The sequence below is a fragment of the Aplidium turbinatum genome, chromosome 18 (genome assembly GCF_918807975.1).
Source record: "Aplidium turbinatum chromosome 18, kaAplTurb1.1, whole genome shotgun sequence".
NCBI classification, from domain to species: Eukaryota; Metazoa; Chordata; class Ascidiacea; order Aplousobranchia; family Polyclinidae; genus Aplidium; species Aplidium turbinatum.
The window spans coordinates 11,868,436-11,922,295 of record NC_137489.1 but is presented as its reverse complement, the minus strand read 5'-3'; the positions used below and the strand labels follow the sequence as shown (position 1 = coordinate 11,922,295).

Below are 53,860 nucleotides of genomic sequence, written 5' to 3'. Positions count from 1 at the left end.
TGAGTAGGCTACGTCATCAATAAATGGGTTGCATGCACTGCAATGAAGAGAATGAAAGCATGCACCATGCTTGTTGCTGAGTTCATGAACAGAAATCATCTGATGTTTGAAGAGAAGAACCCTTGCTATGGCCAACAGAATGCCCAAAAGCATGTTAATGGTACTTCAATCAAAACTCATAAAGATGCATAGAGTAGCAGCTTTTGTTCTGAAGGGTACATGAAAGAAAAGAGTACTGGAATAGCAAAGTTGCTTTTTTAATTTGAGGAAAGCATTTTCTTGTCTTCGGAAACTATTTATTGACTGCTTCTAAAATTTATAATAAATGAGGTTAGACGTAGATATTGCCTACAATAGCCTAGTAAATATATACCATAAGAGTAGGTTAATGATACACGGTTAATTTATTAAGAAAGGCGGTTTACGGCTGAAAGCATGTAATAAACTCACGAGTCACGATGTTCTCTTGTTGAAGGATAAAATCGAAATCGAAATTGATTTTCTTACCTTTCTAGGTAAGGAAGTCAAATAGCAAATAGAAGTCAAAAAGCAGTATCATGGCCACCTAAAGATACGGCCTGATTTGTCACATTTTGCAGAAATTTTCAGGTTTTTCTAACTTTGGGCGAACGTTTAAATAATTTTTTCTAAAAATTAGATTTTTACGCTTTCTTTATTCTTTTCCCCAGATGACACAATAGGTTTTAACATCCTCACATGTTGAAAAACAAAGAAAATTTGATTTTGTAGGTAGATTTTAGTCAGACTGTTAATTTTCAATAACAGTTTGATTTTGCGTTTTTCAACTTACTTTTTCTCATTTGCTACTGCTTCCCCAAGGCAACAAAAAAGCTTTATGTCATTAGGAAACCGCAAAAAGTAAAAACATCTCAAAAAATGTCAGTCAAGCACTGGCAGTAGCTGTAATCAAAATCTGCAAAATGTGACAAATCAGGCCGCGTGGCAGTATCATCTTTCTAGAAGAAGTTATAAAATTTCACTTGAACCAACGTTCGTTGTAAAACAAGGTTATGAGACGAAATTGTGTGCGTTTTGTGTCAGTTGCTTCAAATGGGGGTCAAATGAAGTTAAAACTAACCCTGAAAGGAAGATTGTGTTATGGTGTATTGACGGTAACCAGAATATCGATATCACACGCCCTAACATCAAGTGGAAATCTTGCAAAAATAGATTTGCTTTTTGCTCTGAGCAAGGAAAATAAAGAAACAGAAACGCCTCTGAGAAAGATGGCTATGACATCACATCAACTTGCATAGTGGAAAGCACCGAAAAATACATTTAGGTACAAATTCAGGGAGTTTGTAGGTTTTTTTTGTGATTTTGACAAACAAGCAGATATTTTATTGACACAGAGTTAAAATAAAATGGGGATTTCTATTCCATATTCAAATTTTTATATTTCGTTTTCAATTGTTTTTACTGAAAAACAATATTTAGCTGGTTTGCAAGTTTCACATGCATTGGCAGTTTGCAATTCCGTACTTAGTAAAATGTTCAAGATGTCTACGGTTTTTGCGCCAAAGAAGGGTTCAATAAATTTAATAATGTAGAAGGTAAACCATTTATCATCCGCTTCGGTATCGTTTAGTGTATGCAAGTAGGCTACTGCTGCTGTTTTTACTTACCTAGATTTGCTTCTAGATACCAAATACGTTTCACAAACTATTGTCACCTTATTCGACAATATGACATCGTTCCATGACCTGGGTCGTCACATTGTTGCGTGCATTGATAATTCCTGTCAGGGGCGGCCAACACAGGGTTACCCATGTTGGAACGGCTACGGATGAGATGCCAAGACTAAAAACGATCTATACCCGACGCCATGAGTATACAAGTAACACGAGACAACAACCTGAACTGTGCATATAATCTACCTTGATTTGCCAAACAATATTTCAATCGTTGCAACTGAGGTTTTCTAATTTGAAAAGTGTCAAATGCTGAAAGACCATTCACTTCAAAATCTGTCACATCCGTTGTGGGAACACCTGCACAGATATCCTTCTTCCATCGCTTCCTCTTGTCAGGCATAAAGAAAAGCCTTGCAAGATAATTTATTGCTAATAATGGTCTGTTCTTTGCGATGGGCCATAATTTACAACTAATTATATTTTAAAATAAATAGAAACACTTACAAAGTATGATAATCACGCCATTTCCACCAGTTGCATCCATGCAATCGTAAGCATTTGCAGCGTTACCACGCCAAAACAACTTGAAAAGTTGTTTGTTTATTTCAGGGTAGGCTAGCCTATTTAATTTATGTTGTCATGATTTAAAGGCCGGGATTTTCCAACATTATAAGAGAGTCTTTTATCACCATTCAAACTTAGCATGCAGCATCACTAAAAAGCAAATATTTTTAGTCGACATTTACATTTTTTATGCTGTCATGTTGTGAACTTTGGACGCAGACTTTCAGTTTCAAAAGGAAAGTAATTTGCAAATAAGTTTGCTGCATAAACGGCAATTAGCCAGCCAAGCTTCAGGGGAAAATTATTGCTTACAAGTGTATATTAATAGCAAAAACATGCTGTCATGAAGAAAACATTCTAAAAGTGTCATTTAAGGTTCGAGCGACCTCACAACTAGATGATGCAATCATTCACGCCACTTTCCCCAAAGCGTGACTAATTTGAGTTGCTTCTATGATATGAAAATTAAAAAATATTTTAAATGAAAATTTCCTACGAGAGCTTTGTTGGTTCAGTAGCTGATACAAAAAGAGGGTTATTGGAGCGATCGACACCTCCTATAGGGTGGAACAGCAACTCTATTCACTGAGTATATGCGATTTGCGATTAAAACATGGCCTTTACTTTAGGTGTTCTGATAGTAATATATTTGTTAGAGTTCAGGAGTCTTGTTAGAAGTGATGTTTCTGTTTATTTACGTGTATTTTTCAGTTTGTGTTATTAATTGTTATGTTTTTGTCGAATGTAGCGACTTACATAAAGACTTTCTTTAACGTGAACAAGAAAATTAAGTTCCCTGCCTTTTCGTTCACTTATCTTTAACCACCAGACATGAACAAACACGACAAAAAAGTAATCACCAAATTTTTGTAAAAATAATCTAAGAAAATTGTGAAGTTTCATGTTTTTTCTTCTTCAGCGTCTACCGCTTTTTCATGTATTGTTTTCATGAATGTGAATGCTGTTTGCAACAAGCTTGACCCAAGGCATAACTCATTGATCTTTTAAACCTAAGATTGTGATTTTCTTGCCAGTCTTCACTCACCGTGTCCTTGAGCAAGACACGCCAAGTTTATTTGGGTGCCTCTGCGACGTCCATGTCTGACGTTGGCTCTCTGACGTTGACGTCCACACATGGTCTGTTACAATTTTCCATTTTTATACAGATGATGATAAAACCAAACCCAGAAAACGAAAAGGTAAACAATGTATATTTTGGTTCACAACAAAATACCAAAAAGCTATTTCGATGTTGGCAATGCAATGTAAAAGTATGCACAATTTTGAAAAAATCTTCCCCTCTGTTTGTTACTGTACTTCCCTATTGCAACCGCAATGGGCAACTTTTGCTTACTTGGTTGTCATCGTTCGTTGTTGCAATGGAAAATAGTCCATTGCAGTCCACGCTTTGCTCATGTTTGTACCCATGGCGTCACGAAGCGACAATATAAAAAAGTTTTACTTCCGCTAGAGGAGGCTATTGTGCACATTGTGGCGTTTCGATCTACTGCCAGCACAAGGCCTAGCTCTTTGCTCACAGCAACAGTCAGGCAATCGCAGTCAAAGAAATGCTTGTGGCTTCATCATTTTACTGCCAAGTGCCTACAGCCTATCCCTACATTTATTGTATGTGCATATATTGTGCAAGAGACGACATTTTTTGCTGCGATAGCTTTTTTTAAAAACCTGCTGAGATTTTTAACCCTTTGAATTAATCTCACAGGTCAAGAGCAACAAATAAGTTGTTTGTACCGTAGTTAATTAAAAGCAGTTTTCAAAGATTTATCACTTTGAACTCGCACCTATTTTCGGCACAAGTCAGATGTTAGGTTGCACTATCTTTTTCCAAAACTCCGACTCTAGTGCTGGAGAAAAGGAGTCAATTTTGCATTTACCTTGTCGGGGAGACCGTTATGCTCTGTTACCGCGGCATAACCCTGGACAGGTCACTCACGTACCGCCGGCACTTGAAGTCACTGCGCAAAAAACTATCTACACGCGTCGCACTTTTGAGGCGATTGGCGGGTTCCGCTGGGGAGCTGGTGCTAAAACTCTTCGTACAGCTACCCTAGCCCTTGTTCATTCCACCGCTGAGTACTGCGCGCCGGTCTGGTGTCGTAGTTCTCACACCCACCAGATTGATACCGCCATCAACGACGCACTGCGTACTGTGACTGGATGCCTGCGTTCCACTCCAACGGACTGCCTACCCATCCCAGCAGGCATCCAACCCGCTGAGCTACGCCGTAAAGGAGCCACGATTTCTCTCGCTCGCCGCGCTTTGGACCCGGACCATCTCCTCCATGCAACATTCAAGAGACCACCACCTATAAAGCAGCGGCTGAAATCAAGACGCCCCTTTGTGCCTGCCGCACAAAAACTCCTTCTTCTTCGTCGTATGAGCTGTTCTTCTGGACTATATGTTTGGGCATGATGTCATCAGCCACTCGACAGTCTCGTCGTCCAGGGCCTTCAGTCCAAGCGCTCCATGTGGTGGTTGATGGATTGGGCAGTCATGGACGACATGATCTACTGTCTGGTCTGTGGCGCCACACTCGCATCCCGGTGAGGGAGCCAGGCCCCATTTGCACATGTCTGAACGAAAGCGACCGACGCCGGTTCGTAGGCGGTTAAGCCGGACCCACGCAAGTCTTGCGAGGGACATTCCCGGAGGGTGGGGATCGACGTCGGGTAGGAAATCACGGAGTCGGGAGGTGTTGTTTTGCCACTCCATGTTCCATGTGTAGTTCGTCCAGTGTGCCGCACTTATTCCAAGATCTTCAACGTTGTTCAGAAGCTGTCGTGCGGCGGGCACAAATGGGCGTCTTGATTTCAGTCGCTGCTGTCCTCCAGGTAGGCGCTGGAATGTACTGTGGAGGAGGTGGTCGGGGTCCAGTGCGCGACGAGCAACTGGGGGAGGAAGGCAAGCACCTTCACGTGGTCCCCCCCGTCAGTAACATACAAAATTATACAAAATACGTATGCGAAACGAAGCTTGTCAAACAAGAGCTAATGAGACTGTTCAGCGCAGGGTGGGTAGGAAAATGCCCTTTTCAGGGCACGGCAGTGCTCGCACTGTCGAAAAGTACCGACGACCCACCGTACTGCAGCTGAACACCGAGGGCATCACGGCCAGCAAGCTCAACATCATCGAGCACCTGGCCACCAAGCATCAAGCCCTCATCATCCTCCTCCAGGAGACTCACAAAAACTCCTTAAGAACGCAGAAGAACTTGGTTTAAGTGCGGCACACTGGACGAACCACATGTGGAACACGGAGTGGCAAAATCACACCTCCACGCTCCGTGACTTCATACTCGACGCCGATCCCGTCTACCAGGGATGTCCCTCGCAAGGCTTGCGTGGGTCAGGCTTAACCGCCTGCGAACTGGCGTCGGCCGCTTTCGTTCGGACAAGTGGGGCTTGGCTCCTTCATCAGAATGCGAGTGTGGTGCCACGGAACAGACCGCAGACCATGTCATCCACCACTGCCTAACCCACCGGCCTCCACACGGTGCGCATGGTCTGAGAATCCTGGACGACGAGACTGCTGAGTGGCTGAAGATTTCCTGCCCTCCAATCTAGCCTGGAAAGATCGCTCATACGCCATCATCATCATCACCGTGGAGTTCTATGGTATTACAATGGAACTATTTTGAAATAAAATTTTCTTTACAGCCTTTTTCGTTGCGTTCAAAATCTATACAACCTTTAAAATAAGACCTTTAAATACACATGATCTAATAACTTATCGCAATAGGCTACAATTTTAATGACATTTCAAAGTGCAGACTTTGCATATTTGTACAGTATCGAAAATGACTGCATTAAATTGCCCAAAATTACAATATTAACAGTTATTAATAAAAATAGAAAAGCTGTTGCTTTGATGACATAATCTTTTTAGCAAAGGGAAAGCAGTTGGCAATCGACAAGGATATTTCAAATGACCGATTGGCTGTTATTTTAAGCTGAACTTATACGATGACTCCATTCAAAAAACTTGAAGCGATTTTACCCAGAAGTGGCAAGGTAGAAATACAACACAGAATCTAAAAAGACATGGAACATCAGAAGAAAATGTGTAACGTTAACTAGAAGATTTCGAAAAGTAAACATGTGATCATCAGTTGATAACGACGTGACTGGATTCAAAGGTTATCGGTTCGACTATGGTTGCAGGCTGGCAGAAAATATAAAAAATAAAAATAAATTTTTCTGAGTAAGACACCCAACGTCATACAGAATGTGCCCTAAAAGGGTCATCAAGTATTTGATATTATTTTAGCTTAACCTAGAACTGAGTCGTGTGTTTATAAATCAATGTTTGCAGTGTGAAAGCCTCAGCACCACTCTGTTGAATCAAGAATGCTTTTTTTCAACACGTTTCGAAGACCTTTTACATGTTTTTTTTTTGTAAAAATCTAATCATTCCTAGAAACGACTGATTGCATGTTGTAATTTAACATCCAACATAAATCCTTACATTTCCGTTTCTTAATCAGCGTTGTTCAATTAAGAAGTTGTTTGAAAGTACATGATTGATACTTCCGGTGGCAAAACGTTTTTAAGATATAATGCAACCTTTGCCCTAAATTTTCAAACTGACCTTTCTTTGATTTCCACCTATAAAAATAATAATAATTATACATTGCATAAGAAATGTATCAGCATTTTCTTATGCAATGTAGTTATTTTTTTATAGGCTTGAAAAGGACTATAGGCTACGTATAGTCGAAAACGTTCGCTTTATTTTATTTTTCTGTTACAATGCTAAATGTGGTATTATAGCTGAGCTATGCCTGTTTGCGCAAGAGTGTATTATCCTGTTTGCCTGTTTGTAATATCCAACTTAAGCTACGCAGACGATATGGCCATTTTGAATAATTCTAAACTGAAAATGCAGGAATATCTAGATGTTCTGTCAAAAAAATGCTGCTAAATTCGGCCTCCAAATAAATGTGTCCAAAACCAAATGTATGACAACCGACAAAACTAACAACACACTCAATCTCACTCTCTATGGAAAACAAATAGAACAAGTACCAGAATTCATATATCTTGGCCACCGATTATCCGCGACCAACGATGGAAAGACTGCAGTGCACACCGAATTGGCTTAGGCTGGGCAGCATTTAAAAAGAACAAAACAATTCTAACATCCAATAGACTCCCAATCAAACTGAAAGCAAAAATCTTCAACACCTACGTTTTACCAGTCGTGCTGTACCAGTCGTGCTGTACAGTCTAGAATGCGTAAATTGAACATCATCAACAATGAAAAAACTCACTACCTTCCTGCTTCTCATTATGTGATTAATAAGATGAGCAAGTTAATGAAGCCGGAACGCCTTGCTTTAAATCCAAACGCAAGCACAGCGGCAAAAGAATGGAAGCACTGGAGGAAGACGTTTAAAAATTACTTGGCTTCTCTCCCCGTCCAAGACGAAGGAGAAAACCGGCAGGATGACCTGCGAATACTCACGAATTGTGTGAATTTTGAAGTCTACGAATTCATCGAAGACTGTCAAGATTACAACGGTGCATTGAACGTTCTTCAAAACTTATATGTGAAGCCTACGAATATTTTATTTGCGAGGCATCGTCTAGCCACTACCAAGCCACACCCAGGACAATCCTTAGACGAATTTCTCCAAAACTTGAAGCTTCTAAGCAAAGAATGTGGCTTTCAAGCCGTCGACTCGGCTCAATACCAGCAGGAAATGGTACGCGACGCATTCATCAACGGCATTTCTTCCGATACAATTCGACAACGCCTGTTGGAAAACCAAGAGCTCAGTCTAGCTGACGCATACACTCAAGCAAGCACTCTTGATCGAGCGGCAAGAGACACTCGGCTATTTCATGCTTCAAGAGACCAACTACAGGTATCGGCCGTCTCATCGAACTCAAATATCCATAGCGACGAAGTTGTTGAAGGTAAGAGCAAAAACAATTCTACTATCAGTGCGGTAAGCAACGTCGCAAGATATTAAACTTATAAAATCACATCATGAGAAGCATGACCAACAAAAGGTTACTTGATCACACGAAAATAGAAGATCTTCTAACTATGACAAAACTACATCCAATTGCAGCAATAATAAAAGCAAAAGTTTTAAAACTGTTCGGCCACACTAAAAGATCACAATTCGGAATCAGCAAAGTTTGCACAGAAGGCAAAGTAGAAGGAAAAAGAAAACGTGGCAGACAACCAAAACAATGGCAAGACAACATTCAATCATGGACCGGACTCAACTTGATGACACTGGGCGAGTTGGCTCAAAATCGCCACTCTTGGAAGCAAATAAGCCATGTTGATGCGCAATCTGCCGCAGGCGGAGATAACGACTGATGATGATGCCTGTTTATGATTTAGATTAAGTGGACGGGAAGGCAAGGAAGCCAATCTTCGTGTCCACTTTCAGGAATGCCATCAAGTATCATGCCAAAGACACAACCACATGCTCATGAGCGGTGCCGTACCGGCGCGCTTATGGTCATACCAGGACTCTCACTACTCAATAATAAATCAGTAAAGCCAAATAGAATAGTAATCCAAAATAATAAATCTATCACACTAAAGTATCTTTTCTCAAGTCATTTATAACTGACAGAATTTTGTTGTCATTTTTATATGAGCATAAAGCTGAAGGAGCAATTAGTATCGTTTTAAACGCGGCGGCATCATGTTTTGTGTATTTGCCAAACGCATTTTTATTAGAGAAATAATTACTGCTGCTTAAAATCTAAAAATTGCAATAAAGGTCTCATTTTATTTATAAATACTGTAGCTTACGCAATCCCCATGACAAGTGTCTTTTCTGCTATGCTGATGTAAGAGCGAAATAAAACTTTCAATTTTTTTCATTTACTCGGTTTTAAACACAAATAAATACAAAGATATTTACAAAATCTTTTGCAAGAACCGATGCTGGGATTCGAAAAGATTGTATTGTACCTACTTGAAAAGGACACTTTGTTTAGCATGGAAAAAAACCTCGCGTTCTGCAGCCTATAATTTTGATTAACAAATTATTATTATTTTTTACAAAACTATTGCAAGTTGTACTGCAGGGTGTTCTATACTCTATAGACAAAGAATCGAAGATTTAAGAGTATTCCAATCTCGATAGAAGCGATGAATCAGTAAGAATCACTACATAAAAACAAAGTTTTAACACTCTTAAAGAGTTTTGTAAGCATTTTTTACTTGCCTAAGTAAAAAGCATTTTAATTTGACCTGAAAGATTTCCTGAATTCAGTACAAAATAACATACGATTGCAATGAGTGACAGAAGAAAAGTCAGAAAAACACAAAAAACTTTACAGCGAAGACATATTCAATACGTCACTTTTTCGATTTGGCACCAGCAGAATGGTTTCACTTCACTTTGTTACGTATATGCACCGCCGCCTTACAAAGTGGTTTTCTTCCATAATGCCATTGAAAAGCTGCTAGCCATAGCTGAGCTTCACGGGGCGAGGAAAAACGGAATTGGTATCCTTTTGGCTCCACTTTAACGTGGATTATATTGGAGTTTGTGTCATCAAGGATACATTGTTCTCCTCTCAGCTGAATCGAATCACGTCGCTCTGAGTCTTCACTGTCGGATTTGAACCAAGAAAGGATTCCGTCTGACGTCAGTTGAAGAAAGCGTTCTTCAAAAATCTTTTTTCCGCGGCTCAGTTTATCACAATAACCTGGCAAACGTAAATGGAAAACTTTTGAAAAGTTATTGCTATTGAGAAAACGTAAACTAACGACGTGGTTTACGTATTGTTACGTATTGTTACGTTCAGCACAATGGTTACGCGCTTACGCAGGTTACGCGCCCGGCTCAAGATTACGCGGCGTTGGTTCGACTCTCGGGGTGTGCGCTTGAGCAACGCATTTCAGGACTGCTCTCCATTCAGCGCATCTAGTGAATGGAATAATTCCCGGCAACAACACTTCGACAATCGGAAAACTTCGCTCTGCCAATCTCGGTAACCGGTCCTGCGTCAAGAGCCTCTAACAAGTAGGCCTACGCGAAACTACCAGGAATAACCTATCAAGGCTTTGTCAGTACGAGGATAAAGATTCAAAAACCAACCAACAACACTTAAGAAAGGGGTAAAGGGGATTCGCACTTTTTTACTAGTGTTTGCAATTGTGTTCTAACATCTTTTAAAAACAGTCAGAGAATAAGATGACAAAAAAAGCAATTTTGTTGTCATCTGGGAACAACTAAGGTTTATCAAAATTGTTTTACATGATTAATTTCACATCCTTGCTGCAACCACCTCCACAATTTAAACTAATCGTTGCTTCCATTCATATCTACTGTGTACACTGTTCCATGCAAAACAGAAGATGGCCTAAATTAACATTTATGATATAACTGGAAATTGACCAGCCCTCCTCCCTTATCACAACCAGAGGTGACATACCAACACATTGTTATCTTCAAACTTGACATCGTAGTGCACCTGACCCAAAAATAACCCATGACTTATAGAACTAATGAGTTTTAAACTCAAGATAGTTAAAGAAGTTTTTTTCGACGAAAAAGATAACTGCTTTTATATGGACAATGTATTTGTAACTTAGCCTAGCCTACATAATATGAAGCGCTATGACCCTAAAGACGTCACTGCAAGCCACTCACAGTAAGTGGCAGGCATAGAAAACTAGGAGTTGCACACAATGAAACGTACAGCCGGATATTGAGCCAAAAACACGCGATAGACAACACGATATTCTCATTACAAGAGAAATCGTGAGCTTAATGTAAATCTAGGTTGCAGAATGAACTGCTGCCTGAGGTTACCATGATAACATGCGTAATTATTCAGACGTTACCGGAGGAAAAAAGTGACGAAGCACATCGCTGTTGAATTATTTACTGTTCTTCTGGTACTTTCCTGTGAGAATTTTTTTCAGCTTGTATAAGCTTCAATAGGCCTACATGGTTTTGTAGTCTCATTAAATTAAAAGCATAGTAAGTGTCATTGCAGTCGACATTAAAAGTTGGCTAAAAGCTCGTAAACGATGCCAAAAGAAATTAATATAGAAATTACCAGCGAGTTTGCTTTTCATTTGAAATAAAGTTACTGAAGCCTAAATTGATAACGTTTCTTCTTAATTTTGATGAAATTAATTCATTAAAAAAAAAACTTGCTGTTCACTTGTTCAGCATGAATCAAAATGTCTGTGAAGTCCTGGTTTGATTGTTCTGACGCAAACAACTTGCCTTGACCTTTCTAGTCTTCTCAGACATCTGACCACATGCTACGCTGTGACGGTGTTTTCAAAAACAAAAATCTTAATTTTGAGTAATCACATTTTAAGTTTTGAGTTATGCCAGTTTGAGATTTGAATTATCACATTTTGAGGAATCAAAAGAGAAAAAAATTCTACCTTCCATCATTGGTGCGACGAAGCAGTATTGTGATAACGTCATCAACCACTGGTGAGCTCGAACCTCGCTGGACGATTTCAAGACCAAGGTGTGACATCCCCCTTGGATAGCAACCATGCGCTTTCCAGGCATGAAGATGAAATTGTCTTTCAATAAGATCCTTGTCATTTGATTTGGTTTATTTTTGGCAGGAGATATGAAGAGCATTCCATCTCGTACTTCAATGAATTGTGACTTCCAAGAAGAAAATTGGCCTTCATCTGTTATGTTACCTAAAGTTATATGTATTTTTATAAGTAATGGACAAATCAAGTTAAACAAATTTAGCTTGCTTCGTCCATGAAAACTGTACGGCGGATTTATGCGCAGGGCTCAAGATCATGCGACGCTGGTTCACCTCTCGGGGTGTGCGCTTGAGCATCGCATTTCAGGACTGCTCTTCATTCAGCGGTACCTAGTGAATCGAGTATTTCCCCGGCAATAATACTTCAACAATCGGAAAAACTTCACTCTGCCAATCTCGGTAACCGGCTCTGCGTTAAGAGCCTCTACAAGTATGCGAAACTACCAGGAATAACCTATCAAGGCTTTGTCAGTCCGAGGATAAAGATTCAAAACCAACCAACCATAATGTGAGTGCAACGAAGAAAGTTTAATGCTAGGTTACAAAGCTTTTAACTTAAACGAGCCTAGCCCATCTTACTCTTGTGCATGTGACGTATAATCTGAACTATTAAAGCATGAAACGTTTGTTGGAATTCGCTGAGTCATGTTGCTATATCTTTACCTGGTATTTTCCAGCTAACAACTCTGCCATCGTTACATTGATTTAACATCTGCAGGCGTTGAATTAATATATAAACGACATACTTAGCTTTCAAGGTTTATGGATCACTGACGTTATTCACAATGCAATTGGTAAAAAAAACAGCCAGCAAAAGAGAACTTTTGCTACCTGGTATTTACTGTAGAACCAAAATTTTTCAGAATCTGGCAGACTGTAAGCGTAATTGAACAAAATACAAGTTATTTGCTACAAATATTCAATTTATAAACATTTGACTAAATACCTGGTGAACAGCCTCATTCAATTTTCAAACATCTTACTTTGTCAAAGAAGAACGTAACCAACCAAACAACGAGGATTCACCTCTCTGTGTGTGCACTTGAGCAGTACAGCTTATTTTATGAGCAGTTCTATCCAACAGAACATTGCAGACTAATTGAAACAGCTGAATACAAATATGACTTTGATCGCAATCTCTTCAAACGCTTTGATCTCCAAGTTTGCAAAACTGTCAGGTTGAAGCTTTTAATAAGAGGTTTTTCAGTCAGTAGAGTAAATAATTCTTTTACATACTACTGCAGAGGCACTGCAGTAAGTCTGGACTGCGAGTTTTTATCGCTCAAGCATACAAAGTTTAGTAAACAATCGTAAAAGGTCATTTTACAAACTGTAACACTGTTACAAAGAGAAACATGAAGCAAAATTTACCAACACCAACTTCCACTGTTCCTGATTTGCATCGTATCGGTCTGATGGGTTGAATTGTTTGTTGAGGGGAGAAATTTCCAGGTTGTTGAAGCGAGAAATTTTCAATTTGTGGGGAAGAAAATATCTACAAGGCAAAGTTATTTGAAAACCTAAATGTATTTAGGAGAAATGAAAAATAATAATAATAATTTCAAAAAATACACCAGTCAAATGAAATAGCAATAGACAAAACAAAATAAATTGAAACGGCAAAAAAACATTCTTCTATCCTAATCATAATTTAGAAGGCTATGGCATAACATCAAACATTTTCAACACACTTAAGTGGGGGTCGAATTATTTTCTATCTTTATATGAGAAGGGATAAAATTTAGTAGCCTAACAGTCTTTCAGTAGCGAAATCTAGGTTAATTACATGATGTCCAGAAAATTAGCTGCAGAAAGCTAGAAAGAAAATGATCTGCACAGCATTACAACTAAAATTGGTTGCAGTTTGAGTTCTATCACTTACGTTCTTTCTCTTAATTGGAGATTTTATATAATTTAGAACATTTTTAAAAAAAATCTGTTATTCTATGAAGTATGAACTGTATTGAACAACTTTTTTTTAAATCTTGCTTTGTTAATTGAGCCTCCATACCGCATTTTCAACACAAACAAATTACGAGATCTTAAAATCAGCATAGTTTACTTGTGGTAGAGGAGTAGAAGCAGTTGGAGTATATTTAGGGGGTGCCATATTCATGCCTGAATCTGAGACTTCACCAAATCCTCCGGGAGCACTGTATCCTTCAAAATGAGGACAATTTTGGGATAACGAAGGATAAAGAGAACTGTTTGCATCAGTGTTAACCTACAAAAATATATATCCAAGTGTAAATGTTGTTTTTGTGACGACAGAGTCAATAGAAACCAAGTGAGTTTCTGTTAATTGCACACAGACAAGAAAATAAGTGATTTATTAGGGTTTATTTTCATCATCGAAAATAAGGGTCTACATTTTTCTGTCTCTAAGCTACATTGTCAATTTGGAATTTAACTTGGGCGCTAATGTAGCCCAGTCAGGGTTTGATTTCAACAGTCCTTTTCGCGAACTCTTTTGGTCTTGTTAGTGGACAAGTATGACTTAATCATTGAGAATGCAGTATAATGTCTGTCTCTCAGAACCACATTTGGCGAAGGAAGATGTTTTCACTCTAATCGGTGTTATAATCATATGTCCTTATCATGGATAAGTGCGGAGTGAAGCTGATATGAAGACGTTTAGAGCCAACCAACGCTCGAGAGCTGGAACATGTCGACGGAAATCGACGTTGGATATGAGCAAGTGAAACGTTGGTGTGTTATGACGTCTGCGATTTGATTCAATTCCAATTCGCTTGCTCGTAATAGAAAGTAGTTTTCAGTTGATGGTGACTTTTCGCAACGCTTTTGTCTAGTTGGGTTGCAAAAACGCCCATACTGTCCTACCATGTTATTTAGGCTACGTTGGTACGCTATAGTGAAAATCTTTACCCTAACGCATGCTTTAAAACCAACTTAAACTAAACTATAAAAATGAGCTGTTTTGGGTTAGTCATTAGTCTATTTCAAAAGGCGATCAGCAGAATAGGTTGTTTAATCTTCCTTTTTGAATAAAAGAGCTGAAAAGGTCCAGACGTTTAACATAAAATGACAATCTATTGTTAAAGTGAAAGAGTAATAGAAAGCTACGTAAGATATTAAATATTTGAATGATCTATTTCTATCATCATTCAGCTCATTACTTTACATCTTTTAACGACAATTATCTTTAGTAACAGAAAAATGTGTTTTTACTACAGTAAGCCTACATAAATATCCAAAGCTAAAAAAATAAATTGATTTTCCCTTTTTACGCTATAGAGATGAAGTACATTTTTTAAGTTCCGTCCTGTGTCTGGTATTGTTTGCTCACACACCCACATACACAAAGCAAGAAAGTTTTTATAGTTTCTTTTCACCAACAAATACTTGATACGGTACTTAAAAGTCAAAGCGGTTATTTGGTCTACACACAGCTTTACACAAACTCACAAGTAGTCATGTGAAACAAGTTGCTTGTGTTAGATGCAATGGCCACGTCAAAAAACAAATGTACATTCCTAAAACTAATATGATAACTTGTCAGCGTCAATTTTCACAAGCTTAAGTCAATTGAATGCTGAAACGTTTGAGTCTTCATCACGATTATTGCCGTTTACTCTTTTCTAGCAGTGATTACAAAGTTCATCTGATGAAAATGAACGTAAAAGCGGAAACATACAAGTTGTTTAACCTCAGTGCAGCCACAAATTAACTTGTGTACTTCTGCTTCTCTACTTTCGTATTAATCGGATGAACGTTGCAACTAACTGCTACCTTAAGTCAATATCACTCAACAGCAGATTGACATAAAAACACTTCCCAACTGAAAAGGCTTTTTAGAAACACAACAATTTGAAGACTATTATCTGCCATTACAGAAGCTTTATTCCATATCAATACTAAATTAACATAAGGCTGTTTAAAACCGATTTTTAAACGAAACGAAAATCTTCACTAAGAAATTAGTTGAATCAAGACTATGGTTCAATGTAAAATAATGAGAAAAAAATTTGAGTCCAAACGAAGTTTTCTTTTGTTGAACACTCATAAGTGTTAGTAGGCTAGTTGTTGAATATTCGTTTTGTGTTGTGCTTCTACTTCGCCACGCAAAGATCACTCTTCCTTCAAAACAAAATCAAAGAGAGAATTTTGGGTAAAAGTAAAAGTATTTCGCAACATATTTCTTTCAAACAGTCTTATTAAAACATGTCCGCTCTACCAGGTGTGGGGTGTTGCACTTGCAGTGTGTCGTCTCTATAGAGTTGTGGTCGTCAATCTAGGCAATCCAAGCGTTTCTTACCAGTTCAGATGAGGGTGCTGTAGGAGCAGCATCTTGCTGAGTGAAGTGTAGCTGAGGATTATAGGGGGGCGGGTTCACTTCCATAACTATTCAAATCAGAATATTATAATTGTACCACTACAAGGTGTTTTAATAAACCTGAAATAAAAAATACTGCCTCTGTAGATTTCACTGCTTTGCTTATTATTAACAAAGTTAATCGTTACATAAAATGTAGGTCACTAGACGTTTAGATTTGCTGATGGTTGAGTAGTTGCTCTATTTTAGAAATGCTGTTTGATAAGTTACAACGCATAGGCCACTTTCCGCAGCTTATCGGTTATTTGTAATAAAACTAAAATCTACAACAATACACTTTAACTATGTGGCCGTTAGCAGTTCCTATACTCGAATAATTTAGCTTCTATTTTCACACCACTGTTAGAACGATTTGTCCTCCCGTTTTTATACTGTTACTAAATTCTAAGTGAAAGAAATATCTAAGCATTCTGCTGTTTTGGTCACATATTCCAAGTTTGTTTCTGAAATAACATGGCTGAAATAACCACGTCTTGACATCATGGCAGGCTATGTTCTTTTGCAAAACGCTTCTGATCGTGTTCAAAAGTGAGTCACTGAATCCAAAATAACTTCAGTTCGGTAAGCTGCATGAAATTTATACCTCTGCTTATCCGAGCAGGAAACTACCAGCAACGAAAGCAGTCGTGAACTATTTAAATTATAGCCACCATTGCAAAGCATTGCTACTGATAGGTCGCCATCAGCATTTATATATTTTTTGCTCACTGAGGCCTAAACTACAGCTAAGATTCACCTTTTCCCTACACTAAGACTGTGGCAGGCTCTGGTGATTCTGCGTTTCTTTTCCGGTCACATGAGTCACACAAAATAATCACTTATAAGATTTTATAGAATGGCTTAATTCCAGCACTGGTTGTTGGTAGACACTACTCAAACTAAATAAAAACTACAATACATCACACATCTCGTACCAGCCAATAAGAGTTCACCTATAGAAACTGCTCGAAGCACTTGTGAAAGGAGAGATCAACAATTTGTTGATGAAATGGTGACTCAGCAACTGTAATAACATTTACAGAAATTTGGCCTGCTGAATAGCTCATAGATCAATTTTTTAAGAGTTCTTTGAACATGCAATAAGGCGGCATAGAGGCAATCAAATAGACTTACCCCACTGACAAGGTACGAGAGTAATATCAAAACTCATAAATCGTCGTCTGTTCAGTTTTAAACGAGTGTCATATTACGTAAAATGCTTATTGAGTCATCGAGCTTTCTGAGTGCCCACTTCGATTTTGACTAAGAGAGCAGTCGAGCAGATTAAGCTAGAACCAAAGTGCTTTTAATACGGTACCGTAGGCCTATAAATGAAATATTTAATGAAACTAAAATACAAGCTGAAACGACATTTACTGTGTGTGTATATAAAACGAACTGAGCTGCAGGCTGCAGCTGCACAATTGCGTGATTAAATTTACTTTATGCACTTCTGTTTACGAAAGGTTAATGCTTAAACCATTGCACAAGACATTTTAAAGTTTTAAGCGGAACTACTTTTGATATGCTTTTTAAATATTCGAAACTGTTTGATTCAATTAGAGTACGACAAACGACATTAAATTTTGCCTAAAACTAGGTTATGTAATGGCAAAAAACAAAAAAACACGAATAGTTGAAACCGCAAACAGTCAAGGGCCCAGGCTACAGTGCACTTGAAAAATAGCCTACTTATCTAAACTTGCTTTACTGTTGTGTTCCAGGCTTCATTGCAGGCTAAGTAAAGTTAAAAGGATATGTCCATTCCATTAAATTATGTAATTTCAACAAAGGTTGACAACCACTGCCGTAGGCTATTAGAACTACATTCCGAAATAAATGCTAATTGTCAAGCATAACGTTCTTTGACACGTTTTGTTTGTCGATGTGGCTCCTGTGATGTCTTCATCCTTTATTCAGTCATTAGACCAAATGACTTTATTGCTCGAAAGATAATAGGCTAAGCGGAAACTAGCCTATTTTGTCTCATCCTAATGCGCAATTATTACGATGTGGCTACGGTGTTGTTACTTCGACTTACCTTTACTATTTTGCACAATAAAACACAGTTCTTGCACAGTTAATATCATTTATACGTTGTTCAGTATGACCAGATTAAGTATCGAACCAACATCTACTAGAACAAGCCTCGCTAGTCAATTCAGCACTGAATCGGTCTTCATCACCCATTGTCCTCCTCAAGAGCACACTGCTAGTAAATCAAGCAGTAAATCAAACAACAAATTTTTCAATTCAAAGCAGCACAACCTGCTTACTACGAAGGGAAATTGAAAGGTTTTCATTGAATTAACATCCTTTTTGATGAAGAAACATGCTAACTGTAGCTCGCTCACACTCTGTCGGATTAACTGTGAAAATAGAGCAACTGAAATGAGTAACTGGCCAAAACAAACTCAGGTACATTTGTCAAAGAAAAACTAGTCATAGCAGCATGAAATCAGAAACACCAAAAAAGCAATAGTCCAATCCCAGCACTGTTTCTACGTTCCAACTGTACAAGAACACAACCTCCACTGTGAATTTCTAGACTGAAATACGTGCTGTAATTATCAACATTAAAAACACAGAACGCACATGACAAGTTGTGATGGATCAGTGCATGACACGTAGTCAACAACTGACCATTAGATTTTATAGCGTTGTGCACAAGCCGTGTATGGATATCTGTGACATAACCACCACCTTGCAAAATAGCCTTTTTCACAACTTTTAACGTCAATACATGTTGAAGCTATGTAAAAAAGGACAACTTTTGTTTTCTAGAATACTGTTGCACGATGATTAGAACAGTGATGCCTGAGGGTTACTGTGATATTGTTTGATGAAACTAAAACTCACTCAACATCATTGTAGTCTACTAAAAAGCTCTAACTTTAGCATTTAGGACTGAGTTGTAGGCTACAGAGTCAAATAACTTTGTCAAAGTCTGACACGTAGGCTAGAGATTGCTTATGTTCAACCAAACCATGAACCAAACCTTGAGCAGCTACAAACGCTATTTCATTTCACACTGCAATAAAACTGAACCGGTAGGTAGGTCTTGGACCGTCGTACACTGAGGTCAAACATAAGCGCTTCTGTGTGAGTTCTGTTTTTTTGCCTATCAAAGCAACTTTGGCAGTCTATCCAGAGCTGTCAGAAAATGATGAGTCATTGAAGGTGCAAACAACCACTACCTTTATCAACATCGATCACATGACTAGAACGAGAACTCGACGAAGAACTTTGTCCAGAATAATACAGTGACGAAAACTTGTTTGACTACGTAGTTTAAGTGAACAGCGATCACATGATACCTTGCAAAAATAAGCGGTTTCTCCAAACGTGGTTCTGTATACTTCCACTAAATTAATGTTTAACGCAGATACCAGAAACACAAAAATCAATAATGATGGACACACTAACGGTGCACATATGGACCCACCTTCTCTAAGAGATCAAAGGCCTTAAAACAGAAAAAAGGCCTTAAAACAGTACTCGAAACGAAACGTTTAAGATATTTGGAACGCAGAAAGCGATCGAAAATCCAAACAACATGGCCTCATGCTACCCATTTTGCAAATGTTCTCGTTGCTAAGGCTTGAAAGACTTCATGACTAAAGCATTTTGAAAATGGTTTGCAACGAAGCAAAATTTCGTTTATTTTGTTGTAAACATCCTTCGTCGTGTTTTTATTTTGAATTACTGTAAGTAAACTTCATACAGGAAAATTAAGAACTTCCAGAAATCGTTGGGTTCATGGAGAATGTCACTTTGTTTCGAACAGGTTCGACAGCTTAATAGATGGTGCCTGCTCTGCCTCTGAGTCCTCTAAGGGAATTCACTTTAGGCATATAGGCATATAACTATAACATATAACAGTAGCAATAGGCATATACTTGACTGATGCTCCTCCATACATCACCACCATTAAGTTCCTTCCTTTCGTCGAGGGTTGGAGGCAATGAAGCGCCAACTTGCTCTGTTATGACATTTTTGTATTGGAGTTTTGTAATCAAGTCCTGATCAGCCTCCATACCGCTGCACTGAAACTGTCTGTCCTGTAAAGTGTAAACAGTGGAGGTAGAGCATTTGAAACACATGAACCATCTGCAATGGATATACAGCTCTATGCGATAAGATACATTATAAAAAAAATCTGTTTCGATCAGCCCTACTTGTTGCCCTGCTGGAACGTTCTTGTTTGTTGTGCAGAACTATTGCTACTTTATATTTGCTATAAGCATGATGAAGTTCCCTTTCATGATTAAACCACTTTGTTTCAAAACGTTACTGACATGCAGTAACATGAAATGATGACGTCCACTATTTTTCAAGTTATATTTGTGTTGCACAATTCCTTGTCCTATGCACGAGTTACTACCATATTGGAATACATAGCTCACTGCATGATAATTACTCATTTCTCGTCAAAACAATAACTGGTGCCAAGAATTGTGTCATCAGACGTGACAATACAAATCAGTCTACTGCCTTAACTTCCAAGTAAAGACGACTTCAAAAGAAGAGTCTTTAAGAACACTCTGTAAACTGGCGTCTCACCATATTGTGCTTTTACGTTAAAAAAGTTGTTTGTACTCTATTGTTTGTAGTTAAAAAAGTTGTTTGTACTCTATTCTATCATGTGCTGCATTGATATACTGTTAGTACTGCAATTAAAATGTCTGGTTTGCTGCTAAAACTTCCTTCAATAAAGACCAAACAACCATATTGTTATTACACGTTTTTGAAATATGAAGCTGTTGGCAAGAAAAGAAACGCATCACGATTTAATGAAGAGTGCAATAGCGAAATACTTGTATGGTATACCAATTATTATACAGTTAGAGCTGCTTGCGTGTTTAAGTTAACAAGCTAACATTTATGACCAAAGGCGTAACTGACAGAAACCATAAAATCAATTTGCTTTTGGCAAGGTTTGAATGTGAAAGCTAGGTCTTTCATTTGCAAGCTTTTCTATTTATTTTGTCAAAAACATGACTTCAAAGAATTATCAGTAGACCCCCTTGACACGGATTTTATATTACCCGAAACACAATTACTGTATATAGTTAAAATAGCCATTGCCGTTCTCAGTGCTTCTTGGAAGGTGAAATGAACGCTTTTGAAATAGTGCATGGATGTGGCCTAAAAGCGTTCGGTTAATAACGTCACAGATACGTCACAACTGCATTGCTCCAGTTTCCATATTATGATAAAATGATTTCGTACCGTGAACCCCACGTTCAAGTAAACGTAGCAGGGAAGCATCCGCACCGCATTGTTTGAAGTAACAGCAACACATGCATGTAAAAACAACGTTCAGATAAAAAGTTGCTTCAGCATTTGTTGATTTTGTAACCTATCAACCTTGGTTTAGTGTAATTTTATTACCTGGGCAGCTCCACAGTTTTCAGTTATGATTCTTCTTCTATCGAGTCTTCTAAATTTGGTTGATACACCACAGATCGACATATTCTTTTGCCGCGGGATTGTATGTTGATAGGTCCCACTTTTGCTGAACCGGGTGGTAAGCTGATGGCACACAAGAAGATGGTCCGCTGTTTGAGGCTTGGTACCACAGATACATGCAACTGGGCCAGTGTTGTAGCCCTACTTTTTCATTGCGGATTTAGTGTAGTCAACACCGATTCGGAGTCGAATCAATGTTTTCCACTTTGCACAGGGGACGTTTGCTTATGGGTGGAGGAACTCTGATGGTGGAACCTTCATTTCCGCCAATGATGCATCATCAATTTTGATTCTGATTTCAATTTTGGTTAAAACTACAAAACCAAGCAAATAAAGGACACCTAGGATTTTATGGTAATCGTTAATTGCTTTTTCTCTGCGCTTGAACTGAGATGTTATCGAAAGTGTTTAGTGGAGGGAGTCGTCATGTGATGTTTTTTCTCCTCTAATTAAACCGTCATATGACGTGCCTTAATTTCTGCCTTGTTTAGTTTATTTTTGTGCATTTCTTACTTCATTTTATGTGAAAATGGATATCAGTTGTTCAGATGCTTGACAAGGGTTTTTTGTGTGCCTTGACAATCGCATTTTGCATAGCCGAAAACGTTTGAACTGTTTAGTTTATTTCTGCATCTTACGTTAAATCCCATGTCGTTGGTTGGTTTTGTTTGCTTATAGTTCAACATAGTAACCTCATTATCAAAATTATTTTACCAAAATTCTCTGTAAAAATACTGTAGCCTATTTTCTAACAGTCTCTTCAATATATCTTGGCAATACAACAACTGGCGTACTGTATATCTTTTAGTAAAAAGTGTCACAAATGTACTTTCCATTTCACGGAACAACAAAGGGAGTGCCCACACAGGTTGTTTTTTAACCAATGGCTTCTCATTGAGGTGGTCGTACATCTGTTGTTATGATACCTTCATCTGATCAAAATCGATAAATCCGATTATTTCAAGACGGGAAAGTGAAACAACACAGGACGAGCCAATCGGATATCGCTGAAATTAGTTTTATTTATTTATTGTCCGCAAATAATTTGCAAGAACAATATTTGTCCTCTGTTGATGGCTTGTCGAAAAAACATTTTTTTTTTTTGTTAATCGCAATGTAGCCTGAGCGCTTTTCTCAATACTGACTGGCAGGCATGAAATCAGCAAATTCGCTATATTTTTTTTTATAAAAAGAAATATTCTGTAGTTTGTGGCTTCTTCTATATAGCCAGTATTAGCTTACTTTGACTTTTCTGATGTTCTTCCTCTTTTGCATTGAGTATTTTACACAATAAAAGTGCAAGCTTACTGGTATAAGTTACTACCACCTGATACCACAGTTTAAAGAGTAGGCCATATCACTGCATAATGTTGTCAAATCTTTGACGAGACCTTTCACAAAACGAAGAAACTTCATATTTCTGACCTGTTCGAGAAATTTGCGACATTTTGCCTCGTGTTTGAATCATCACGATTAGATAACGAGTGACTTGGTGAACAAAGAGAATTCAAGATCAAGAGGAGCTAGTTCGACTCTCGGGGTGTGCGCTTGAGCAACACACGTTGAGGATTGCTCTCCATTCACCTACTAGATGGAATAGCTCACAGACAACAATACTTCAACAATCGAAAAATTTTCCATGTCAATCTCGGTGACCGGCCTGCGTCAGTGGTTCAATGCCTCTAGACTAGGGCTACCATATGTCCTCTTTTCAGAGGATTTGTCCTCTTTTTTCATAAAAAATGAATTGTCCTTCGAGGACGCTTGAAAATGTTCAAATGTCCTCTTTTTTGCATTGCTATCATTTTCAACGAGGTTTTATTTGTGTGTGACCTTGTGAAAGCTAAATAAGGCTAATCAAGATACCAAAAACGAAAAGTAGGCTATGTTTTCTGTGAGCTGTGGCAGAAGTAAGCTATCCTTGTTTAAGAAAAGTGTTTATTGACTTTGAGGTTGACAATACATTGCTTGCTGTAGATATGGTGGATAGGCTACATTTATTTCTGTGGCAAACGAAGGCAGTGTTACTCGATGACCACATCACTGAGTGATGTGGATCAGATGTATTTCTATTGTTCGACTCTTGTGTTGCCCGTTTAGATGAATAGACAACTAGTTTCATTTTTCACATCCTTTGATTGGATGCTTAGGCCTGGGCTATTGCTTATGCTGTCTTACACCAAAGAATAGGCTAACGTTTTTCAGCAGTGTGTGGAAGTATCTGTCAGAGAAAAATGTTGGCATTGATGATGTTAAACTGTTCGATCTATAGCCTACCAAAGCTAGTGCAAAGGCGTCTTAAACCTGATAGCTAACTTGCATTAGCTTAATTGTTTAAAACTTTAAATGATGGCACATTAGCAAATGGTCAGAATAGTTCAAATATTGCAGAACTATAGATTTTTTTTAACGAATTGTTAAAAATCGAGCAATTCGTCATCTGCAATAAGCTATGGCTCAAAATACAAATGTAAAACGCATGTTTTCTGTGTAGAAAATTGATTGATTGAATCTTTATCCTCGGACTGGGAAAGCTTCTTTGCAGAGCTTAATCCTGGTAGTTTCGCATATTGTAGGCTAGAGGCTTTGAATCACTGACGCAGGCCCGGTCGCGAAATTTTTTTTCCCAGAAACTTTTTGTTACTTTGCAGTGTTTGTATTTATACCGTGCAAACATTTTTCGTTGGCGTGTTTGGTTCAGTGGTTTCGTCTTTTGCCTTATGTTTGCGAGGACATCGGTTCGACGCCCATCGAATCCATTTTTTTCTTTACATTAATTTTTACGGCGCACAAAACTTGTCAAAAAAAAGTAAGGTTAGGGTTAATTCTTAATCAATTCGGAAAATCTTACTTTTAGACTAGTGACCAGAATCAATTTTTTTTCTCAACTTTTTTAAACTTGACTAGACTATAGGTGTGTCTCCAGACTACGTTTTTTTTTCAAGTTTAATGTTTAGATTTGGACCAGGAGGGCAAAAACAGTTACGCGCGCCGCGCGGTAACCAGTAGCCTAATGGCTACATTTACAGAAATATGCAAATGAGGCAAAAAATTCGTGGTGAAAAAACATTCGCGGCCCGGTCACCGAGATTGACAGAGTGAAGTCTCCGATTGTTGAGGTCTTGTTGCCGGGGAACTATTCCATTCATTAGATGCCGTTGAACAAGAGGTAGTTCTGAATGGAGAGCAGTCCTTAACGTGCGTTGCTCAAGCGCACACCCTGAAAGTCGAACCAGCGCAGATTGATTTTGAAGCTTCTTCGTTCCGGAAGTCACGCGCTAACCCACTGAGCTATCGCAATCGGGGCGAAAATAGAATGAACAGCAAAATGTTCATTGACTGAATCTAACAAATAAATGTGTTATGTTTTTTTATATGTCACTTTTGCTACATAGTCATATAATTAATCATCTGAGAAGATGTAAAAATTGTTTAAACGTAAAAATCCACTGGCATTTTACTTGCTTACTATACATGTCCTCTTTTTGGGTGATGAAAATATGGTAGGCCTACTCTAGACAACTATGCGCAACTACCAGGATTAGGCTCTCTAAGAAGCTTTCACAGTCCGAGGATAAAAATTCAATCAATCGACTCATTAAACAACAAATTCTCACCTAAAGGAAAACAGGCTGAATGACAAAGCCAACGTTGTGGCGCCATCTAGTAGCAGTGGTTTCGTTTATTTCGTTGCACAAAAACATAAAATGCGTAAATAGTCATACAGTGGAACGGTGTGAAATTGAATTATCAAAAGTTGCAAAGAGACCAAGAATTAGGGTCTTATTACAATATGCTGTTATAAGTTGAGTTATCGATATAACAACACTTTTGATCATAAAGTTGCAAAGTTGACAAATTTCCAGCCAGCAAATTTTGATTTAGTTTTAAATCTTTATCCTCGAAGTGACAAAGCCTTTGATGGGTTATTACTGGCAGTTTCGCATACTTGTAGAGGCTTTGGACCACGCACGCAGGCCGGTGACTGATATTGACAGAGTGAAGTTTCTATAATTGTTAAAGTATTTTTGTCTGTGAGCTATTCCATCTACTAGGTGCAGCTAAAGCTGAATGGAGAGCAGTTGGATTACTCAAGTGCACACTCCGAGATCCGAACCCGCGCCGCATGATCTTGAGTTGGGCGCTTAACCACTAACAGGGCGGACAGCATTTTACATAATGTCAACCTCTAGCGGTGCTAAGGTGATGTTTAACATGCAACTTTTCTGGTTGAATTGCGCGAATGTTAACAAAAAGTTTAACACTAACACGTAGAGAGGTTGAAAGCATTTAATAATGACAACTTTTGGTACACAAGTAGATTCACATCTTACTTCTTGGTTCCAATGCATCACGAAAACAATCAATTTAATTTTCTTTTACGTTTTCGTCATGTAACAGAAACGATGCAGTCAAAATGAAATAAAATCAGGTAAGGGTAAATGGCATTTTGGCATCATGTACAGTTTCAAATGTTAGTATGGAAATTGCAGAAACATTTGAAGAAATTTTGATAAGATGATAACAAAGCGATGTTCAGATGCGTGAAACCAAATATTGAGCGTCTAATAAAACGTGTAGCCTGCAAGTGTCTCATCCTAGATTTTCGATCACACCATTCACTCGATTAGTGTGTTTTTATAACAAGTTGCAAACTACATAAAAAAAGATCATAATTGCAAATATAGGCAGACTGCGTCCACATTTTTTTGAGTTTACTCTAAAAGAAAAAATAAAGTTGTTCCTTTTTTTTTTCAGCGGAGAAGGTGGTTTTTCTATGGAGAAAAACCACCTTCTCCGTAATAAAAAGAAAAGAACAACTTATACTCAGAGGTGGGCAGTATCGAGTACAATTGTACCGCGGTACTGTACCGCGGTACTTTTTGTGTACCGGTACCGCGGTACTTTTTGAAAATTGTACCGGTTGCCTAAATACCCAGTACTTTTTTGGTCAAAACACCCGGTATTTTTATCGGTACTTTTTTTTCAACAATGTTAACTCCGTAACGATTTAATCCATGAACGAAAATGGCTCGAAGAGAAATCATCATGAACGAAAATGGCGCGAAGAGAAATCATCTCTTAGCTTCAAGACTTAGTTGATCAGCAAGCTTGAATCTTTGCTTTAGCAAGAAGGTCAGAATGAAGCTGAAAGCAGCAGCGACGACTTAGAAGATGTTGCTCAGCAAGACGAGTTTTTCGGTTTTTAGTTTGAGCAACCGAGAAGCCGACGGCAAAGCGCATCTAAACTGGTTGATGAATTTCTCAAAATGATTCCTCAGAGATGCATCACAGATGCATGCTTTAAGCATCCGACGATCGAAAGATTGTTTATTAAAACAAACACTGCAATCCCTTCAAGTGCTGTTATTGAAAGAGTTTTTTCCACCGCTAAAGACATTTTGAGGCCGAAACGAGCTGGATTAAGTGACACTCATTTTGAGATGCTACTGTTTTTGAAAGCGAATGCCTAGAACAGGCTTGCCCCAAGCTTTTACTAAATATAAGCCTACCATATTTTCATCGCCTAAAAAGAGGACACGTTTCGCCAGCGAGTAAAATACAAGTAGAATGTCACATATGAAGAATTTTTTACATCCTTTTGGATAATTAATTATAGACCTATGCAGGAAAAGTTACAGCAAAAAAAAAAACAGACACAAAAAATCCAGACAAAAATTTGTTTTTCGCAAGCCGATTTGTTGTGACAAAATAAAAATGTGATGTGATAATGTAATAAAAATGTGACAAATCAGGCAGTATCTGGAGGTAGCCATGCTTTAACGTATTTCAGAAAAAAAGGATCAGCTCTAACGAAATTACTTTCATGAAATATGATTGAAGTTGCATGCAGCTGTTAATGAGATGCTAAGGACAGATTCAACTAAAAGGCTGTTACCTTCCTTGTACTACTGTGACTGCATCATAGATTAAATTCATTCTACATTTGCACCGACAAAAGTTGTAAGCATCCACTCCACGATTTATTTTAAAAATAATTATTTTAGAAATATGTTTGTTATACACAGTGCACATTGGATATTTTTTTCGATTTGCTTCACTTGACAAATTAGCCGAATTATTAAGTTGGTAATTAGCAAAGTCAACAAGCGCTGAATCAATATAAAATAGATCTGGGTAAAACAATAATTTATTGTAAAAGTGTGAGAAGCTTAAAATGTAAATGTGTCAAACTCTTTTGCAAGTTTTTGCGTTTTTTAATGTTTTATTTCTTAGTGATTTACTCCATTTTATTATTTTTTTTTCTACCAATTTTTCATTTTCATAAATTTGTTAATCAGATCTCCTCAAACGAGGAGATTTCCTCTCAAGTGGATTTGCAGTTCCACTCGCACTCATTGCTGACCACTATTTGGCTACTTAAGAGAATCGCAAAACAATGTAGTATGTTTCAATGAACGTCTAAGATTGTTTAGAACAGCAGATCAAATAGTACGTCAATGTTTTTTTTTTAAATTTATAAATCAGCATGTTGCATTGGTACAGAAATGGTTGGAAATTGCAAAAAAGTCACATAACAATTAAATCTTGTTGAAAATATGAGCAAGAAAACTGAAAATGTAAAAAGAGAGGACATTTGAGCATTTTTGGATGTCCTCGGAGGACAACTTATTTTCTATCAAAACAGAGGACAAATCCTCTTAAAAGAGGACATATGGTAGCCCTACTAAATACCCAATTAGTTATAAAGTAATACGCCTATAACTTTAGGGTTTTATCAAATTTTTTTTTGTAAAGTGTTGGGGACTGTAATGCAATTCCTAAAAATTTTTAGTACTTCCTTTGCTTTGAATTGTGTGTGTTAAAATAGGGGTCCAATGAGGATTCGTTGTTTTGCGGTTTGCTCCGCATGTGGCATAATTACTGCTTTTCAAATGTTATTGACCCCTGTTCAATCTTTAGCGATAAATGTTGAACAAAGGTGTAAAAAGTAGTCCATTTGAATAGTCAAGTAAAAGTACAGTTACTGAAGGTCAATTCTAATTCGTTACAATTACAAGTAGAAAGTACCAGAGCACATTATCACTCAAGTAGAAGTAAAAAAGTACTGATCTTTAAAATTACTCAAGTAGAGTTAGTAAATTTTGCAGTTAAAAAACAAACATTTTTGACAAATTTCTTCAAGTTTTGAAAAACATTTCAAAATCCAATATTTTTAGTCATAAAATATCTCACTTAATACTTTAATTTTTAATGAATCATTTAGGTCTTAGGAAGATAAACTTTTCGTTTTAACAATTCATTTTAACAAAACTTTTCATTTTTAACAATTTCTCTTTAAAATTTTTTTTTTATCTTAGAAATGATACCTCTTTAACAGATTTTTATCAAAGTTACAACTTTCTACTTGACAAAATATAAAATTACTCGAGTAACGTTACTTTGGCATAAAACTAAACAAGTGAAAGTAGAAAGTAATGAAAAATAAAATTACTCGAAAAGTACTAGTTACTGAACATTGCTGCTTAACATAAAAGTAAAAAGGAGTTATAATGTCACTGTCTTTTATTTTTTGCAAGTTGCTTTTATGTTTATGCTAATTTTTATGCTAATTTCAAGCCAGTCCATTTTAGATGGATACCATTTTTTTTTGTTTTATTGCTACTTAAGTACAGTGTTGTATGCGTCAATGAACTAAATTGACGGCATCAGCGTCAGCGCGAATTGCTTAAAAACTTTACGGCGTAAAGTACTGCGTCAGCTCTTAAAAAAATTAACGTTGTCAGCGTGAGCACTATTTTAGCCAAGGTCTCACAAAACTGAAGTATTTCTACCAAGTGTAGGCTAACAATAGCTATAAATAAAGAGCAGGTTTTATGTTTTGAGACTGTATTGTAATTAGCTGCTTTAGCTTTAGCTAGTTATTTCTTTGTAGAACTAGAAACACAAGCATTTTAAAACGTTTGTCTGACAATCTGCTGCGTTTGGGTCCTTTCCAAACGAAAACATGCGTTCCACAGCAGCGCTGAATGGTATTGGTGTGTTGTACTTCAAAAACAAGTCTTGAAAACGTTTACTCGGAAAGGTATCAACTGTTCCAAGCGTGCTGTGATGGCTAAGCATATGTAAATCTTATTTTAACGAAGTCCACTGTACCAACATCGTTCTTTTCAGGGGCATAGAGCTCTTGAAATAAAGTTTCTTCAACCTCCGCGATGACATTGATTGATTTTTCGCTTTCTCACTCTGATCCCTCGTTCTCGATACTGCTCACGATACGAGTGATCACCATTTGGCGAACTTCTTCCGCTTGTATTCCAGGGAGCCATTCCAACCAACGCGAAAGCGGGTAATTCGGATGAGTCGCGCTTGCCAGAATGCATTGTGAAACTCTCATTGTGAAACGAGATTTTCCATGAAAACAAAAATGACGCATAGCGCTTGACGCTTAAAATCGGCAAAATAACTGACGGCGCTATCACTTCCGTCCACTAAAAAATAAACTGATGGCGCTAGCCTCAGCGTGAATAAAAAGTTGACGCCGTCAAATGACGACGTCAACGTCCAGCACTGCTTAAGTAACACTACTTTCATTACTTTACACCTCTCGTGTTGAATGGCCTTTACTTCCAATAGCTTTCTATACGGCATGTTGGGTTGGCCCTTAACTATAAGTCTATAAACTAACAAGTATTAATATGTCTACCTTAAATTTATGCATTTATACTGAGCAAAATCATGAGACTTGTGACTTTATTTTCCGATCTGTTCCATTCAGCTTCGCGTGCCTACCAAAGAGCTGGTTGAGCAGTCTTTGTGTAGAATATGAACATCGTCATGGCGCGTTGCTGTTACTTGTTAACATAATTGGGATCAAGATGAATCGCATTTGTAGTTTTAAATGTAAGATTATTTCGATTACAATCACAAAAAAAATTCATCGTTCTAAGTCTTGTCACTTGTATTTAAAAAAGTACCGTACCGAGTACCGTACCGGTACCGCAGTACTTTTTGAAAATAGTACCGGTACCGCGGTACTATTTTTGACCAGTACCGATTACCGGTGCCATGGTACTTTTAAATTGTAGCGTGCCTATCTCTGCTTATACTTTATTGAAGTTGTAGGCTAATTCAAATAGCGGGATGAATGGAAGGAGCTGTGCATTGTGCAATGTGCATGAACGCCTAAGCCTGGAACAGGCATGATACACAAAGAAGAAGACCAGTTTAGCATGTGGGGCTGAATCGAATGTGTGGGAAATAAAATGAAATTTTGTTGTAAAGAAGCAATACAGCAGCGACGGGAACTTATTCTCGTGTCTTTTTAGAATTATGCTTTTGTATAATGTTTAATGCTTCACTGGTGTCTTTTGTTATGGAACAATTTCAGCCAACATCACTTTTTAGGTCAAGCTTATTCTAATCCTAAAAAAATCATAATCCGAAGTAGTACACATTGCTCTACCCAACTAGTAGAATTAAATTAACCTGTTTTAGTTTTCATAGAAATATGAGCTGAAATGTTCCTTGTATAGGCCTACTTCTATATGGTAAGGTGGAGACACCGCAGAAGGATTTTCGACATTTGCCTGAAAGATTATGTGACACTTTACAAAACTAGACAAAATTTCGTCAAAAAATAAACTATGAAATCCTTCTGTGATCAGGAAAAATGATTTGATACGTAAAATAAATTTTAGAATAAACGTTGTAATTCTTACTTATAAAGAAATCTAGCTTTTAAATGGACAGATTTAGTCATGTGCAAAGTGTGCGTGTTAAGCGAAAAGATATAATAAATTAAAACGAGACCAAAACTTTGTAAAAACTTTCAAAATTTTATTAAGACAAACCCCTCAGCACCTACAGTCAACTTTTTCACTTTTGTGGAATCTCTATATTTACTTTCTGGAATCTCTTCTATGGAATCTCTATGATTTTTTCGTTTGGAAATATGTTGTTATTGAAATTTTTGTGCCTTCTCAATTTTTTTGTAGATTCGCTGCTGTTACCAGCAAGGCAAACACTTTTCCGGTTTGAGTAATGTCAGTTAGTTGACATTTCTGTAGGAGGTTGTCAGCGAATTAGTGAATTAGTGATTACGTCATTGCGAGTGGAGAAGACAAAGAAAAGTGGATACCTAAACGTAAGTAGATTACGTATTTGAATAATGGCGTAACAAAGATGTTGTCCAAGCGACCCAAGCAATACTTTGGTATCTATTGAGGGATATTGGACAGGTATTTAACCTATCCAATTAACTTCCGTTTCATAACTGTGGCTATGATTTTTTATAGCACAAATATAAATTTCAGCACAAACTGCAAAGAAAAAATGAAACGCTTTGCTCAATTTGAATCAATTTTACAGCAAAATTTAAAAAAAATTAGTAAAATTTTGAATCTTTTTGATTCAGATATCGACCTTTGAATAACAATGAAAGGATTTGTGAGCTTGATTGACTATCTGGTAGATCATTTACATTTTACATGACTACAAAATTCAAGTTTCCATGCAATGTTTTATTTTGAGTTTAAGTAACAACAACATAGTTTGCATTGTGATGTTGCAACCACAACTTTGTCATGTGATCTGTCACGTGATACATACATTCTTTAATAAAAAGAGGAACTTCAGCCGAGTTTAAATAGTTGTTTTTACCTTTCGTAATCATGTTGCAATTTAAAATCGATAAAACTGCTATGCTTCGTTAGAAAGCGGCAGTTCTTGTAGAATGTGTGTGAACTTACAGTAAGGCCCATTAGTGCACAAGTGATTGAAGATATTATTTAAGCTCAGCTTAGCCTAGGCGTTAGCGGTAAGCTAAAGGTTTTCATGCGGAGCAAAAAATTATGTACAAATGTAAAAATATGTACAAAAAAAGCAAACCACAAACTTATAGTACGCACAAAAACTGTTGCTGGAGACTGCGCATTTCATAAAAAAATGCTACTTTTTCTTAAACTTTACAAATTATACTCCGGCATGTTGAATGATAGAGACGTTCTTTGTTGTTTTTATAATCGAACTGGTTAACGTAAACAATTTAATTTTAAACAAGCGCTTTGTTGAGCTCAGCTTCAAATATAACTGCTATAGGTAGGGGCGTTGAAAAAATAATTTGGACCTGTACCAATGACGTTTCTGGCCCCCCAAACAAGACACCGCCACAAATGCGAAATCTTTTAAGAAATACACAAGGAAAAGAAAGTATTTCTTATAAATGCATGGAGAAAGAAATAATTTTCTTCCAAAAAGTGGGAGAAAAAATTACTACAAAACTCAGAAAAATTGCCTTCAAACGCTATGTGAACTAAAGCACAACAAAATGCATTCAATAGACCTGAAGATGAAAACAGTCTAGTATTGGAAACGTTTGCTAAACATGAATTTAGCATCTATATTTTGGGCTCTTTATATTTTGCTAGAAAGAGTATGCGATATTTTCTTCTACTTAAAAAAATTTGGTCATTAAATTTACTCAGAGTCATGATCCCAAAGTAGGATCTTCTTTCAACTTTACTGGCTTGAATGAGGGCCTACAATTCTATCTAACAATAAATATGTCACTTTTTATCCCCCATTTTTGCAGAAATCACAACAATAGCCTAAACCTAATAAAAAGTAGATTTAGGAGAAACAAACTTAAAATAATATTACATTTCCTATGATAAGCCATTTCAGTACAAGTTCAATAGAGTGTAGCCTACAGTACATTTGTACAATGTACAATTTTAAAATAAACCTCTGCACACTGTACAGCAGTATGCTTCAACGCGACAGTGCTGTATTTTTCGAGCAGGAAATGTGACATTTATCTTGCTATAAATTTCTTTATACTTTTTATTTTGTGATTGCAGGAGGCAGACGTTTTGTTAACGTATCCCGTAAGCTAGTTTGTTTACAAATTGGTAATGTTCAACATAATGTATACCATAGAAGACGTAGTTAACAAATTACAAAGATCTATAAAGCTTCCAGCTGCCAAAATTCAACCTTCATCTTGCGATCTGGAAGATGTTAATGACTTACTGAGCGAAAAAGTTGCAAGACGTTTGAATTACCTCAAAGCGTCAGGCAAGAAGTTCTCGTTTGAAGAGTTTCACCTAGTAAGAACATATGAAATAGGAAACATCACTGGAAACGAATTACTTCGGTCGATGATTGGAATTTTGAATAACCTCAAAATTTGCAAGGAAGGCAGATATATCAAGTTTACAATTGAAAGGCATCCTATTGTGGCCATTATGATTATTTCAAGTTCTCAAATTGAAATAACGACCTTAATAGACCAACAAAACGATAGCGATAGATTTCTTTACTCTAAACTATTTGATGATAGCAAAGTTAATGAAAATCAAAATGAGCCGACGAGCAAATACTACCCTTACTTTAAGAAACATCAAATAGACTACTACAGAGCAAACTTGCCAAAGTTTTGGAAATGTTTTTTGAAAGAAAAAATATCCCAATTTCCTGATCCCAATTTTCGAAGCTCATTTTTTGGAATTTTATTTGAAATAGCTCGAACAAATGCAAACAGAGACCCCATGTACGATTGCTTCCAGAAGGTTCCTGTTGCATCTTGCGTTGAGCTTGCTATCAAAACGAACCAGTCTGGACGTTTGCAAAAAGTATTTGGAGAACACAATTTGGATGTCAAATCACAAAATCTAGAATTTATTGAACAATTTCAAACAAAGAACAAAAGATACCCAACTACAGAAGAACAATTTAAAGGTTATATTCAATGGAAAGCAAGTATGCGAATGGCAGCAGTTAAAGATATCTTAACAAAGTATGTCTAGATTTAACTGGATGTGTTTGTGGTAGGACACTTCTATTCAGGGGTAGCTATTGGATACCTATTGCGGTAACAGGAGGACATTTGCTGAGAAGGAGCAATCTTCCTGGCGCCAGTATTACCTGACTATTCACTATAGAACAGCGAGCATTGTGCTTCGCTAACCATACCGGTGTATTTGTTGTTTAGGCTATTATTAATCTTTAGTTTAAAATATTTGAAAAATGCGGTGAATTATGTGATGACATTAATGTACTTACATGTGAAGCGAAAGATATTTTACAAAACATACATGATCAACCCTTAGTGACATTAAACTTCTATTATAATGAAACTATGTGATGTCAAGCAATAGCATGTGTAATTATTGTGTAGTGTTGTGTACGTGTATTAAACAACCGTGTATCTTACAGCTAGGCTTCCTTCGTATAAAACTTACGCAATTTTATATTTATCAATTTTATATTCATACTTATTTTAGCGCTATTCCCAACGATGGAAAAGGAATGTGGAATGAAGAACAAGTGGATGAAAGCATCAGTGACATTTTTCAAGCTTATGAGATTGACAATGACGGTACCGACTAACTGAATGGTTTCATCGAAATATCATCATGACCATGAAAGCATTCTTCTTTCTTACCTTTTAAACTTATTTTTTACATTTCTTATTTTGTAACTTTGTACCTTTTGATGAGTTATGTACGACAAAACATCTAACAAGTCGCGTGCAACCTCATTATCATTGGCCCAATAAGAAAATTATTTGCTTGTGTTTTCTATGTACAAGATATTGTCAAAGAAGAACAAAACGTTTGTTTTGTTTTATATTTTTAAAAATAGGATGTGTTTATTTATTACAATCGTATTTGCGATTTCATGAGTATTGAACTGTACATTTATTTACTACCCGAAGTAAATCTAAGCTTGGATGCAGGCAGGCTTCCTTTGCGATTTAGGCTACTGAGATTTTTCGTCCTGTCAGTACTTTCGAATTTAAAGCACTTGAGTATTTCCTTAGAAAGAGTAATTTTTGCACAGTGCGCATTTATGCATTTCATTTTAAACGTAGCCTATAGTTTGACTGTTCATGCTAACAGATTGCTACCATTACTAAATTAAAAAGTTACATTAACAATAAAACTGATAACCAAAGTAGCAATGTGAAATGAAAAGGATAAGATTACTGATGTTATTGTTTTTCATGTGTGTAGTCTGTTAATTGATCACAATCGAAAATGTGGAGAAATGCGTAGATAGGCTATTATTATTGAACATATTATGTGCAGTTGTGCTTGTATGAGTAGGCTTCCTTTCACGTAAACAATTCTCTGTATGCACTTTAGTATCAACCACAGTGATAAAAAATTGAGTTTTCCTAGCATGTTTCAATTATATTAGAAAAATTATAAAATGAGCAGTTTAGGCTATAAACTAGCAAGTGGAAATGATGACAACTGGAGAACAGAATCTTTTGACTTTCGACGTAACCTATCTGAGGGAGTAACGCTATTTCAAGTTTAAACGTTTGTGTGTAAAATATTTTTTTTAGTCAATTTGATGCTTAGTAGCCTACCTGAAGCAAATCATCGTCTTTCTTTCAAGCAACATGAAAGAAAAAAGGCCATCGGTGAAAGGAAATTTATTGATTCGACCTGACAACGTGCCTACTGTAGGTTACTGTAGATTGTAGAATTACAGTTTGTAGAAAAATTCTAATGGATCTTTTGCATTAAAGCAATTAGGCTACTTCGCAGAGTACAAATCTACCTGAAAAAATCCAAATAGACACAATACAGGCTGGGTTTCGATTCGGAATTACTTACATTAACACTCAATTATTCAACACTCAAGTATTGATTGTTCATATGTTTCGACAAGTACATGTAAATATTTCCCCATTCATTACACCCTTCCGCAACCGTTATATCATTAGCCTAAAGGGTGCCTTGAAAAGTCTCCAATCGCTCCAGCTGGTGTTTTCTTGGCAGAATTTGTTCAATATTTGTCCAACAATACCTGCCAAAGAATTTGTTCAATATTAGTCAAACAATAACTGGCAACTTTCCCAATTCCATTTTTCCAATCGTCCGTAAAAATTTTCCAAATTGGAAACAAAGTTCTCCATCTGACAACACTGTTCCAATAATAAATTGACGTCTTTTGCAATAAATGTAAACAAAAGGAACTAGATTTGATGATGTGTATATGTGGGATGGCGTAGCGGATAAGGTGGATAAAATTTTCGACGTTTTGTCGCGTGTTTGAATCATCACGATTAGATAGCGCGTGACTTCGTGAACGAAGAGGATTCAAGATCAAGTGGAGCTGGTTCGACTCTCGAGGTGTGCGCTTGGAATAGCTCACAGACAACAAGACTTCAACAATCGGAAACTTTACTGTAAATCTCGGTGACCGGCCTGCGTCAGTGGTTCAATACCTCTAGAACAATTAGGCGAAACGACCAGGATTAAGCTCTCTAAGAAGCTTTCCCAGTCCGAGGATAAAAGTTCAATCAATCAACTCAACAACAAATTCTCATCCAAAGGAAAACAGGCTGAATGACAAAGCCAGCGTTGTGGCGCCATCTAGCAGTGGTTTGGTTTATTTCGTTGCACAAAAACAAAAAAATGCGCAAATAGTCATAGAACGGTGTGAAATTGAATCATCAAAAGTTGCAGAGACCAAGAATTAGGGTTTTAGGCAAGAAGCCATTTTTACAATATGCTGATATAAGTTGAGTTATCGATGTAACAACAATTTTGATCATAAAGTTGCAAAGTTGACGAATTTCCAGCCAGCAAATTTTGCCAGTTTTGTGTTTGGTTTTGAATCTTTATTCTCGGACTGACAAAGCCTTTGATGGGTTATTACGGGAAGTTCCGCATACTTGTAGAGGCTTTGGACCACGCACGCAGGCGGTTACCGAGATCGACAAAGTGAAGTTTCCATAATTGTTGAAGTATTGTTGTCTGTGAACTATTCCATCCACTAGGTGAAGCTAAATGGAGAGCAGTTGCGTTGCTCAAGCGCACACACCGAGATCCGAACCAGCGCCACATGATCTTGAGTTGGGCGCTTAACCACTGAACTAACAGGGCGGACAGCAATTATCAACCTCTAGCGGTGCTAAGGTTTCAAATGATAGTATAGAAATTGCAGAAACATTTGAAGAAACTTTGATAAGATGATAACAAAGCGATGCTCAGATGCGTGAAATCAAATTATTGAGCGTCTAATAAAACGTGTAGTCTGCAACTGTCTCATACTAGATTTATGACCACTTGACCAGTTGAAAGCAATGAAAATTGTTCGATTACACCATGCACTCGACTAGTTTTTTTTTATAACAAGTTGCAGACTACCTAAAAAAATATCAAAATTGTAAATATAGGCAGACTGCTGCGTTCACATTTTTTTGAGTTCACTCTAAAAAAACAAAAAAACAAAACAATAAAGTTGATCTTTTTTTTTTCAGCGGAGAAGGTAGTTTTTCTGTGGAGAGAAACTATCTTCTCTGAAATAAAAAAGGAACAACTTATACTCTATTGAAGTTGCAGGAATGTAGGTTAATTGAAATAGGAGGATAAAGGGAAGGAGCTGTGCATGAACGTCTATACCTGGAACAGGCATGATACACAAAGAAGAAGACTAATTTAGCATGTGGGGCAGAATCGAATGTGTGGGAAGTAAACTGAAATTTTGTTGTAAAGAAGCAATACAGCAGCGACGGAAACTTATGCTCGTGTTTTTTTGGAATAATGCTTTTATATACTGTAATGCTTAATGCTTCACTGGTGTCTTTTGTTATGGAACAATTTCAGCCAACATCACTTTTTAGGTCAAGCTTATTCTAATCCTTAAAGAATCGTAATCCAAAGCAAATCACATTGCTCTACCCAACTAGTCGAATTAAATAAACCTATTCTATTCTTCATACAAATATGAACTGAAATGTCTCTTGTATAGGCTTACTTCTATATGGTAAGGTGGAGACACCGTAGAAGGATTTTCAACATTTATCTGAAGGACTATGTGACACTTTACAAGACTAGACAAAACTTCGTTAAAAAATAAACTATGAAAATCCTTCTGTGATCATGAAAAATGATTTGATACTTAAATAAATTTTGAATTAAACGTGGTAAGAAATTAAGGAATTTATTAAAGAAATTTAGCTTTTAATTGAATAAATTTAGTCATGTACAAAGTGTGCGTGTTAAGCGAAATGACATAATATTAAAACGCAAACAATACATTTTAAAAACTTCCAAAATTTTGTTATAGGCCAAACCACTCAGCTCTTACAGTCAACCTTTTTTTTTGGAATATCTGTATTTATATTGTTTATTGCGTTTGGAAATATTTTGTTGTTGTAATAATGGTGCTTTCTCAATTTTTTTTTTTAGATTCGCTGCTGTTACTGGCATGGCAAACACTTTTCCGGTTTGAGTAATGTCAGTTAGTTGACATTTCTGTAGGAGGTTATCGGCTGCACTGAATTAGTGGTTGCGTCATCGCGTGTGGAGAAGACAAAGAAAAGTAGATATCTAAACGTAAGTACGTATTTGAATAATGGCGTAACAAAGCTGTTGTCGATGCGACCCAAGCAAAACTTTGGTATCTATTGAGGGTCTGAGGGATATTGGACAGTTGTTTGGCATATTTAGTTAACTTCCGTTTCGTAATTGTGGCTATGTTTCTTCATAGCACAAATATAAATTTCAGCACAAACTGCAAAGAAAAAATGAAAAACTTTTCTCAATTTAAATCATTTTTACAGCAAAATTAAAAAAAATATAGTAAAACTTTGAAACTTTTTGATTCAGATGTCGACTTCTTTGAATAACAATGAAAGGATTTGTGAGCTTGATTGACTACCTGGTAGATCATTCACATTTTACATGACTACGAAATTCAAGTTTCGTGTTTCATTTGGGCCATGCAATGTTTTATTTTGACTTTATGTAACAACAATATAGTTTGCATTGTGATGTTGCAACCACAACTTTGTCATGTGATCTGTCACGTGATACATACATTCTTTAAAAAAAAGAGGAACTTCAGCTGAGTAGTTTAAATAGTTGTTTTTACCTTTCGCAACCATGTTGCAATTTAAAATCGATAAAACTGCTGTGCTTCGTTAGAAAGCGTTAGTTCTTGTAGAATGTGTGCGAACTTACAGTAAGGCCTATCAGTGCACAACTGATTGAAATTATAATTTTAAGCTCAGCTTAGTCTATGCGCTAGTGGTAAGCTAAAGGTTTTTATGCGAAGCAAAAAATTATGTACAAATGTAAAAATATCTACAAAAAAAGCAAACCACAAACTTATAGTACACTGTTAAGTAAAAGGTATATAAATTTCCACCCCTAAGGGTGGTCTCTGTTTTCCACCCTATGCTTCTGTAGGGTGGATTTTTCCACCAAAAATGGTGGATATTTCCACCCTTCAGCAATGGTGTAAATTTCCACCCCCAGCAAAATCCACCCTAAACTGTGGAAATTTCCACCCTAGTCTCTGTTTTCCACCCTAGGCTTACACACTCATAGGGTGGATTTTTCCACTACAAAAAGTGTAAAATTCTACCTTTCATCTGAGGTGGAAATTTCCACCTCAGTAGCATTTACTCTCAGGCTGTCTAAATTTCCACCCTTTAGGATGGTCCTAATTTTTACCTTATTCCTTTTGCTTGAGTTGGAAATGTCCACTCTACAATTCATACTGTTTTTTTATCGCATTAATTCGTGTTCCTGTTTTTTTGTTGCACTTTCTGCCTCCCTATCCGTCAGGTTGCGTAAAAAGTGTTCATTGCACAAGTGTTTTTCAACCTTCTTTGAGCCACGGAACACTTTATGCATTAAAATAATGTTGCGGAACACCAAATCGGATTTTACAATATGGGCTAATCCATAATGCAATAAAATAAACAATTGCGATATCTTGGCCTGTTTGGATGAGCACAATTGCACAAAGTTGATATTCGGGCAGGAATTGCAGAAAGGCAAACGCAAAGCAGTTGTGATTTTAATTTTCGACCTGTGTTCCATAGAACGCTAGTCCATTTTAACAATTTCTTTGGAACACCTGACGATCTTTTACGGAACGATATAGTGTACCGCGGAACACAATCATGTTAAAAATCACTGCCTTACACCAGCACTACCAAATTGTTATTCAAAACTGATTTATTAAAGCTTGCACAGGTGTGCTAATATCAACGGAAATGTCACACAGGTAATTTAAAAGTTGTAGCGTTTCGGCGACTTCTTGGGGAAAGTTAATATCAAATATCCAATACGTGTACAAAAGCAGAAGCAGTGCAGTTTCTGGCTCCTCGATGTGGCATAGCAGTTGCCTTTGCACAGTGTAGAGAAAATCCCTCGGATGTGCTCCAGATAAGGAGTTGTGACTTTTGTCAAGCTGAAACTGTCATCCTGTAAAACAATATGTAACATTAGCATTGATCCAACCATGACCTACTAGAACACGGCCAAATATGTTGCTATTTGAAGAAATTTCTAAGAGTCTGAATTGTTACAATCATAACTATGACAAACCTGTCATCTTCCCATTTCCAGAAGTAAGTAAAATAAGCAATATTTTCACCTAGACATATGTTTGGCTTGTTTAACCCGAGATTAGGTATGTACGTTGGGCACAGTTTACACAATAGTAATGTAAGACTTTCCAACTGCACCCTGGAGGTAGTATCGCTTGGTGCAATTGCATGTTCCATTAAAATATCAAGGATTTTTTGTGGATTCTATGTTGTAAGCTGTTCATTTGATGTGCCAATTTACATTTTAGTTTGTTTTGTTTTTCGCCAAGTTTAATTTTGCAAGAAAATAAAGTTTTTTGGTGGAAGACCCTGCTATACAAAAAACCTAATGACTGTATTATGAGACTGCTTCCAGAATGCAGTTGGTAAGTCTTAAATATTTTACACTATTATTGCTTAAATTGTGCTTAACGTACATATCTAATCTCCGCCAAAACAAGCCAAAAATATGTCTAGATGCAAATATTGCTTATTTTACATACTTCTGTGAGAAAATGACAGGTTTGTCATGGCTATGATTGTAACAATTAAGACTCTTAGAAATTTTCTCAAATAGCAACATATTTGGCCGTGTTCTAGTAGGCCGTGATCCAACCTTATAAGAATTATAGGCCTATGGTAAAACTGATTATACTTGGAAAAAGTATAGATTTATACGATGCTAACGAATTGTGTTGTTGTGACACACTACCATCTCTATGGCACACAAATAAGCTATACAGAGTTAGAATTCAAATTTCAATTCAATTTTGATCATCTCATCTGCATTTCATTTCACTTTTAATTTCATCTTTGATCAGGCAAAACAAAACGCTTTTTTTAAGAGCTGTAACTTTAGTTCTCATTTCGTATGTGTGCAAGATATAGCAGTTTCTCAATTGTTTAGATTAGACTATAGTTTTGTTGTTATCCTGTATATTTTGGTCTAGTCTTTAGTATTTCTTATTCAAGGTGTAAGGTGTTTTAAAGGCTTGATAAAGACTACTAGATGCATATTGCATAACCGAGAACGATTGTTATGTCGTTTTTGTTTTCACAATGTTAAATGTTGTCTCGTTGCTTAGTTATGTCTATTTATGGTTAAAAAAAAAACTCCTTTGACATGAACACTTTGACTTTTTTGCAGAATTTGTGCATAAAAAAAAAAAAAAAATTCGTCATGACACGGTTTTGTTTTCAAACGCACTTACGTTTCTAGAAAATAGGGCAAACCGAACACTTCGAATTGCAACATTGGCGGATTTCGAAACGAAACTAAGACAAAGAAGTAAAAAAACATAAAAATAAATTGCTTTTTTTAAATTAATCTTAAAGCTACTTGAAATTATTGGTTCGTTTCAGTTTCAATTCTTTGATTTTAGGGACCTGTAACCTACCTAAGGGCCTGAGAACTTGAAGAAACCACCGAGATTTGTTCGGATACAGTGCATTTGTTTCTTAGAAGTGTCCTGATTTGGGGATCAAGAGTCTCATTGGTACAAAGGCCTCAATTATCCTCTCAACGGCCCTGCAGTTGATGTCAGTTTTTGTTTCATTTCTACTTTTTGTTTTGCATGCGATGTGTTGTTGTTGTTTGTAAGCTAACTGGGGCTATTAGAAACAAAACTACAACATTTGAAGAAACGTTAGATCAAGCAAAATTTGTTTCCTCTCCCCTACTATATTATGTACGAAAAACGCAAACGAGTCCAAGCTATTTCGTTTTGTCAAGTTATCAGTTCGAAACGATAATGCAAATCATGAGAAAGGTCTGAAAAATACGAAATCGTTGTAAATTGTGATTTGTTGTTTTTGGAGACCCCTGATGTCGAAGTAAGTAAAAACAACTGAACAGAACTGAAGTTAAAACAACAGCCTTCCAAGCCATCTGTGATTACCAGCTAGCTCAATACGAAGATACAATTAAAACACGTTATAAAACGTAATTACTTTGTATACGAGCCTTACTCTGTATACGAGCGAACAGAAAATAAGGAAAAGCAGAAAGCAAAAGAGATTATAATGATCACGCCCCAGATAGCAAAATCCGTCGTTTTTACATTCCACGTTTACAGACTTTGAATCAATGTAAAAACGACGGATTTTGCTGTCTGGGGCAAGAGCTGTTTCGGCGGAAAGCTGATAGATCGATTCGCTCTGGGAGGGTTTTCAGTGTGTTATGAAAACAATGAATTAGCTAAAATGATTACGAAGTCTACCAATCCTTTGTAAAAACATGAAAAGAATCCAGTAGTCAAATATCGAAAAAGAAATGAGGTCCACTTTTGAATGAAAAGTAGGGTAGGAGCAGGAGGTATTATTAAAGTTAATCGTGACGCTGTTGGCATGCTTTGTAGGATTTCGTCTCATTGAAAACTTAATCGTTATTCCTTTTTTTCGAAATTTTATTTCGTTTTAGAAGAATGTCGTTTTTAGGTATTCTGAAAATACTCTGTTCAGAATCAATTCTTTGAAGCGATGTTTATCAAAATGTTGATGGTTCAAATCAAAATTTTCATGTCGCAGATAGAAACATTTAACTTGTAGTATTTCTTGCAACACATAAAGCTCGACTAACATAAATCTGTTTCAGTCTGATTGTATCTTATGCAGTGTGCGTGAAGAATTCAATAAGGTGATACGTCATGACCTTCTTCTTTTGCAATTAGTAAACCTAATAAATTCTTGGGTATGGATTAACGTTTAGAGTCGTTTTTTTTTTCGATTCTTTCAAATTTACGAGAGATCTCGTGTTTCGGAGTTTGTAATCGCTGATCGTCATTTTGCAAATGAAAAATTGTTTGCAACATCATTCTTCATGTCGTGCATGTCCTATGGGGAAATCGTTATAACAAATGTATATTATTTTCTTTGTAAAAACTTTCTTCCCCAGTCTAAAGGTCGGAGGTCTGCTTCTTTTCATCTTTGTTGCTTGGATTAAATGTCAAGGTAAATGTTTAACAGCTGTTATGTTGTTCTGTGATAAAAATCACGGGCTCTGGGGCAAATAAGATTACTGACAACATTTTGTAAGATTTGAGCTGATGTGTTTCAGCAGAACATGGTTTTTCATAGGGATGGTGAGCAATAGGCTTTGGTAACCAATATTTGTTTTGGTCTTGATTCAGTAATTTCAAAGTTAGTCATTCGATATTTACATAAATTCACAATCCTTATATTTGTTTCACTAGCAAAGTTCGTTTCGATCAATCCTCATTTCTAAAACTATTAAGCTGCCCAGTTTCTACAATTGTTCACAAACGTACAGTAAGTTTGAGTACTGCTTAAAACAAACTTATTTTAAAATAACATTCCAGTGAAAAAAAGTTTTTTCATAGAATAAAATTTGTTTTGAACACTTCTCATAAATTTGTTCTAGTTGAACTCGTTTGTTTGCTCCGACAATACTTTGGAAATAGTTTAGCAAACTCAAATTTCTCGAAATCAAAGAGCGATGATTCAGCTGTCGGAACACGTCTTTGAGCATTGCGCTACACGAACAGCTTTCTTTAGCGGCACCAAGAGGATGAAATAATTTACAGGCAACAACACAATAAAAGTGGCAATTCATACTTTTGACCCTGGTGACGTCCTTTCCAACAAGTTTTCTCACTCAGATAAAATTTTCAATGAAATTATTGCTTGTGTTTGTTTTTGCCAACATTTTGATTGGATATGATTACATTGCATGCCCACTAATTTTTCATTTTGATTACTTTTAGCAAGTTCTTTCTCATTGAATCATATTTCCAAAACGGTAATTTCGATAAACATGCTTGTTTATTTTAAATATTAGTTCAGTCTCAACTGCAAAGCAGTAAACAATAACTAATATTTTGTTTAAGCAATGCAAAAAACGTTTGGTGCGGTATATGCCATTATTCATAGTGTTTTACCACTTAGCTATTGTTAACACAATATTTTATGGGGTGACGTTCTGATTAGGACGTCGAAATGAAAAATAAGTTGATATTGTTTGTACATCGTTTTCAACTTTCTGGAAAAAATCCTTTTTTTGAAATCCATGCCCCAGCCCACAAAACTGGTCTTTTTTACATTGATTCAACATCTGCAGACATTGAATCAATGTGAATAGAACCAGTTTTGCTGGTTGGGTAGGCCTACTTTTGTTATTTGTATTAGCTTGAATTATTAGTGGAACTCATCAGCACCGTTAAAAATAGAAAGTACGTCGCTCAATGAATGAATAGTCTATAAGGTCTTTCATAATCAAACTTTGTTTTAAAATACATTTTTAATTTTATTTTTTCCCTTTATTCTTTGGTATTAGCCTAATGTTTACAGATATTTCAATTCAAACTGCAGATTATGGAATAAAGCTTCTTTTCATTCAAAGAAATTCATTTCAAATACGCTTTAAGCTTATAAGCTATAGCCTACACCAGCGTCCAGCAATCTAAGCATTTTTAACAACACACATGTTATGCCACAGACGCTACAAGTAAATAATCTTTAACTACAGTACCATCTGTATTTATCTTTGGGTTAATGAGCTGGTTTAGCTTATTGCAGAAACAATGCACTGAATTTGGCTACAAAGGCAATTGAAAAAGCTTTTGCAACTTTTTCAAATTAAACAGTGTAGAAATCTTCTCTTCCTACCATACTGCAAAGCTACTGATGCTATACGCTATAATTATCTCTATTTTGAGATTTGAACAAATTTGAGATGGGTGGAACAGTTTGTTTGTTTTGTTTGTTTGTTTATCTTTATCCTGCATTGCGGGAAAGCGGACTTGAGCGCTATGCATCGGTGTACGCCTTCCGACGTACACCTGACCTACGCTGCAGCCGACGACAATGTCTGTTTCCGGTTGTCTACTCTACTTATAATCCACCCTTTCTTTCATTCCACCCTTGCCGCGAGAAATAACCACCCTCAATAATTTCCAACTCAACCTTTCCACTCTCCTTGTTAACAACGTGTGTATTTCCACAGTTTAGGGTGGATTAAATTCCAGATGGTGGAAATATCCACCATTCTTTTCGCTTTCCACCCTTGCCGCGAGAGATTTCCACCCATGGAAATTTCCACCCCAAGGTTTCCACCCTTTTGATTAACAGTGTACACACAAAAACTGTTGCTGGAGACTGCGCATTTCATAAAAAAAATGCTACTTTTTCTTAAACTTTACAAATTATACTCTGGCGTGTTGAACTGGTTAACGTTAACAATTTAATTTTAAACAAGCGCTTGATTGAGCTCAGCCTCAGATATAACTGCTATAGGTAGGGGGGTTGAAAAAATAATTTGGACTTGTACAAATGACGTTTCTGGCCCCCCAAACAAGACACCGCCACAAATGCGAAATCTTTTAAGAAATACACAAGGAAAGAAAGTATTTCTCATAAACGCATGGAGAAAAAAAGTAGTTTTCTTCCAAAAAGTGGGAGAAAAATGCCTACAAATTCAGAAAATTTGCCTTCAAGATGAAGGCAACTTCATATACGCTATGTGAACTAAAGCAAAATAAAATGCACTCTATAGCCTTGAAGATGAAAACAGTCTAGTCTTGGAAATGTTTGTTAAACATGAATATATTTTGTATTAAAACAATGAAAACTATTAATACTACAAAAAGTGCTCAATGCTGAGCAAAAAAGCAAAGCAGAGCGAATTAAATCAAATATAGTTCATATATAGTATAGAAGGATTCAGATAGTAATAACTACATTTGATTTATATTTTGTATATTAATATAAATATATATATAGCATCTGTATTTTGGGCTCTTTATTTTGTGATAGAAATACTAAGCGGTATTTTCCTCTACTTAAAAGAATTCGGTCATCAAAGTTACTCGGGGTCAGGATTCTAAAGTAGGATCTTCTTTCAACGTTACTGGCTTGAATGAGGGCCTACAATTCTATCTAACATTAAATATGTCACTTTTTTATCCTATTTTTGCAGAAACCACAACAATAGCCTAAACCTAATAAAAAGTAGATTTAGGAGTAGCAAACTTAAAATGATATTACATTTCCTATGATGAGCCATTTCAGTACAAGTTCAATGGGTGTACACTGTACAACTGTACAGTACATTTGTACAATGTACAATTTTAAAATAAACCTCTGCACAGCACTATGCTTCAACTCGAACGTGCTGTATTTTTCAAGGAGGAAATGTGACATTTATCTTGCTTTAAATCTCTTTGTACTTTTTATTTTGTGATCCCAGGCGGTAGCCGTTTGTTAACGTATCCCGTAAGCTAGTTTGTTTACAAATTGGTAATGTTCAACATAATGTATACCATAGAAGACATAGTTAAGAAATTACAAAGATCTATAAAGCTTCCAGCTACCAAAATCAAACCTTCATCTTGTGATCTGGAAGATGTTAATGACTTACTGAGCGAAAAAGTTGCAAGACGTTTGGATTACCTCAAAGCGTCAGGCAAGAAGTTCTCGTTTGAAGAGTTTCATCTAGTAAGAGCGTATGAAATAGGAAACACAACTGGAAACGAATTACTTCGATCGATGATTGGAATTTTGAATAATCCCAAAATTAACAAGGAAGGCAGATATATCAAGTTCACAATTGAAAGGCATCCTATTGTGGCCATTATGATTTTCTCAAGTTCTCAAATTGAAATAACGACCTTAATAGACCAACAAAACGATAGCGATAGATTTCTTTACTCTAAACTATTTGATGATAGCAAAGTTAATGAAAATCAAAATGAGCCGACGAGCAAATATTATCCTTACTTTAAGAAACATCAAATAGACTACCACAGAGCAAACTTGCCAAAGTTTTGGAAATGTTTTTTGAAAGAAAAAATATCCCAATTTCCTGATCCCAATTTTCGAAGCTCATTTTTTGGAATTTTATTTGAAATAGCTCGAACAAATGCAAACAGAGACCCCATGTACGATTGCTTCCAGAAGGTTCCTGTTGCGGCTTGCGTTGAGCTTGCTATCAAAACGAACCAGTCTGGACGTTTGCAAAAAGTATTTGGAGAACACAATTTGGATGCCAAATCACAAAATCTAGAATTTATTGAACAATTTCGAACAAAGAACAAAAGATATCCAACCCCAGAAGAACAATTTAAAGGTTATATTCAATGGAAAGCTAGTATGAGAATGGCAGCAGTTAAAGATATCTTAACAAAGTAAGTCTAGATTTAATTTGATGTGTTTGCTGTAAGACAATTCTATGTTTCTGGGGTAGCTATTGGAAACCTATTGCGGTAACAGGAGGACATTTGTTGTTTAGGCTACCGGTACTAATAATAATTTTTAGTTTAAAATATTTGAAAAAATGCGGTGGGTTATGTGATGCATCACTGTACTTAAAGATTCATGATCAACCCTTCCCTTAGTGATATTAAACTTCTATTATAATGAAAGTATATGATGTCATGCAATAGCATGTGTACGTGTATTAAGGACGCTACAAGAAGACAACTGTGCATCTTACAACTAGGCTTCCTTCGTATAAAACTTATGCAATTGTAAGCCTATATTCTTATTTATTTTAGCGCTATTCCCAACGACGGAGAAGGAATGTGGAATGAAGAACAAGTGGATGAAAGCATCAGTGACGTTCTTCAAGCTTATGAGATTGACAACGGCGGTACCGACTAACTGAGCGGTTTCATCGAAATATCATCATGACCATGAAAGCATTTCTCTTCCTTAACTTTTAAACTTACTTTTTACATTTCTTTTTTGTTTTTACATACAAGATATTGTCAATGAAGAACAATAATTTATTTTGTTTTATATTTTTAAAAATAGGATATGTTTATTCATTACAATCGTGTTTATGATTTTAAGAATATTGAACTAACATGTACATTTATTTACTACCCGAATTAAAACTAAGCTTGGTTGCAGGCAGGCTGCCTATGCTATTTAGGCTACTGAGATTTTTGGACCTGTCATTACTTTCGAATTTAAAGCACTTGAGTATTTCCTTAGAAAGAACAATTTTTGCACAGTGCGCATTTATGCATTTCATTTTAAACGTAGCCTATAGTTTGATTATTATTTTATCGATTGTGGCAAAAGCTCTATTAATAAAATTGATTTTTCTGATTTGGTGTGATATTGTTTACTTTATTTCAAATGTTTTGTCACACCACGCATCCTATTGGATCATCAGTAAAATTATAAGAAAATTTGATGAAAAGTTTAGAAACGATGTTTTGCTATGGAATTATAGTTTGATTGTTCGTGTTAACAGATTGCTACCATTATTAAATTAAAAAGTTACATTAACAATAAAACTGATAACCAAAGTAGCAATGTGAAATGAAAAGGCTAAGATTACTGATGTTATTATTTTTAATATGTGTAGTCTGTTAATTGATGACAATCGCAAATGTGGAGAAATGCGTAGGTATTATTATTGAACATATGTGGAGTTGTGCTTGTATGAGTAGGTTTCCTTTCACGTAAACAATTCTCTGTATACACTTTAGTATTAACCACTGTGATAAAAACTTGAGTTTTCCTAGCATGTTTTATTTTGTTAGAAGAATTATAAAATGAGCAGTTAAGGCTATAAACTAGCAAGTGGAGATGATGACAACTGGAGAACAGAATCTTTTGACTTTCGATGTAACCTATCTGCGGCAGTAACTCAATTTCAAGTCTAAATGTTTCAGTGCAAAATGTTTTCTTTGGTCAGTTGATGCTTAGAGCTTAGTACCTGAAGTAAATCATCGTCTTTCTTTCAAGCAACATGAAAGAAAAAAAGCCATCGGTAAAAGCCAATTTACCGATTCGAGCTGACAACTTGCCTGTAGAATTATAGTTTGTAGAAACATTCTGTTGGATCTTTTGCATAAAAGCAATTACTTGGCAGACTACAAGTCTACCTGTGACAAAATCCAAATAGACCCAATACAGGCTGCATTTCGATTCGAAATTACCTACTGTACATTAACACTTAATCATCCCAACATAACTACTCAAACTTTTCAATTAACTTTGGTTTATTTGCATTGAATTCAATATGTTTTTACCAGTATATGTAAATTGTGTGTTTGCAAATAAAATAAAATTATATTTTCTAAATTTGCAATGAGTTGCTGTTGGTCGAGGAATGAAAGATCACATAGTGCGTTTGGGCGCACCAAATTTTTTTCAGACATCATGTGGGAGAATACGCAATTCAACAGATGAGTCCAGGTTTGATGGGGCAAATATTTAATTGAGGAAACCGTGGACATTCCTACACTAATTATTGACAGCTTTTGTGTTTTTAGTCCTTTTTATGGATTTTCTAGAATCTAACTATGTTTTTAAAGGCATTCTAAATGAAATTTTCAAACGGGAATTAAGCATTAAAATGCGTAAACTGAACACTCAAGAATACATTTCATAAAAAATTACTGAAAAATAATTGTTTTCAATGGCGCTGGCAAGGCGCAAAGTCCAGTGTTTCATTTATTTTTTATTTTTTGCAAAATGACCAAGAAGTGGAAAAACTGCTCGAGAATTACGTCACAAGCGACTCCAGTAGCATTATCAAAAGTGTTTTCCCGCGTTGGGTTGGAAAGTTCAAAAGTGTTGCGTTCCAAGAATTTTTACATAGATTCAAGGCCTGGACACGTTGAATCCATGTAAAAAATGCTGATTACTCCACGCCTTCTGAATTGAATAACTGTAATTGTTTCACATGCCTTTGTGGAGTTTGCCTTAAAAACTTGTTTTTTTACATTTTCATTTTACATTGATTGAAGGCCTGAATACGTTGAATCTATGTAAAAGAAGCTGATTTACTGTTTGAAGAACAAGATCTGCCATTTGAAACTCACGCAGTAAAAACTCTTGCCCGATCAGCTGATTGCTAGTCGCTTGTGACGTAGACTGTATGATCGCACGCTTCGCTGCTCAAGCCCATTCCGGTTTTGAAACCTCTGACAAAAGCACGCGCACAATGGTGGTCAGACCGCAATGGGGCAAAATTTTATTGAAAATCGTTTTATTGTAGCAAGTTAAACACAAAGAACGTGGAAAATCGCCAAGTCAGGTTTTTCCTTTAGTATGACTTTAAGTGAGCATTTTCTATTCCAGCATAATCGAAGAGCGGATTAAAAGAAAACAAAACAATTGGGGGCACACTGATGCTTTGGCAAAACCAGCATTGCAAACAAAACGTTAGAGACGTTTAGCATGATGATGAGATTGAAGCATATAGTTTCTGTAGTTTTTAGGCTTCAAATAAGTTTTGATGTGACCTTGGTTGTTGCTAATCGAATGTGGTCGAACAAAGCTCCGTAACCGGTGTGCCACGGCACAGTAGTGTATTGCTAAATCATAGGCCATTGGGTTGGCCGCTGGACCACTATATATGCTATAGCTACTTACCTTGTTTCGGAAAAAAAAAGAATCGCAATGGGGAAAGTAGACACGAAGATTGGCTTCCTTGCCTTCCCGTCCACTTAATCTAAATCTTCAACCACCAGGTGTAAACCTGGATACGACAAACAAAACAACAGAAGATAGCACGATTTGTCCGTTAGACGCACTCAATTAATTTGTTCATATATTGTTTCCCAGTCTTTACACTTGAAATATGGTGCGTTGCACAAGCGTTTCTTACAGTTTCTTATTTCACAAACTAGACTAGAGAGTTTATTCACTGAGCTATCGGGGCAGATTTTTTCATCTAAGATGGAATAATAAGGAGCCCAAAATCTGTGACTAAACTTGAAACGTTGAGGCAAGAAACGTGCTTGCCTGTTTGGGATTTTTTTTACTTGGAAAATGAAAAAACTCTATTATAAAAAAACCTGACAACGTTCCTCTGGATGAGTTTTTTGGATTTTGATTCAAGAAAAGTATTAAAAAACTGCGAAACAGCTATTGAAGTTTTATTTACTTAAGCCATGCGCCACATATTTGTGTGAAAAAAATGCTTCATCATTGGTATTGGACAAAAGGAATGAATGCTTCTTTTTAAAAAAATGTTTTGCTAAACCTTCAAAAGTTGTCTGAAAACACCGTGTAACACGATTTTTGTTCCCGGGTTCTAATTGATATTTCCTGATCTCTTTCACCTAGAAACTTCCAAAAATCAATATAGTTCATTCCAAACATTGATTTTGTGGTTAGGAGAGTGATTTCTTGAATTTGCTAGTATGTGCAATATTGTGCATGGTTAGGCCTATACTGATTACCCTATAGGAAATGGATATTTACCAAACTGTCTTTGATCGCTTTAAGTCCATATTTATTCGCTTGGCATCGACTAAGAAGTTATATTCTATCGATGTATTTACTAAATATTCTGACGCGTTAGTCGTAGGCTATTGATGGCTTTTTCGCAAAGCAAATTACAGCCAACTTTTCGCTATTTTTCTGTCTGGCAAAGGGTTAATTCTGAGTTTGCATATACGCAAGGAAATAAAATTTTTGTTATTAAAATCAAATCACAAAGCACAGGCATTTGGTACATGGAAATTTGCACATAAATGTATTAACTGTATCCGAATCAATACCATCGTTAAATGTTAAATGCAAAACTAAATAAATATTTCAGGCCAAAACAGTTCAAGTATAAAATCAGTTAAAAGTGGGATGTTTTGCGGGATTTTCTTTTGTACTCTAACTCTACATCACTTTCCCGCATCAAAGCCCAGACATAATCTCCCATCATGCTTTCATTATATTGCCCTTGGTATCTCCTTTCAAAATCTTTTATGTCCTGATGGAATCGCTCCCCTTGTTCTTCTGAATAAGCTCCCATATTGTCCTTAAACTCGTACAAGTGAGCATCAAGCATATGTACTTTCATGGACATTCACCCAATGTTTCCATACGACTTTACCAAATTGGCAACGAGCTCGGCATAGTTATCTTCCTTGTTATTGCCCAAGAACCCATTCACCACATCTGCAAAGTTATCCCAAGCCTTCTTTTCAACATCATTAAGCATTTGGATGAAATCATTCGACTTGAGAATCTTTTTAATTTGTGGGCCAATAAATACACCAGCTTTTACTTTAGCTTCAGACAGTTCAGGAAACAAGTTCTGGAGAAACTGGAATGCGTTACCACCTTTACCCAATGCTTTCACAAATTGCTTTATAAGGCCAAGTTTTATGTGAATGGGAGGCATATGCACTTTTTTTGGGTTAATCAACCGAGTTTGCTTTACGTTTTTCTCTCCAACAACAAATTCGTTTCGTTTTGGCCGTATTTGCTTTTTGTAGTATTCTGTGGTAGCCCTACTATCCCACAGGCAAAGGTGGCAAGGATACTTGGTGAACCCCCCTTGCATACCCATCAAAAACGCTACCATTTTAAAGTCCCCAATTACTTTCCAGTTATATTGATCGTACTTTAAAACATTCAACAAAGTCCTGCAGAGTATATTAAAATTTAAAAATGATTAACATCCATCTTGGATGCTCTTTAACCATATCTTTGATATCTTTTCCCAAAAATATTGCGATTTTAGAATTTCATTCTCTAAACCACAAAAGCAAAGTTTATATGAAGTAAAGTTGATTTTCGACACTTACTGGTCTCAAGCAATAGGAAAAAATCAATTAGAACCTGGGAACAAAAAAAAATTTTTTTTTTGTTACATTGTGAAATTATTGAACCAAACGCACAGCGATTGTTTTGTTCAGTAATGCACTAAAATTGTAATGATTGTATAAATCAGAAACTGTTTTGATTATGATCTCTTTTGGGCGACATTTGTGTTCATGTGTGAAGTCGAATTTCAAACGTTTTTAAGTGTGTCGTCTGTGAGAAAGATGGCGGAGCACTGGTCTAGATAGCCTACACTGGTCTAGACCACAGAAATAGAATAGATATAGAAGGCTCATAGAGCGCTTTATATGGCACCGTCGCAACTTGCTAGCCGCCATCTTTGTTAGCACATGGTATTCACCGCTGGAGCTTTCTCAAGTTGATATACGTGCTACAAATTGTTTACAAAATGCCTTATTGTGCAGCTATAAACTGCACAAATCGCCTCAAAAAGGGCTGAGGGAAAACTTTTTCAGGGAT

The 53,860-nt window shown here is 36.5% G+C and overlaps 4 protein-coding genes across 4 annotated transcripts; 3 read left to right on the top strand and 1 right to left on the bottom strand.

Moving 5' to 3' along the window:
* Positions 1-5,978: 5,978 nt before the first annotated feature.
* LOC145787774 (uncharacterized) lies at positions 5,979-16,162 on the bottom strand. Its single transcript, XM_082599598.1, has 5 exons — positions 16,024-16,162; positions 13,810-13,971; positions 13,119-13,242; positions 11,623-11,895; positions 5,979-9,923 (listed from the first exon to the last, which is right to left on the bottom strand). Exons 1-5 carry the CDS (start codon positions 16,105-16,107, stop codon positions 9,604-9,606), a joined length of 963 nt encoding a protein of 320 aa, XP_082455724.1. The 5' UTR covers positions 16,108-16,162; the 3' UTR covers positions 5,979-9,603.
* LOC145787185 (uncharacterized) lies at positions 7,544-8,215 on the top strand. Its single transcript, XM_082598907.1, has one exon. It carries the CDS (start codon positions 7,544-7,546, stop codon positions 8,213-8,215), a length of 672 nt encoding a protein of 223 aa, XP_082455033.1.
* Positions 16,163-33,389: 17,227 nt separating the features above from the next.
* LOC145787534 (uncharacterized) lies at positions 33,390-36,470 on the top strand. The gene is made up of 2 exons (XM_082599293.1): positions 33,390-34,312; positions 34,800-36,470. Exons 1-2 carry the CDS (start codon positions 33,429-33,431, stop codon positions 34,903-34,905), a joined length of 990 nt encoding a protein of 329 aa, XP_082455419.1. The 5' UTR covers positions 33,390-33,428; the 3' UTR covers positions 34,906-36,470.
* Positions 36,471-47,124: 10,654 nt separating this feature from the next.
* Positions 47,125-49,346, top strand: LOC145787725 (uncharacterized). The gene is made up of 2 exons (XM_082599529.1): positions 47,125-47,997; positions 48,367-49,346. The coding sequence occupies exons 1-2, from the start codon at positions 47,126-47,128 to the stop codon at positions 48,470-48,472; spliced, it is 978 nt and encodes a 325-aa protein (XP_082455655.1). The 5' UTR covers position 47,125; the 3' UTR covers positions 48,473-49,346.
* The last annotated feature ends 4,514 nt before the right edge of the window (positions 49,347-53,860 follow it).

Coding starts and splice junctions, on each gene's coding strand:
- LOC145787185 (XM_082598907.1), top strand. CDS start 7,544: ATGAGCAAGTTAATGAAGCCGGAACGCCTTGCTTTAAATCCAAACGCA.
- LOC145787774 (XM_082599598.1), bottom strand. CDS start 16,107: ATGGAAGTGAACCCGCCCCCCTATAATCCTCAGCTACACTTCACTCAG. Junction 13,243..13,809: donor CTTCTACTCCTCTACCACAA/GTAAACTATGCT, acceptor TTTGCCTTGTAG/ATATTTTCTTCCCCACAAAT. Junction 11,896..13,118: donor AACAGTGGAAGTTGGTGTTG/GTAAATTTTGCT, acceptor ATATAACTTTAG/GTAACATAACAGATGAAGGC.
- LOC145787534 (XM_082599293.1), top strand. CDS start 33,429: ATGTTCAACATAATGTATACCATAGAAGACGTAGTTAACAAATTACAA. Junction 34,313..34,799: donor GTTAAAGATATCTTAACAAA/GTATGTCTAGAT, acceptor TACTTATTTTAG/CGCTATTCCCAACGATGGAA.
- LOC145787725 (XM_082599529.1), top strand. CDS start 47,126: ATGTATACCATAGAAGACATAGTTAAGAAATTACAAAGATCTATAAAG. Junction 47,998..48,366: donor GTTAAAGATATCTTAACAAA/GTAAGTCTAGAT, acceptor TATTTATTTTAG/CGCTATTCCCAACGACGGAG.